Source organism: Rosa chinensis, chromosome 2 (genome assembly GCF_002994745.2).
Source record: "Rosa chinensis cultivar Old Blush chromosome 2, RchiOBHm-V2, whole genome shotgun sequence".
Taxonomy (NCBI): Eukaryota; Viridiplantae; Streptophyta; class Magnoliopsida; order Rosales; family Rosaceae; genus Rosa; species Rosa chinensis.
In genome coordinates, this window is record NC_037089.1 from 9,076,423 (window position 1) to 9,148,511 (window position 72,089).

The 72,089-nt window shown below is 36.9% G+C and overlaps 4 protein-coding genes and 1 long non-coding RNA gene across 5 annotated transcripts; all 5 read right to left on the minus strand.

Moving 5' to 3' along the window:
• Positions 1–7,157: 7,157 nt before the first annotated feature.
• On the minus strand, positions 7,158–7,772 carry LOC112183633 (thiol protease SEN102). The gene has a single exon (XM_024322000.1). It carries the CDS (start codon positions 7,770–7,772, stop codon positions 7,158–7,160), a length of 615 nt encoding a protein of 204 aa, XP_024177768.1.
• Positions 7,773–9,141: 1,369 nt separating this feature from the next.
• LOC112186209 (DNA repair protein RAD51 homolog) lies at positions 9,142–12,235 on the minus strand. Its single transcript, XM_024324572.2, has 9 exons — positions 11,956–12,235; positions 11,117–11,261; positions 10,898–11,008; positions 10,642–10,733; positions 10,228–10,322; positions 10,036–10,149; positions 9,805–9,934; positions 9,554–9,675; positions 9,142–9,462 (listed from the first exon to the last, which is right to left on the minus strand). Exons 1-9 carry the CDS (start codon positions 12,034–12,036, stop codon positions 9,339–9,341), a joined length of 1,014 nt encoding a protein of 337 aa, XP_024180340.1. The 5' UTR covers positions 12,037–12,235; the 3' UTR covers positions 9,142–9,338.
• A 3,971-nt stretch (positions 12,236–16,206) lies between these two features.
• Positions 16,207–21,369, minus strand: LOC112183634. Its single transcript, XM_024322001.2, has 15 exons — positions 21,013–21,369; positions 20,618–20,671; positions 20,229–20,273; positions 20,031–20,108; positions 19,727–19,843; positions 19,634–19,636; positions 19,175–19,178; positions 18,434–18,920; positions 18,255–18,322; positions 18,050–18,110; positions 17,883–17,968; positions 17,647–17,747; positions 17,381–17,506; positions 16,899–16,980; positions 16,207–16,379 (listed from the first exon to the last, which is right to left on the minus strand). The coding sequence occupies exons 1-15, from the start codon at positions 21,247–21,249 to the stop codon at positions 16,207–16,209; spliced, it is 1,722 nt and encodes a 573-aa protein (XP_024177769.1). The 5' UTR covers positions 21,250–21,369.
• A 16,020-nt stretch (positions 21,370–37,389) lies between these two features.
• Positions 37,390–46,457, minus strand: LOC112186208 (pectinesterase). The gene is made up of 3 exons (XM_024324571.2): positions 46,076–46,457; positions 39,292–39,897; positions 37,390–38,371 (listed from the first exon to the last, which is right to left on the minus strand). The coding sequence occupies exons 1-3, from the start codon at positions 46,419–46,421 to the stop codon at positions 37,680–37,682; spliced, it is 1,644 nt and encodes a 547-aa protein (XP_024180339.2). The 5' UTR covers positions 46,422–46,457; the 3' UTR covers positions 37,390–37,679.
• Positions 46,458–62,001: 15,544 nt separating this feature from the next.
• LOC112186210 lies at positions 62,002–64,924 on the minus strand. Its single transcript, XR_005806177.1, has 2 exons — positions 63,289–64,924; positions 62,002–62,509 (listed from the first exon to the last, which is right to left on the minus strand). It is a non-coding gene; the product is annotated as an uncharacterized LOC112186210 (long non-coding RNA).
• Positions 64,925–72,089: the final 7,165 nt, after the last annotated feature.

The window sequence follows — 72,089 nt, forward strand, 5'->3', positions numbered from 1 at the left end:
ACTCCGAATATTGCGTTCCACATATGCACGCGATCGTATCGACGAGCTCTACAACTTTCATGAAGGAAATTTTCCCAAATTCGGTACGTATAAAAAGTCACTTTTTGAGACCCCCCCTAAATAACGTTCGATTTCGAAAATAAAATCGTTCGAACTACTTCCACAACTTCTCCAAACTTCGTACTCACTCCTAATACCGAGAAATCAATTCTAAAAATCCACGGAATTTAATTTGGATTTTTCGGGGTATTACATGTTTTCTTTATGAATACGCATGGGCAAAATTCATCGTTCTTATATCCCTTCCCAATCAATTAGTCACTTAGACGGGTATACCACATCCGTCTGGATTGTTTCAATCCGTAAAGTGAGCATTTCAACCTAGTTGCAAACGCACTCTGTGGTTTAGAGTCACTTGGCTTGGGTAATGTAAGGCCATCAGGCACTTTCTTATATATCTCTAAATCTAGATCCCCATGGAGATATGCAGTAACCACATCTATGAGTTGCATTTCCAGTCCTTTGGAAACTACTAAGCTAACTAAGTAGCGGAACGTTATAACATCCATTTTTGGGAGAGAATGTCTCCTCATAGTCAATTCTAGGGTGTTGTGAGAAACCTTGCGCCACAAGGCGAGCCTTATACCTTAGGACTTCATTCTTCTCATTACGCTTTCTGACAAAGGTCCATTTATGTCCTACAGGCTTTACACTTGGTGGGGTTAGCACTACCGGACCAAATACCTGTCTCTTTGTCAGAGAATCTAATTCTACCTGGATTGATTCATTCCATTTAGGCCAATCTGCTCTTTGTTGACATTTTTCAACAGAGCGTGGTTCGATATCATCGTGCTCTATGATTCCTTGAGCAACAGTATATATCATCAATGTGTATGGAAGATCTTTCTATCAACTCATACGTACTCTCGTAATCCTTTGAGATTTCTTTGTTCTCTGGAATCATTTCAAACATCGGAGCGTCCTCCAGTATTGATTTATGGACATAAATATAATCAGAGACAATCTCATGAGAGGGATTCTATACATTGATGATTGGTCTGTGCCTTACCCACCCTCTTCTTCCTTGGGTGAGTGTCAATCGAACCAAGTGACCTCCCCCTCTTCCTTAGGGAGGCACGGCCTCAACCACACCTCCACTAAGTGTGGTTGCAGTGCCTCTATCTGCGGCACCGTGCCCCTTGTTGGGGACTTCTAACCTTGCAGGCACATTTGCAGTTGGTATATGTGATCTCGTCACTTTTACGATATCAGTAAACGCATCAGGCATCGAATCTGCTACCTTCTGAAGATCGATTATTCTTTTCACTTCACTTTCACTTTATGAAGTGCGGGGATCAAAATGAGATAGAGTGGGGACAAACCACGACAATTCCTGTCGTTCTCTTGGAAAACCCTTTTTCCTATCTCCTCCTAACGACAGGAAGACTGTGTCATCAAAGTGACAATCCGCAAATCTAGCGGTAGAGAGATCGCCTGTCAAGGGTTCTAAATAGCGGATAATTGTTGGGGATTCGTATCCAACATAAGTACTTAAGCGTCTCTGAGGACCCAGTGTAGTGCGCTGTGGGGGCGCAATAGGCACATATATTGCGCAACCAGATATGCGTAAGTGTGAAATGTCAGGCTCATATCCAGTTACCAACTGGTACGCAGAAAATGGTTGGCTAGCAGTGGGTCTGAAACGAATAAGTAAAGCTGCGTGCAATATTGCATTACCCCATGCAGATATAGGCAGGTTGGTGCGCATAACCAATGCCCTAGCCACCATCTGTAGCATTTTGATGGTGGCTTATGCGAGACCATTTTGTGTATGCACATGGGGTACAGGATGCTCTACATCGATCCAAATAGATATGCAATAATCATCAAATGCTTTTGATGTAAACTCTCCAGCATTATCAAGCCTTATAGACTTGATAGGGTGATCAGGGTGGTGAGCCCTTAAACGTATAATCTGTGCTAGGAGTATTGCAGCATTTCTTATGGACAATAAAATGACATGTGACTAGATTTTCGAAGCATCCACGAGAACCATAAAGTACTTGAATGGTCCGCATTCTGGATGGATAGGTCCACAAACATTTCTTTGTATCCTTTGTAAGAATGGAATGTTTTGTTTTGTATATTTAGTATAGGAAGGTCTCGATCCTGTTTTTGCTAAAGAGCAGGCTTTGCAAAACGAGTGATGTGCCTTTGAAATAGTCAATGAGGCATAATGGGAGGGAGGTAGTGCTTCTGGTACTTCAGAAGGCAATGACTGCATTTGAGCAATACTAGAACCGACACCTTGCAGTGTGGCGGATTTTTCTCCCATTTTTCACTAGAAAGAAGGGATGTCCGTGTGAGTTCTTTAAAAATACGGATCATCATGTCATGACCTCTGTGCCATAGGCGGTCATGCAAAAGCCTGTATGAGTCAGTGTCCCAGATTTCATTGTTGGTGACAATATAGGATTCAATGATCCGAATCGTAGTGAGGTACAGTCCACTAAATTGACTCATAAGTTTCTCTAAGATGTGTTTCCTTCCACAGTCATTAGATGTAATATCAAGGTATTCAGTTCCATTCTCACGGTGTGTTTTTACATGATAACCGTTGGCACAAATTGCTTTGAAACATTAACAAGGTTCGATTAGATCTTGGTGCATACAGAGCATTTTTGACTTTAAATATATCTCAGATTCTTTAGAGTAATTTTATTTTAGTAGAATGATAATCTTTTCATTCTAATAATAATTTTTCCTCTAGATGTATTGCTTTACATCTTTATATTGCAATTTCGAACCATGTAAATATGTGTATAGAAAATAAATTTGAATAAATTCAGTGCTTCAGAATAAAATTCGAAATTTATTAATAAGCCAACGATAAGCAAATCAAGGTCTTTATTCAGAAATCTAATTCATCAAACCATTCTTTAAGACCAAATAATAGCCTAATTAAAAATGAGGCATTATGCCTTCACAACTATCTTTGGAAAATAAAATGAATAAAGCAAATCAGTCAAGATTGAGAGCATCCATTGACTTAGCAAGTTCCTCTTTGCCATTGAAGTCTGCAATTGTAATGTTGACGTTTAGGTCATGACATTCTTCTTCCATGTAGTGAGCCTCTTGTTCTTTAGACTCTCTATACCTCTTGTAATTGGCTGCTACTATGTTGTTTGCTTGGCAGTTCTTGTACCAATGCCCAATGAATCCACACTTATAGCATGGTTCATTGTCAACTCTTTCCTTTTGCATCTTATTTCCATGATCCCCATGTCCCTTTCCACGTGGTGCATGGTTGCCACGTGGGTAGGGATCAGCACGTCTAAACCCCTTTGCATTGGAGTTCTTTTCACCTTTCATTTTTCCATAATGAGCCTCAGGAATTTTCTTTGTCCCAGTGGGCCTGGCATTGTTGTTCAAGAGAATCTCATTATGTCTCTCAGCCACTTACAGTAGGCTTATCAACTTATTGAAAGTTGTGATTCTTTTGTTGTCATAATCCAACTGATACTGGTTCGCTAGTATAAAAGCTGAATTAGGAAAGGTGGTAAGAGTCTTGTAGATCATATCATCTTCTGTGATTTCCCTTCCACAAAAATTGAGACGTGCTTTTAAGCGCAACATGTCCTTGTTGAAGTCACTGACCTTTTTATAGTCAAGCAAGCGGATTCCATTCCACTGAATAGCTAGTTCTGGGAGTAAAGTGTCATGAATGTTCCCAAAATGTCCTTTAAGGGCATCCCACAATTCTTTGGGTGTCTTCAACTGAAGGTACTCCCAGCGTAGGCTAGGATCAATATGTCGCCTCAGAAACATTAAGGCATCTGCTTTCACCTTATTAGATAGTTCATCATCTTTGGGGTCAGTAATGGTGGCAGTGTAGTCTTTTGCCACAAAGGCAGTTTTCATATCGGAAACCCAACGATGGTACTCAAGTCCTTCTGAGTCCAAAATGTCAAACTCAGGTCGAGTTGGATCAGCCATCTACATAAACAAGAGAGAAGAAATAAATTACGCAGTCATAAAGACATCCACATGAATTATTTTCCAAAATATGAATTAGATTTCAAGACCAAGATTCGTAATGGTAACATTTTTTTTGATGCTACGTGAAAATACATTATCACGGTAAGTATGTATGTATAATGCTCATGAATTTTCATTATCATGGCAAAATGGAGTTTATATGTTGTATAGCATTCTAAACAAGTAATAATTATAGCACGTAATAAATAAATAAAAAAAAGCATATATTAAAATAAATTACATGGGATGCTTCAAATTTCACAAATATATACCAAAATATATGTTACACATAATGATAGCAATAATCTATCATGCGTAAAATAAAAGATAAACAATAGCATAATATAAAGACATGCGTAGGAATAATTATATAAGAGTAAATAAAATTCACAAAACATGCTCACAATTGCATAAATAATATATAACAAGATATATATGGCATGTTCAAAAATAAAGTATAAACTATAGCATAATTAAAACATGCTTAAACATAATTATGTAAAACATAAATAACAAAACATGCTTAAAAAGATCAAAATTATCTAACTAAACATGCTCAAAAGTTCTAATTATAAATAATGAAAATATGCCATAGTATGAAAATAAATAAAAGAGAACATACTTGGTCGCGAGAAAATAAAACAATCCTATCGCACGCGCGTGTTGATGCAGGCGTCAGTAGCGATGTTTTTTGGGGGTGACAACAACTTGGCTGCTTCCCTTTTTTTTTCAGCAGTGGGCCTTGTTTTTTTTTCTTTTGCTTTTTTTTTTCTGGGCTGCAAGCCTTTTTTATTTTTTTTTTCTTGTCTGGGCCGCAGGGCCTCTTTTTTTTTTCTTTTTCTGGCTGGGCTGCAGAGCCCCTTTTTTTTTTTTTTCAATTACCACTTTTTTTTCTTGGGCCGGGTTTTTTTTTCCGCTTCTTCTTCTTTGTTTTTTTTTTTCGCGTCTTCTTCTTTGTTGTTTTTTTTCTTCTGTTCCTTTCGTGTACCAGTGGAGGCAGCGCCGGCGACTCCGATCTTGGACACCTTGAAGGCGGGGCTGCAAGGTTGAAGGCGAGCTGCGGTGTATGGGCACGGGGATGGGCGAGGGGCCTCGCGGGGATGGGCAGCGATTGGGCTGAAGGCTGCGATTGGTGAAGGGCTGCTGCAGGAGCTGTTGCTGGGCGCTGTGGCAGATGCTGGGCTGCGCAGGTCTTAAGTGGTGTGCGCAGGCGGTGGCTGATGCTTTGCAGGTGGGTTGTGCTTGCTTTGCAGTGGGGGCTGTGCAGATGGGTTGCTGCTGATATGGACGGAGCCGGTGTGGGCTTGCGGTCCCCGATCTGGACAAAGCCGGTCTGAACGAGCTGGTGGCCGAACTGGACGTTGCTGCTCTTGGGGGACTGCTGGGGAATGCCACTGGGATTGGTGTGGAGGGAAGCAGACGGCGTGCAAAGCTAGCCTATCACGACCCGGCCAGAAATTTTTTTTCTGAATTGGGTGGCGGCAGAGAAAGAGGAAAATATGGTTTTCTTCTAGGGTTTTTTTTTTTTTTTTCCGATAGAAAGAAAACTAGAAAATTAGGATTTTTTTTTTATCTTTGGCTATTTGCTCTAATGTGTTGATAACGTGTAAAAGTAAAAATGGATTGGAATTGGTCTACTCATTTCATTCATAACCCCTTTATATAGGGATAGGATTACAACGGAAATATCAATTACATTGATGATACTAAATGTTGATTGAGCTGTGATTTGTAATTGCTTGATTCTCTCTTCGTCTGTTTCTTTGACGAAGGCACATAATGTGCTTTTCGTTTAACAAAGTCTTCTTTCATCCTCAATTTATACTCCATTTGATTGGCACTAGGATTAAATTAAAGCCACGTTCAGTGGTACTTCTGATCTAACATTCAAGGATTGTTTTTTTTTTTTTACAGTGCACGATGTTGGAGAAGATAGAAACATATGGTGTTTTGATTCTGTTGACAACATTAGTAGTTGTTTAAGGATGTTTTAGTAAAAGTAAGGAGGTGTACTTAGCTATTTAAGTATTTAAAAAAGTGAATCGGAGGTTTAATAAGTAGGAGAGGTCCAAATATCAAATTCGAAAGTTCAATTAGAACCACATTTAACTAATTTAAAACCCTCATTACTGACAGGATAATTTTTTTAACTTTAACTTCCACACTATTTAAGTCATTAAGTGACATTCAAAAACCGCTTATTACTATTTTATCTTTAGTGATCTTGTCGTTGTCATGCAGTATATTTTGCACTTCTTACTATAGCAATAATAATAAGCGCGAAATAGTGAACCCAAACACGTGGAGACTCCATTTCAAGCTCAATGCACTAATATTTAGTCTAAAAAGAATGCGTAAAAGATGTAGCGAGTATTAGTAAACACGTATAGCCTAAACCAAGCTTGTGCCAAGATGTTGTGAAAGCTGAGCACACATTCATATTGTCTCCTTGTGACTACATGCCTACTCAACCAAACTTTTTTTTTGTTTGAGAATAACCAAATATTTAACATATTGCTAAATGCTAATGCATACATGTTAACTGCTGTCTATATTATTTTTAATTCACATTTTCACACTATGCCAAAGTGTTTTGCATACCTAAGCGCATGTAAGGCTAAAATGGGGCTTTATATATGGGTTTTTTTACATTTTGTTCATTTTTCCTCCTGATAATTTCATGCATTGGTCAATAAATTACTATATCAAAAAATGTTTTATTTAGGGCTAGTAAAGTTTATATCCCAATCACAAGATCTTTATGGTCTAATGACGAATAAAGAAAAAAATGAACACGTGATTGGGAATAAAATCTACAGTTTTGTCATTTTGGTCCTTCTGACTCAAGATGTTAACTTGTGCAAATGAAAATTTTCCGTACCTAAAAGGAAATCTCCATCCAATCTTTAAGATAATAATTAATCTAAAGTTGGATATTAAACAAAAACTGATCCAAATATCTTGTGTTACTAATCAAAATAGCAACCATAATATCTTGTTGAACATAAAACTTTTTTTTTTTTGGGTACAAGATGAACGTAACACTTTGAAACAAAGCAAACTAATTATTGGCAAATATCAACAGTAATTTGTTCTAAAACACAATGCGTAGTTAATGACTAGAGAATATAGTAATTAATGACTGATTTATGGTTAGGAAGGCCATCCTGCAATCTCGCAAATACCACTTGGCTCATCCACATTTCTTTGAATTCGGAAATATCCATCTTCACCCCCAGTCCGAGCCCCAAAGAATTCTTCACTAACCAGTTGTTTGTGTCATCTTCTGTCCTATTCCCTACGATTGTAACAGCATGGTAGGTACGATTATCCATCGGTAATATTCCACATTCTCTATTTTTATCGGTGTAGATACCATATTTGTAATCAATGTAAAATGTCTCGGTGACCTCCATTCCGGCTACAGTCGGTTGTTCAGCCACAAAAATACAATATTTTTCATTATTTGGTGGTATGTTCATGTAACCACTTATCTGCACATAAGGATTTCTTTCCAATTTGCCTTTGCATGGTTGGTTCCTACCGATGATTGGGTAACTGTTCTCCCGGTTGATTGCGTGCTCCGCTGCATATTCAAACCCCCGATTTGGATAACCACCCCCGATTGTGCCCTGGCTCCCCAACGCCATACATATATACTGCCAAGTCCCGAGCATGATGGTGATGACCGACATTCCTATGTCAAGAGGTTTCTCTGAAACAATGAGAGCCATTTCTTTGAAAGGGTTTAGGGTTGTAAATGAAAATTTTCTTTGGATGTAAAGGTTTCTCGAAGTAGCGTGAATATATAATGATATATCTCAAGAAGACTAATTAACAAGCATCAAGAACATGAAATAGCAAAATTACTAAGTATTTTAAGAAAATGGTTTCGAGAACTACCCACATCTATGTGGAGAAAAAGTATGAACATATAGTGCTACGTCTCAAGAAGGCACGAAAATTATAAGCACTCCAAGAAAATGGTCTCAAGAAATTCCCACATTCCAGATTTATATGGGAGAACGAAAAAGCGCGAATATATAGTGTTACGTCTCAAGAAAGCTTGTTAGCAAGCATCAAGAACATGAATTACCTACATCTATGTGGAGAAACAGCATGAATATATAGTAGTGTTACGTCTCAAGAAGAGTTGTTAACCAGCATGAAGAACATGAATTACCCACATCGATGTAGAGAAAAATATATAAGTGTTGCATCTCAAGAAGAGTTGTTAACAAGCATGTAGAACATGAATTACCCACATCGATGTAGAAAAAAAATATAATAGTGTTGCATCTCAAAAAGAGTTGTTAGCAAGCATGAAGAACATGAATTACCCACATTGATGTAGAGAAAAAGCATGAATATACAGTGTTACATCTCAAGAAAGCTTACTAGCAAGCATTAGAAATAGAATTACCAAAATTGATAAAGTTTTCCAATAAAATGGTTTAAAGAAGTGCTCGCCAAATCACAATTCAAAGTTCAGATAAATGATTCATCCCTGTGTCAAGTCCTCACACTCTCTTTCTTCGGATTCAAATTTGCTCACCACTTTTATTTTATGGTGATATCACCACCCTATTAAAACTTGCCAAGTCATATAGAATTAATTGAAATTAGTTTTTAATAAAACATCATGATTAACCATAATTGTGTTTTATAACACATGACAGTTTTGTATTGAGTGGTGGTATCACCACCAATACTTTGGTGATGAGCAAATTTGAATCCTCTTTCTTCAGAAGAGCCAACGATAAAACACAAACTTCAAGTTTATGGCGTCAAAACGATGCGTTTCAATGATAAAACAGAGTGACCCTTATCCCCTCTAAGTTGTCTAATGAAACTTGTAGCTGCACTGAATCTCAGTTTCGTTTTTTACTACTGTTTGGCTGCATCACCAGCTATGTTATTGGCCAATAAAAAAGAGGCTACCAGACTACCACAACACACGAGTTAGAGATGTACTAGTTTCAAGACCCAGAAGACTTTTTTATTATTATTAATTGTTCTGTTTTTTTCCATTGTTTCAACTTTCAAGCCCTTTTAGGTCTCCATGCAATATATGCATTTCACAGAAAGATCAAAACAAGGGTGTAGTTTCACAAGACAAAGAAATGAAAGATTGGCAATCAAACTCATAAAAATTCATTGGATACATCTTGTGAAAAATATTACAAAGTTGCTCTCTTGCTGGCTTCCTTAAAAGGTTCATTACAAGACAGATATAAGAAAGCACATGAAGAAGAATGTGTTGCACTAGCAGAAGTGTTTTAGCAAGGGCTGAGAGCATATTAGTCCTTCACATCCGTGACGCCTTCTGGAGATATCTGAAACCGTGCTTCTGCTTCAGCCAGACAAGGAGAGCTGATTACTTTACAAATGCGCTCCTCCCCTCTTCCCTTCCGGACAGCAAGCCTATCATAAGAAGACAGACATGATTAGTAACAATGGAGGCTCGCACAAGGATGGTTTCTTTTGGAAGGAAGGTGTTGAATAAACAAAAAACCTTGTCGTAGAGGCGTGGGCCATGATGTTACCACCAATAGGCTTAATTTGAGGCCCAGCAAAGAGTGCAGAACCATCCACTTGTGCAACTACTTGATTTGTGATAACAACAGCCACACCAAACTGCATTCATAATATACAGAGGGTTTGTCAAATGATGATTCCAAGTTCTAATCCTAGAAGTCCTTTGTAGAAGGTTAAAGCCATTTTTTCCTTCACATATATGATAACTGAAGGTGTAAAAATTCTTACCTCATCTGCTAACTTCTGAAGACTCCGGAGAAATTTTGCAAGATGCATCTGCCGTGCTGAGAGTTCTCCTCTTCCGGAGAAATCTGTTCTGTAGAGGGCTGTGGCACTGTCTACTATCATGAGAGCAAACCTATAGATCCGAAAATCTGTTAAATACTTGGTCTCACCTAAGATATTCTAGACTAGAGCAAGGGACTCAGTAACACAACCAACTTATATAAGGAATTATACCTTGTTTCTACCATCATTGAAGCTGCTTCAAGCAGGAGCCTTGATTGATGATCAGTGTTATATGCTCTAGCATAGGCAACGTTTTCCAAAACATCAGCACCGTTGAGTCCAAACCTGTACCAAGACTAAAATTAACTATCTAGTATACATAAACCATAACTGTGTGTTCACCTCAAGGTAGCAATATCAAACCTCTCTGCTATCTGTAAGAGTCTCTGAGGCCTGAATGTACCCTCAGCATCAATGTACATTGCTTTTCCCTCACCACCTCCTTGATCTAATGGGAGCTGAAACATCAAAACGAATTAGAAATGCACCATACTGAATTGTATCATAGTTTGGACTTTGGGAGTGGGAGATAGTGTTTGATTAATGTGTTCTTGCCTACGACTGAACTCCAAGTGAATATTGACTTTAGGAGTTTTAATAATTATTACATGTGCAGATCATTGGTTATATCTGTCCTTTGACATAGTTGAGTGGCCATTACACATTGTCAAGTGAAATAAACATCTGGAACAGCATATCTATGTCTTATACGATTAAACTAATTTATTATCATCAAGCAGTGGCGCAACATGTTAAACACTAAAGAAAGTCACTTACTTGGCAAGTGACACAAAGTGTGTGGCACAGCTGAGTCTTTCCGGAGCGGAACTCACCATATATCTCAGTAATAGATCCAGTCTCGATTCCTCCTGTCATAAGGCAGCAACTGTGATTCCATTGAAGTATTAACTGAACTTTAAAACACTACACTTTTATTTGAAAAACACGCACTCATTCCTAAGAAAGAAGGAGTGCTCGACAAAGGATGAAAATCTAAGTTTAAAAAGGAGAAAAGTGGAAAGTGGAAACTGACCCTCCAATATCTTATCAAGTTCTCTTGATCCAGAAGTGATTTGAATGATTTCGAGTCTCTGAGCATGAAGCTGACTAGCACTAGTAAAACCCAAAGGCACCAGTTTGGAGGCTATAATGAAATTTAGCAAGCCATTAAAATATCAACATATGGCAAACAAAAAAAGTAACCACATGACATAAGAGAATGTTGGGAAACTGAAAAAGTAGAATGGCACACCTGCTTCAATGATCTTGTCAACTTTAGCTTCACTGATTCCTTTGATTTGCAGAAGATCTTTCCTTGGTGAGTAAGCAACAGATTCAACTGTGCAAAGACCCGCATCTTTGAGCTTCTTCACATCAAGGGAAGCAATGCCTGATGCCTTGTATTACAAACACAAAAACATGTGATCATTAACCAAACAAAGATTGCTGCTTTGGCCTTACAGAGTGAACTCAAGCGGTCAAGATACTCTAATTCTTCTAAAATCAGAAAAACTGAACACTAACAAACAAAACCCACATCATAACTAACAACCAAAAGAGATTCACTGCTTGCTAGGGGTTTCTCATAGCAGGTAAAGAACAAAACCCAATGAAATATTGCAGAATTTATCTAATATATATTTAACCCATCATGGACCAGACAAAGATTGATCCTTTGAACTAGGAAAGTGAATACAAGCAATCAAGATTCTCAAATTCTTCTGAAATGGGAAAATTGACCACCAACAAACAAAACCCTAATCCCAAATGACAGCAAGAAGTGATCGCCTCCGGGCTACGGTTTCAATTAGTATATAAAACCCAGAACCCAAGATTGAGCAAACAACATATTACTGAATTTCATCGCCAAAACCCAAATCAAATGCAAAACCCATATAAAAAATACAATCTTGCGCAAGATTCAACACAAACCAAAACCCCCAGTTGAAAGAAACAGAAAACCCCTTTCTTCACTCTTGAATCAAACATACGAATCCGAACAATAACCCCATCATAACCAAATTGAACAATAACCCAGATCGGGAAGCCCCTCAATTGCTCGAAATCGACTGTAACTTCAACTGGGTTTACCTGAAGCTGCTCGACGGGAACAGGGCCGTGCTGCATTTCTTCGACCTCATCTTGCTGCTGAACCGTTCTCTGTTGCTCCATGGCTCGGATAACAGAAACCCTAAGACCGCGACGTGTGCTTCTGCGAGTCTATTGAGCCCTTGATGCAGGCGCACACGCAGGAATGGGGGGAGAGGCACGAAATTGATATGTTTTTCAAAAGGGTTTAGGGGCGCGCCAAAGTGAACACTGAGACTTAGCCGGGGGGAAAGGAAAGGCTATATGATGACAGAGAGGCTTGCGAGGGAAGCTTGTAGGCTATTATGGGCTGATCTGTAAATGAGGTGATGGGCACAAATATATCCGAAGCGCCTCTCGTTTGTGCTCTACTTGAGCCCAATATCAGCCCACTTCTCTTGCGAAAAATAAACAAAATTTTAGCTTCGGTTGTAAATATTATTATCTATGTGGTTGTCCACGTAAATACTTATAAGTTATGTACTTTAATGTAAATTCTACCTCTATATAAATGAGGCTAATGAGATTGAATGAGAACACTTCTACTTCCTCCCTACTATTCTCTCTCCATATTCTCTCTACTTTATAACACGTTATCAGCACGTTTTGTGAGCCCCTGAAAATTTTAGTTAATTTTCGAAAGTAATTTCTTGCCGATAAGAATTTTTCCGCAAGGTGATTTAAGTGGAGGAAATGACTTTGGACATTGTTTTAATCTTGAGACCACCTAATGGGCCTTATGATTTAAGTTTGGGCCAGAGTCCTTTGTTGTGGGCCTAAAAGGTTACTAAAGTTTATTGAAGCAAAAGGTCGTCGAAGCAAATTTGAAAGGAAGGCGAATTGAGTTGTCGTGAAGATTTGAATTTTTAGTTTTAACGAAATCGAGTTTTGGGCCTAAGACGAAGTCGAGAAATAACTTAGGAAGTTTCAGACAAAAAACGAGCATACAGAAAACCACGAGCCCAAAACCCGAAAGTGATCAACTAGAAGAATTCCGTAATTCGTCGCAAGGGCAAAATTGGTATTTCACAGACATAAGTATAAATAGAAAGTTATTAAGGAGAAACCCTAGAATCCCATTGTCTTCCTCTCTCCTCACTCTCGGCCGTACTCTTCTCTTCCCCTCTCCCCGTGTTCTCTCTCTTCTTCTTCCCTCTGCAACCACCGGAGAACGCCATCTCCAACCACCATCTCATCACGCCGCCACCTCCAATCGATCTAGCAACCAAGCTCAAGCCTCACCATCGACATGCACCGGCTCCGGCCTCCACCCGCGACCACCTAAGGCTGCGACGCTGCTGCCTCTCAACCTCCATCGATTTCCGGCCACCTTTTCAATATGCCGCCGCCTCCAGTGAGCTCAGAGAGCGCCGACCATCAAGCCCTAAACATCCCGTCACCAGCCGACATTGAATGAACATCACCGAAACTCGAGCTCTGCATGTCATAGTTCTCCAACCTCCAGTCCAAATCGAGCCAAACCACCTCCAGAAATGGAATCAGCGCCTCACTACCCACCAATAGCCCATAACCTAGACCTCCGATTTCGACCGGAGCCATCCAGCACCGCCGTGAGAGCCACCGGCTTACCTTTTTCTTCCTGTCCCCTCCCTTTGGATAATGCCATGAGTCATTGTGAATCGAAAAGCCTAATTCACTGCTCTCTGATTTGGAATATGAGGTTTGGGGAATTTGAAAAATTGAAGCTTTGGAGAAGAAATGAGCTACTGGGTCAGTTTCGACTGAAATCGAAATAAGGTAAGAATCTCGACTTGTGTTTGGATGGAATATTGGTTGAGGGTTGTTCATTGATCGTGTATTGCCTGCTAGGAATTCAGATGGTTAATGTAGGGGTCGTCAACGGGCCGGGCCGGGCCGGGCCCGGCCCATTCATAGCGGGCTTGGGCCTGGCCGGGCCGGGCCTTGCTATATTTTTAAATAATTGCGGGCCGGGCCGGGCCGGGCTTTATTAAAAATCAAAGGATCCAAGCCCGTCCATATAAAGCGGGCCTTGCGGGCTTTTTCGGGCAGGGCCGGGCTTGGCCTTGCGGGCTTTTTTGGGCCGGGCCTTGCGGGCTTTATTTATAAATAAATATTTAAAGACACAAGTATTTTTTTTTTTAATCAAGCTTTGGAAATTCAATGGATAATGATCAAATACAACCAAAGATAACAATCTATATAACTATATTGTATCAAAAAAAATCTATATTTATATATAGATACTAATTTGTTGATAAATAAATTTTTAAAGACACTAATTTTTTATAAATCTATATTTATACATCATACACTCCAAAGAGCTACATATAGCAATTCAAAGAAAATGAGAAACCGACCGTTGGATGAGTTTATTACAATAAATTATGAGTGTGGTAAAAAATTTAGCCAATTTCACCATATTTTCGAATCCGATCGGATTGGTCAACCGTAGTCACTTATATGTTTTATTGGTTGACCGATGGCGTGGCAATCGCGAAACGTGCTTATTTTTTCACATCACGTTTGTATATATTCCATCGATGGATGTGCGTGGACATAAGATAAAAAAAAAATAATTTTAATTACAAACACATTGGACTATACCAATTTTATTCCTAGTGTTATATGACTTATACATTGCATTTAAATTGTTTAGGTTCATTCTAAAGCAACCATGAAGTGGAAAATGAATTCGGAGAAACCAACCGCTTGATGGAGAGATTGTAATGTTTTATGGTGGTTGTAGAAAATCCAGTCAATTTGGTTCACGTTTCGAATTCGATCAACTAGGTCAAACGTAGTTACTCTTATAAACCTATATTTATATATCATACACTCCAAAGAGCAACCCCTATCAATTCAAAGAAAATGGAAAAACCGACCGTCGGATGAGTTTATTACAATAAATTATGAGTGTGGTAAAAAATTTAGCCAATTTCACCATATTTTCGAATCCGATCGGATTGGTCAACCGTAGTCACTTATATGTTTTATTGGTTAACCGATGCCGTGACAACCGCGAAACGTGCTTATTTTTTCACATCACGTTTGTATATATTCCATCAATGGATGTGCGTGGACATAAGATAAAAAAAATTAATTTTAATTACAAACACATTGGTCTGTACCAATTTTATTCCTAAAGTTGTATACACTGCATTTAAATTGTTTAGGTTCATTCTAAAGCAACCATGAAGTAGAAAATGAATTCGGAGAAACCAACCGTTTGATGGAGAGATTGTAATGTTTTATGGTGATTGTAGAAAATCCAGCCAATTTGGTTATCGTTTCGAATTCGATCAACTAGATCAAACGTAGTTACTCATATACACTACTACAAAAAGGTCATCAGACGACGGTGAATTTCTGTTGTCTGATGACCAAACTCACCGTGGTCTAAGTGAGTGTTGTGTGATTAAAAAATCAGACAACGGTGATTTCACCGTTGTGTGATATCACTTTGCTCAACAGAATACTAGTTTCCGTTGTGTGAATTCTGCGCAGGCATGTGCCTGCCATGGCATGCGCGGGGATGCCGCGGCACAGTCAGACAACAGAAAGAAATTTTGCTGTCGTTTGAGGTTCATAACACACAACAGATTTTACTCATTCTTTGTTGTCTGAGATATATAACACACAACAGATTTTACTCATTCTTTGTCGTCTGAGATTAATAACACACAACAGATATAACTCATTGTTTGTCGTCTGAGATATGTAACACACAACCAAAGTGAAATTATCTCATTTGTCTGTTGATCACTTAGACAACAGAGATGATTTATTTCTGTTGTGTGTTATGAATCTCACACAACAGATTTTACTCATTCTTTGTCGTCTGAGATTAATAACACACAACAGATATAACTCATTGTTTGTTGTCTGAGACATGTAACACACAACCAAAGTGAAATTATCTCCTTTGTCTGTTGATCACTCAGACAACAGAGATGATTTATTTCTGTTGTGTGTTATGAATCTCACACAACAGAATTTTGTTTTCTTTTGTTGTTGGTTGTTAGTTCACACAACAATTTTGTTTTCTTTTACAGTCATACAACACATTGTTTTGTATTGTGTTGTATGAATGAAACTTTGACAACAAGAAGAATATCCATATAAACGTTTTTTTAAAAATAATGCTCAATATATGACCATAGAAACAGTACTACAATCCTTATAATTCAAGCAAGGACAACAGAGATTGAGTCTGTACTTGTAAAATGTTCTAGCTAGGAAGACCTAAACTACATAGATTACTACTGCTTTCCTTTAATGCACCTTCATTTGCTCTTGCAGAAGCTCTCTTGTAGGCAAAGATGATAAGCAATCCTTCATTAGCCAGCTTTGTTTGATAGTCTTTAACAGCTGCCTTGATGGCATCCTCAGCAAGCATACTGCAGTGTAGCTTGACTGGAGGAAGAGAGAGATGTTTCGCAATTTCCCTGCATGACAGTCAAAGAATATAATCAGAACAGTGATACTCAAAGAGAACAAGCGGATACGGAATACTCAACATAAAACACTGAGGAGGACAAAAAAAGTTTGCTTGGCACATTACACATACATATTGCCTACTTTAAGGAAATCGACTCCAGCAGGAAATAAACCAACATGCTACGAAGGCAAATCTATAGCAGACCCTGGCCACTTAACAGAAATAACTAAGAAAAAGGGTCACTAAAGAACTGTAATCAGGTAAGTGGGCACCCAACACAAAAGCTTTCCTGTTGACTATAGCATGGATTTGAATTCCATAAACATGTACTGGTGAACAAAATTAACACAGTGCCCTTCTTATCATGTATCTTACAAAAACAGTGAGAAGATCATAGCAGCAAACTGCAGTCACATGTTTCATCGTGGCCGATAAGTTAATACTAACACGACACAGCTGTAAACCCAACTAGGTATTGAATCCATTATGTTAGAGACAACATCCCTAAGAAATTATATAACAATACAAGCAGAAGTAAAGAAGTCAACCTGTTCTGATATTGACTTTTGTATTGCTGGAGCAACTTCCTTCAGTTGATTAATGAGAACCTATACAAGTTACAATTGGAAAATCTCAGCACGGCATCAGATGATTATACAAGGACATTCAAGAAAAATGAATTTTGCATCGCGGGAATTCCAGAAGGCGTATCCACCACTTGTGTCTCAATTTCATAATTGCCTGCCTTACGATGTCTATTCAGTTCTAGGAGTCCAAGCATACTAGGATTCACTATCCCACATCCCCTCATACCAACAAAAATAACTCAAATTGAAATACTTAATTTAATGTCATATATGAATATTCAAATGAATAACAACTTCATTACAAGTTTATGTTAGATGTCTACCATGTTAGACAAGAATTGGTTCTAACTTCTACATAAGTCCAAACTGAGAAGCTGGAAGCACTTTAGCCATAACCAGTTCAGTTAAAGCATAAGCTTACCTGAAAGCTAACCAAGTGCTGCTGATGTTCAGCTAGTGTTGCAGCTAATGACTCGGCATGACCACTTGAACTGCCTTCATGCGCACTTCTTAGAATTTCTGGACCCTCTCCCTCATTAGCTTTTGCCTACAAATTACCATTTGCACAATACAGATTCAATTACTGAGAGGTTATAGACCCAAGTCAGCATATAAGCACGACTAAAAGAATGCAATCTTTCAAATCATTTTCCCAACAAAATCAAAAACATAATTCCAAGTGCTTACCATATGAAGTGACTGTTTATGAATACGCTGTAAAGCATGTGTCCAACGCCTGATAATTTCTGCCACGTCAACAGTTGGGTGGACTCTTCCACTTCTCTCATCTGCTCGATGAAGAGTTTCATCATTTACTTGTGAATGGGATGGATCTAAAGTATTCTTCATCTTTTCTCTGTTAATATTGACATATGAACCATCACTCTACTCTTTATCATCTACATGTGTAGGAGTAAAATCACCAGACTGGACAGATAAGACATCTGCATAAGGAACCTGAGAGCTCTGATCCATAGCTGCAAGCAAAGAAGATCCAGAAATGCGGTACCTATAAAGGAAAATTATGCATGCAAAGGTAAATTGCTGATTGACCTCTAGTGAATTCAAATGATATTTGACAGTATATTACCTATGCTCCCGATGAGCGATTAAATCCTCGATAGGGCCCGAAGCAAGAACTTCATGTTGACCTACAAGTGATGGAGATTGAGTTGAATTATCAAACTGATTAACTGAGTATGAATCTAACCAGAAATTAAAGAACTAAATAAATGAATACATAATTGTGTGACACAATTTGATAATACTACTACAAGGATGATGATTGGACTTACTTTTACGGGCTAATATCGACTCCCACAAACGAGTAGCCTTGGATACTAAATGAGAATTCTGACTCGAACTATAACACAAAAACAAAAACAAATAAGCCATGAAGTGGAAGGCCATAAAAATGGTAATGAACAATATGATCAAAACAACCAATTGGAATCTTTATCTGAACAAGAAATACAGTACCGCATAAAGGGCCTCCAACTTTGAGTTGTTGCGCAAGATCTCAAGCACTGTTCTGTAGGTTTCCCACAAAAACTTGAACCAAGGAGTAACAACTTCACGATCAGACCTATCTTTTCCTTTCTCTCCACTGACATAACTCAGCATTAGATCTTCAGGCCTCTTATCTGCTTCGAGGTCATCAACATCAAGTGCTTCTTCTAATGCTTGAGCCTGGGTACGTGCCTGCTCAGCTTTCTCAGTTGACAGATGCATGAAGTGCTTGATCACCTCTTCCAAGGAACTGACATGTACTTGTTGACATATAATACGGTACTGAATCAGACCATCCTTGGCAAATCTACCCTTGCGCAAGTCAACACAAAGCTCCACATATTTAAACATAATTTTTTCAAGTGGCTTCTGCCATGCTCTATATCTCTTTGATGTAATAAGATCATGAAGCGATTGCAATGCATCTTGCTTCTGCCCAACATTGATCAACTCTGCATCCACACATCATAACCGTCAGTCCAAATACAAAAGGGCACTCATTGCCACCAAATAAACCAATACACCATATCTATCTCAACAAAAAATTAACATGTCTGCTATAACAAAAGGTCTGTTCAACAAGAACATCAAATCCTGAACCAATTTAATTCTATTACTCTTCGATAACATACTGACAAACTTGTACCTCAGACATCAGATGACATAAACAAAACAGAGAGACAACTTTAGCAATTAGAAATCAAACTCCACTACATCATGATAAATTTCACAGCAAGAGTATAAGCAGTTAATACTGTTTCAAAATGTATACCTGAATTTGAAGGAGCTAAACAACGCAACAACAAACTGTTCCTCAAATCTGCAGAATAAAAACACCGGTGTTCACTTTCTCAAACATAACGAAACTCAGTTTTCTCTTGTGCGAACTAAGAAAGAAATGAAAGCTAGTGCTTATATGCAGGGGATCAGATCAGAAGTGAGGAATTCAGATGCAGCCAAGTGAGTAATTTCTTGTCACTGCAGTTCTAATCTGAGGAGTGACTTAAGTGTCACAATATCATGGTGCTTATATAGCAATATGCCAATATCAGTTTCTAATTGTGACCAAGGTGACATGATCATAGAACTATGAAATAGCATTTACCAACTAAGACTAAACGCTTAGGTCATTGAAAAGTTGAGTGACCAAAATCAACATTCAAACCTTCTGGAGAAAAAGAAACAAGAAAAAAAGAACATGATTCAAAGGGGAGGGCCGGACTGCGTAAACAATATCTGCCAGTGTAATAGTGCATACCCAACTATTGAGCTGCGTAAAGACAAGCTTGCAAACATCACGAATCGCAATCAGCATTGCTAGATGTGCGCCAACATGAATCTGGTTTGTTGCATTCTCGTACAAACCCTTGAAAACCTGTATGAAGATTAGTAAAGCAAATTTATAATCAATGGACGTTATTTAAAGCAGTTGCTCAAAACACAACAGGCTGTTGCTCAAAACACAACAGAGAAACTCCATAAACAATCAAGCTAACTCACAATTATCTTTATAGGCGAACACATGAAAAAAAAAAAAACTTCTTCGAAAGAGTAGCACTGACCTTTTGAGCCACAGCCAAGGCGGCCTCATCTCGACTAACACATCTGAGTATAATATCAGGCACTTCACCAATGACTCCCTAGATTGACATTTATGTTAGTGGACATGTAGATACGAATGTATAAATGCAAGTGAGTACAAAATGGAGAACTCTCCAAGTAAATGGGAGCCTATATATGCGAACAAAGAAATACAGTACCTGGATTTCTGATTCTCTAGCATTGTTAGTCACCAGAGCTTCCAACTGAAACCATTACAGAACATGGGTCAGGCTAAGATCGCATCATTACAAACTAAAATAAAAAGGCAAAATGGAAACAGCGACTAAGGGCTTAATTCTTCCTCCTCCTCTCTCTTCCCCATGATAGTCCACCAAAGAAAACCAAATAGATTCTTATAATTAACAGAAAGTTGTTATAAGACAATATCAAATTCTTATACATAGCCATCAGCATTAAATCCAATGCTCCAATCTCAAATTAGAAGTTCAACTTTCACAAATCTAGAACGGGAAAACAAGACAATTCCAACTAAACTACACGGAAACGATAAGACAATAACATTATAATTAGAGGTAAAGAGCATTACCTGGGCCTTTAAGTCGCTAAAAACCACATTGAACCCCACATCCAAGACACTAATCTGCAAAATTCAAACATAAATAGAATCAACATCTGTTCATAAGTCTGAACATCACAATCCCTAATTTATTAGAACAAAAACAACACAAAAACACGGTCATTATGCTAAGCATATAGCAACGAGCCTATATAAACAAACCACTAAGCAAATATCATTCTGTGAAATTGCCAGTGAGCTAAATCCATCTCTCAACTCCGTTCACTACGTCCAGGATATTAAACAAAAGCAGTTCGATTCAACATGAACAAAAGATACGGAAAAAATTAACGAAATAAAATACAAATTCAACCCCAAGTTTCAAATCCAGAGATACGGAAACAAAATATACTTTTTATCTTTACCTGGTTAGTGCCGAATAGCAGAGACCTGACCCAGCACCTGTGGATGCCACAGCAATTATTGACGTGAATATTGGCAGAGGAGGCTAGGTTATGGGCCACGAAGCCGGAAAATCCTAGGGAGATGCGGATCGCCATAAGAGCAAATTGAAATACGAAGGTGAAGATTTTGGTATAGTGCAGTCTCGAAGACGAAGAAAAACGACCTAGAAAAGGGTAACAACAGCCAGGGAATGCCATTTTGTAGCAAAAGACGGCGAAATGGAGATGGTAGAGTTGAATTGAAGGTTGATATTCAAATCGGAGAAGCAATTGGATGAGATGAAGATTAGGGGATTTGAAATTTAAGGGTTTTGGATGAGAGGATTAAGGGAAAGCTCTGAGCTTTTGGCTCAGACTGAGAGAGGGTTTGAGAGAGAGGACTGAATGTGGAGAGAGCGTCGACAGGTTCGAGAGGACTGCTGGGTTTTGTTTTGTTTTGCTTTTTTCTTCCGAACACGATGTGGCAATTAAACCTAGCAAAATGTTCTCTAAGTTACTCCCACAACAGAAACTGAAACAAACAGTCGTCTGAGTGTACTACATAAAATCAAAATACCAAAACATGGAGGGAAACATACCGCCTACAGCATTTTCACTCAAAATATTGCCGCCTATGTTCCCACTTCACACAACAGAAATGTATAACTGCAGTTGTCCAATTTCTACAACTTGCACTTTGTTTACCTAGTGAAACACATTCAAGCAAGCTTCCTCAAAATTTGGCTTCTAGTTTTCAATCACACAACGGAAATCTCAGGCACAGTTGTACCAAGTACCCCAAATTTCAGATTTCAAGCGGCAACCAAGAATCAAGAGTGGAGGGAAATCTGCCGCTAAATTTTTCATGACTCAGACGACGGATAATAATTAATTCCGTTGTGTGATGTAGTTCTGATAAAAAAGTTATCACTTTGTTGGCATTCACACAACAGAATTCAACCAGCACCGTTGTATGATTAAACTGACTTCAACACACAACAGATGATTTGTGTTCCGTTGTGTGATTAGTGTTGTGTGATTAACTTTTTGTACTAGTGATAAATCTATATTTATATATCATACACTCCAAAGAGCAACCCCTATCAATTCAAAGAAAATGGAAAAACCGACCGTTGGATGAGTTTATTACAATAAATTATGAGTGTGGTAAAAAATTTAGCCAATTTCACCATATTTTCGAATCCGATCGGATTCGTCAACCGTAGTCACTTATATGTTTTATTGGTTGACCGATGCCGTGACAACTGCGAAACGTGCTTATTTTTTCACATCACGTTTGTATATATTCCATCAATGGATGTGCGTGGACATAAGATAAAAAAAATTAATTTTAATTACAAACACATTGGTCTATACCAATTTTATTCCTATAGTTGTATGACTTATACATTGCATTTAAATTGTTTAGGTTCATTCTAAAGCAACCATGAAGTAGAAAATGAATTTGGAGAAACCAACCGCTCGATGGAGAGATTGCAATGTTTTATGGTGGTTGTAGAAAATCCAGCCAATTTGGTTCTCGTTTCGAATTCGATCAACTAGGTCAAACGTAGTTACTCTTATAAACCTATATGTATATATCATACACTCCAAAGAGCAACCCCTATCAATTCAAAGAAAATGGAAAAACCGACCGTTGGATGAGTTTATTACAATAAATTATGAGTGTGGTAAAAAATTTAGCCAATTTCACCATATTTTCGAATCCGATCGGACTGGTCAACCGATATGTAGAATATATATATGCACATATTTTATATAGAAGTATAATAGTATAGTATAAGAACTTCCACACACACACACACACACACACACACACACACACACATATATATATATATATATATATCTCTCTCTCTATGTATATATATATATCTCTCTATACACACACACATATATATTAATATATATATATATATATAAACACACACACACATATATGATATATTGATATATATATATATATATATCTATATCTCTCTCTCTCTATATATATACACACACACACACACACATATATATATTATATATATATATATATCTCTCTCTATAGATATATATATAAACACACACACACATATATGATATATTGATATATATATATATATATATATATCTATATTGTTATAAAGTAGAGAGAATATGAAGAGAGAATAGTTGGGAGGAAGTAGAAGTATTCTCATTCAGTCTCATTAGCCTCCTTTATATAGAGGTAGGGTTTACAACCAAGTACATAACTAATGAGTATTTACGTGGACAGCCATATAGATAATAATATTTACAACACTCCCCCTTGGATGTCCACTAATGAATGATGATATTGGACGCGCTTATTGTTGCCTCGTTAAAAACCTTGCCAGGTAACAAAAACCCAATGAGACAAAAATAACCCTGGTCGAAGGACAAAAAGAGCACAACGCGCATATGTCCTAAGTAGCATGCTTCTGGATGCTCCCCCTGATGAGAATCTCCCCCTGATTGTTGCAAGCCTTATTTATGTATGCAATAAGCTACATGTACCATGTATAGTGGTTTGATGTGTCTATCACTAAAGTGAGACCATGTGTGCTTTGCATATGGGGGCTCATCACAAATTTTCATACCTGCAAAGTTTAAGCAATACCAACAAAACTAGACGATTTTCAATAAGCCTGACCTCATATGATAAGGTTAGAAAACAATCTCATATGCTTAAAATCATACACAAAGTAAAAGCTAAACAATATAAAGAAATTGGCACATTTAACTTTGTATAGTTTAAAACATTGAAAAATCATCATGGCATACCTAGCCATACATATCAATATCTTTGCGTATTGATATGTCTCATATAAGCTCTTCAAGAGCTCTAAATAATTCATAACTTTGAGAAAGTTAGAATATGTTGCAACATTATAATCATAATTCGAATTTGATAGTAGTCTCGTCATAGTACTCATTAAGGCAATTTAGATCTCGTTGACTAGAACGAAATGAGTACATATGAGCTAGCTTTAGACTCTTTGATTCCATGAGTGAGCTTCAGGCTCTTTCAACCTTTCATGGACTTGCATTTGAATCATTCATGTATTTGAATCCCTTAAGGATTTGATAAGCAATGCGCTTGTAATGACACTTTACTTTAGAGATTTTGCTTTTAGCAATGTGTCTTTAAGATCTTCATAATATACGATGACAACGTGCCATAAATCTCTCGTCAATATAACAGCTATATGTAACACTGTACTTATAGAAAATTGTCATTCGTATAGGGAAAGATACTCATAATCTCATGTCTCTATAAATAGACATTGTGTCATAGTGATTTATCTTCACTTTTGATAAATACTCTTTTGTACCATGTAGGGTTAAAGGTTCAAGTATTTCATCACGTTTCAAATTCATTGGAATTGCATCTTTCCAATTTGGCCAATAATAATTTCAAATTTTGTATGAGAACGTGATTCAATGTCATCATAGCCCTTGATAATTTTGGTAGCTACCATAGATAATATCAATCATCGATGATCATCCATTTTGTGATCCCACTATTCTCATATGCATGCATTAGCTATCCATACGGCTTATTAATATTGGGTACCCATGCCTCTTCTGGGGCTTTCATCCTTTCTCAATAGACTTGTATCTCTTACTGGGCAGTCATATCGCATGGATGAACTTATTTAGACAATGTGGATCTTTTACTCATAACCTCATCTAGAGCGTTAGAGTGATATAGGGCTTTATGACCTCTACTTCACAGTAGTTACAACTTTAGAACCTATAGATATGTCACGCTTCAGGCGATTGACATATTTGATGAAATGTCCAACCATGACATCATTTATAATAGCTTTTGCAAGCTTTATTTGTGCAGCCTCGTTAGGAGCGCTAACATTTTAGTATGGCAGTCTTATCAGGAAAATCATGCCATTTGGACCAACACGTTTTCCATAATTCGAGTGTGGTCTAGACTGCTTGTACAATATTTTTGCTTTAGGGGATTTTTATCCCTACTATGAGGATTGTATTTAGCACATGATTTTGTCACTTGTAAACCAATTCACTTCAGAAGTAGTGATTAATAAACCCTTTGTACTTTATGTACGAGGCTCAATTTGAGACATGATGAATTTACTGATTCATGCTCAGGCATGAATGATGAATTACCCGTCGTACTTCAGGTACGAGGCCTAATACTAGAAATGATTAATTCACGCCATTCATTAAAGACACTCTTTTCTCCCCCTAACGGCGGGAATATTGTCTCATTGAAGTGACAAATCATATGTGCAATATTGCTCCTTGACAAAATTCCTCATGAGCAAATTTTGCAATCACTATTGTTTAACACAACAATATTTGAACTCGACAATGAATCTCATTGGAGCTTGTTGGTAATCTTACACAACATGAATGACCAATTTGGTCATGCCAATTTAATGTATTTGGCTTGGTGAACTTCTGGTTCATAACCATAAATGTCTCGTATTGTTGTGTAATATGATCCAAATGAGAGAGCGGATGTTTTTTCCAATATACACCATGCACTTTAAGTACTGAAGGTACCAAACACAAAGATATCTCTCATTTTGGTAACATAAATGCGAGCTCTTCTAGAGCTATCCACTAAGATCTATAGGATCTGGGATAGATTACCTTTACCTTGGTAAAGATAAATATTGAGAGCTACTTATGATCTTTAGAGATCATGCACATCATTGCAGCACATGTTTTTCCTTCTTTCTTTCGCTAAATTTACTTAGAAGGAAACGATGCATTGGAATCCATAAATGTTAGAACTCTAGGTTCTTAACAAGGCGACATCTTTGAATTTCATGTCACAATATTTTACTCGAAACTTCTAGTTCGAGGCTAACAGTTGTGCTTTTTGTGACCCTTTAATTATACTCAAAGCTTCTGGGTCGAGTTTAAATAACTTTCGGAACTTCAGGTTCCAAAAGGAGCATGAACTTTATTTAGAGGATCCGCATTAGCATTGCTGAAGAACTGCAAGCTCTCATATAATTAAGAATCAAGAAACTTCAAGTTTCGATATCTTTTTGGCCATACCTTTGAGAAACTTCAGGTTCTCATCATGTGATTAAAGATAACGAAACTTCAGGTTCTAATATCTTTCAATCACAAAATTCACAACACCATGTTTCAATATTATTATGGTGGAAATCCTAGCCAAAATAAAGGATGACTCTTAACATAGCACGGTGGAATATCAAACATGTTGAAAACATCTCAGTGCTTACTTTGGTCACTTCTCTTCCAGAGTGGCTTGATAAAAATCCGCCGTAGTATGGAGTGCAAAACATGCATATGCCCAATGCTTAATGCCATCTCACATGTAGAAAGCATTCCCATGATTTTTGGGCACCACTTATATGGTCTTTTCATTTGCCATTATTCTACTTCTTGTGGTTATGATTTAGCCATTTCAAAATTGGCTTTATGATACAACCTATACAAGATGGTAAGCTCTTCCAACATATGTCTCTTTTGGAGGTGCATAATGCAACTATACTCCACTAGATAAACTCTTCCGGAGTCATCGATCAATCAGATCTACAAGACCTGAGATTATTGTTATTACCATAGCTTTAAAAACCATGAACACGATCGCATTATGTTGTTGACACAACGTTTTCATAAATGGGATGTGTCAGGATTTAGAACTTCAGGTTCTTGTACAATCTCATGTTGAAAAACAACTTACTCGAAACTTTAGGTTCGAGGGTGACACATACTAGAACTTTATCATTCTTGATCTACTCGAAACTTCATGTTCGAGTCTACACAATTAGAAGCTTCAGGTTCTAAGAGTGGAATGAACTTCAGGTTCACATGTAATTATAAGAAGAGAGACTGTACGCCCATTTTCATGTAATACCAAGTTGAGGAACTTCTAGTCTTATTTACTCGTAACTTCTGGTTCGAGTTTTCTTTCTATGAACTGTAAGTTCTAAAATTTCGTAATTTGAACTTCGGGTTCAAATAAATTTGATGCTCGAAACTTCAGGCTCGATGTGACTAAAGTGAAGCTTCAAGTTCACTTTTAACTAATTTATATTTTATACTCAAAGCTTCGGGTTTGAGTTTTACTGTTAGAACTTCAGGTTCTACTATGAAATTTTGAACTTCTGGTTCAAAAATATTACACTCAAAATTCATATGTTCGAGGTATAGGACTACTGGTCCGTAGTAACAAAAAAATTAATTTAAAAGATAAGTACTGTAATGAAAGGACATAACAAAATAGGAAAATTGCAGGGAAAATAAATAGATAAATTGTGCAATAAAGTTAATTGTGGAAACTTCTGGTTCCATTAATGAAGAAATACACAGAACTTCTGGGCTGGTTAACTTCACGATACATGATAATCTTGTATCTCATCTAACAAAAGACAATAGGAGAACCAAGTTCTCTGATCTAAATGCTAGTCAGAAGCTTCTGGCTTCAATTGATTGTCCAACTTTGAACTGCAGGTTCTAAAGGTGGTTTGAATTCCAAATTCAAAAATAGTCATAAGGAGGAACGGACCCCAGCATAAAAAAATAACTAGAGGAACTTCAGGCCCTCTTATAATTGGAGAGTAAGAAACATTTAAGTTCATATACTCAATTGCATAGCTTTGAGGATCTTCTGGCCCTCGTAATTGTATAAACTCTGAAAAACTTCATATTGCAATTGTAATTATGTAATTATCGAGGAACTTCAGGCCCTCTGTAATCAAATTGAGAGACTTCAGGTCTCAATTTGTTTTAATTTCAAAATTCCCAACTAAATATGGGTGTGAGTTCACGATTTCACTTTTCCAATCAAATGGATGAAGAAGGTGAATCAAATGGTATCTTTCAATTAAAAGAGTGAAATATGCACTTTCAAACATAATGCAAAACGGAAACATGACCAATTAACCATGTGTGAATATCATTGACATTGCCTATACAAGATTATGTTTAATCATAATAATGACATTTGGAGACTACTAACATTGCTATATGGGCAATGATTATATAATAAATGATACAAATCCACTTGCTGCAAATCAAATTCAAGAAACCATCACCCAGTAGCCTTTTGTTGTAATTAAACACATAGGCATAGCAAAATATGAGGATAATTGGTAAGTCGTGCCGCCGCACAAAGGGAAAAGAACAGGCAGTAGAATTGTCGAATAAAAAAAAACAAACCATGATCAGAAAACATAGGTTACGGCACAATATGCACAGTATTGAGACAAACATAGATATGCATATTTGACTATCTCATATGTATATTATATTAATAAGGAATAGACCTTGGGAAGAAATAGGATTTCTACAACCTTCTGACCGTAATTAACATGTACTCGATCATACGCAAACAATTCCCTTCTGATTTCTGATTATCAATTGGGAGCGCATACATACATGAAAGTAATCAACAAATAGATATTTGTTCGTTATGGCAGCTGATAGGGTTTATCATAAACACTTTCGTCAGCAGTAGAAAATACTCATAGATCAAGTTATGGGTCACAAGCAGCAACGTTGCCCCATGTAACTGTTTGACCATCATGGAGTATATAATTAGGAAATAAAAAATAGAGCAGAGCGTGCTGATAACGTGTTATAAAGTAGAGAGAATATGAAGAGAGAATAGTTGGGAGGAAGTAGAAGTATTCTCATTCAGTCTCATTAGCCTCCTTTATATAGAGGTAGGGTTTACAACCAAGTACATAACTAATGAGTATTTACGTGGACAGCCATATAGATAATAATATTTACAACATATATGACTATATATATATATATATATATATATATCTATATAAACACACACACAAATATATATTTATATGTGTCTATATATATATATATATAATTTTTTGCGGGCTTTTACGGGCCTGGCCTAGCGGGCTTTTACGGGCCGGGCCTAGCGGGCTTTTGGCGGGCCGGGCCTATGGGCCGGGCCGGGTTTTTTCGGGCTTTTTTGCGGGCCTCCATCGGCCCACCAAGGCGGGCTTTTGCGGGTTTTTTGACGGGCCGGGCCGGGCCAAAAGCCCTGCGGGCCGGCGGGCCTCCATCTGCCTACTTGATCCGCGGGCTTTTTGATGAGGCCTAGGTTAATGGATGTGGATTTCTACATTTTTGGAGTGTTGGAGGAGAGGAAGCTGCTAGGTTAATTTCAGTTGAAACTGGAAAAGGTAAAAACCATGTACAGGTTCTGTTTTTGGATGCCGAAATGGTCAAGGGTTGGTTATTAATGCTCTCGTATTTGATAGGTGTTTACATGATTGTTGATGGTGAATTGCAGTGATTGGAATTAACTTCCAAATCTGGTAAAGAAGAATGGTAAGGTTTGGATCTTGGATCTATTACTTGGTGAAGTTGTTAAAAATCAGCAGAATGTTGTTTGTAGTCTTGTGAATGGGAAAGTGTTAAAATGGTGATATGGATATGTTGTTGAATAGATTGGAATTGATAGGAAATTGACCTTGATTGATTTAATTATGAAAGCAGTTAATGTTGAATTTATGATGATTAAGAGTAGTTTGCTTAAGACGGTAAACAATGACAATGTCTATAACTATCATTCTGGATACCACGGTTGTAAGAAAAGAAGTGAGTTGGTTATTGTAACGAAAATGTAAATTGCTCAAGTTCATAAGGAATTGGTATCTGAAATGAAGTTATATTGGCTAATGATCATTGGGCCGAACTTAATACAAAGTTCGTTTGGTAAATACTTTGACGATTTAAAGGGAATTAAGGAAGCTAAGGTATACCAAGAAAATAGAAAGGTCTAACCAGTTGACCTAAAAATTTAATTACGGATCATTGCTTTGTTAAACTATCCATGTCCCGAAAATTGAGATAAATCTATTTAATGGAATATTCGGGAATGGAAATTGTCAATTGTTTTCTTAAAGTAAAAGGTTAAAGAAATGAAGGTCAAAGTGTCAAGTATAATGACCATATCTTAAATGGTTCAAATGCCATATCATTTGAATTATTTGGGAATGGATAATAGGTTTTATCTATTAAAGAGGAATTCGTTAGACTTCAAAGAAATTAAATCAAAGTTTTGGTTCTTCGGTTAATACGCTATGATAATGTGAGGTTACTCATTAGTTTGAATTTATTTCAAATGACTCGAGCATGTGTAGATGGCATTGGACGAAGTATCCAAAGTCGGGAACGAAACTAAGTTTGGGCGAGCACTCCATATCCAGGTAGGGTGAGCTGTCCCTTCCTTGTTAGAGGCCTTTCTATATACGTGGAATGCTTTAGTATTGTATTATGTTGCCTGCAAGTACGTTTTTGGTTGTTCATTAGTCGATGCCTCGTGATACCTGTGTTTTCATAACTGATAATTGTTGATCTCGAAAATCGAGGCTAGACTTGCATGTTGAGATACTACACCCTTTGTATGTTTGTACTTGTGACCTTAAAGTGAATGAGACCTAGATGAGTAGAATCCTAGGGATCCCACGGTGTCGATAACCGTGAACCTCCGGAGGGGGCCGTGCTCCTATGTTTGTCGAGGAAGAGTGAGTACAGACAGTGAACCAGTCATAGGAGACGTACTTAGGGCCAGGAAATGGACACTTTCGCTACTTATAGTCACAAGGACTACAGAGTAGTTGGCTAGTTCTCAAAGGATGACGAACCACGTCGGTCACTGATTTATTTTAGTTTAGCCGGCAGGTAAGTATCTCGGAGCTCCAAATTGTGTGAAACATACTGCATATGTTTTATAAAAGAGATAAATGTTTGTTGTTGCCTCTTTTTAAAGTATTTTCGATAAACGTGCACAATATTATGTAGTAAATATTTTTCAAATATATTATTTCAAACCTAGCATGGTTGGGTCTGCCCCTTACTGGGCATGCGAGGACGAAAGCACACCTCTACAACAGTATGCAGGTTTCGAGCATGTGGTCGGGAAGCGTACAAGGGAGGCACATGGCCCGGCTTGGCGCATTTCTCTGTAGCTTTATCAAAAGAAGGTTTTGGGTCCATTATCGGATTTTGTAGTAACTTATTTATTTACTTTTTATTTATTTATTTATTTGTTTTCCACTCGCTTATTTACAAAATTTTAGGAGACCCGTAACCCTGGGGCGTGTCTTTCATACTTGTATTTAGTTAGTGATTTGTTATTTCCCAAATTGGGCTCATATTGTAAGCCCAAATCGTTTAGCCCACTTTAAATTCCGCCTTTGAAAATATGCTATTCGGTTGCGAGAATGTTTTGTCCAAGAAAGTGTTTTGTAAACCAACAGTCTGAACCCAAAAGGCCTTGCAATTTCGGGTTGATGAGTTATCGGGATGTCATTCGTGACATGTCGGTTTCTCATTGGCTCGGGGTCGCGGCACTGTGGGACCCCTCTCTCGGGTCACCACACGCTTGCTCTATTCTCCTATAACTATGAGTCTTATGGTGCAACATATATAGTTGCTTATCACCAAACCTCTTGATCTACGAGTTTTACTTATTTTGAATTCATTTGATTTCCTTTTCAAATCACGAGGTTGAACACCCATATACGTCCTTCATTACTGAGGTTCCGCCATAGCTCATATCGTGTATAAGGGTTCCATAATTACCTATCTTTCTTTACATCCCATCTATTAATTATGGGCGTTGGCGGCTGGGATTATGGGCATTGGTGGCTGCTGCTTCTTATGCTTAATTATACCCATTACAGTAGCTTTTGTATTCAAGATTTATTTACAGGAAGTGCTAATATTATTGTTGTTTGTTTTTCAAGGTGCCCTTAAGAGATAGCATCCCCACCACGTGTATATACTAGTATATACAAGACTATCATGTATTGTGAAGTTATGTGTATTTCCTTCACTTATGGAACCAGAAGTTCCCAGTTCATTTTATCACATAATTTTATTTATTTGCTCGCATTCTATTCATTTCTTTTCTTTCATTAAAGTGATTTTCTTTTTTTATATAGACCAGCAGTCTGATATCTCGAACTCCAAATTTCGAGTGAACATTTTTTGAACCAGAAGGTCAAAGTACCACATAGTAGAACCCGAAGTTCTAACAGTGAAAACTCGAACCCGAAACTTCGAGTACAAAATAAAAATTAGTTAAAAAGTGAAATCAAAACTTCACTTTAATTACCTCGAGCCTAAAGTTTCAAGCATCAAATTTATTTGAACTTGAAGTTGAACATACAAAATCTTAGAACCTGCAGTTCTAATAATAAAAAATTCGAACTAAAAGTTTCGAGTGGATTTTCGTATGTCAATTGATACGTTTTTTTTCTTATGCTTACCTAAAACTTTCTTATTGTTATCTTATAAGTGTACAAGAAGTTCACTCGACTTTAGAACTTAGAGTTCTAATTGTGCAGACTCGAGCCATAAGTCTCGAGTGAATATATAGACAATTTATCATAAAGTTTTAATCTGGGTCAACCTCAAACCTAAAGATTTGAGGGGATTATTTTGACACCAATTTAAAAGTAAGCAGATATTTAACCGTTGGTTTATGACGAATGAGTATGAGTATACCCCAAATTTGTGATTGTGGATTTTGTAATTAAAAGAGATCAGAACCTGTAGTTCCTTGATCCTTAATTACATGAGGACTTTAAGTTCCTCATTGATCAACTAACTAGATGACCATCTAAAGTCCTTCACTCATAAGTTATGGTCATGAAGTTCAAACTCGACATTTCAAATATATCATTTTGGCCAGAAGTTCAAAATGTTTTTTATGTCAATCTACATCAAACAACAATACAATAATTGAACGTCATGTTTTAACTGTATAACACGGACCAGAAGCTTCGTGTATATCCTATGAGATCCACCATTCAATTCTTACAAATTTGATTCGTGTCATCTTCAAACTTATGTTTTGAGTGATTTTCAGGCAATGCAATTTTATTCATGGTGTCCAGAAAAAATTATTAAGACTTATGCTTATGAGGCTAATAATCTAATATAACAACATCTCAGATCTTACATATCTGATTGATGGTTCCAGAAGAGCACATATCATTGTCTCTTTGCATCTTGTGCCTCCAATATTACCGGAGATGTATAATCTTTCCCACTCATGGATCTCATTGTACAATAGGATAGCTAATTGACATGGCTATACCATGAAATGCCACTAGAAATGGATCATGGCAGGAGAGTCAATGCAAATATTGTCCTAACATCCACACATGTGAGGAAATTGTAAATTGGGCGTGTGTCTATTGCACACTATATGAGTCTTTATCAAGCCACTTTCGAAAGGGCACTAGTCAAATTAAATTGCATTGACTAATAAGAACATTGAGATTCATTTCACATGTCTGATGTCTTTTGCTTACAATAAGCAAATTGAAAGCATTATTGTGTTATTTCACAAATTTATTGTAACCTTTTGAGTTTCCATTGAAACTAAATGTTTCTTAATCTGATTATCTTAGAACGTCATGTTCCTCAAGAAGTTATTGCAAAATGAAAAAAAAAAAAAAATCAAAATCTCAAGTTCTTGGATCTCTGATTATACGAGGGTCTGAAGTTCCTCCTCTTTATGACTATAAATATATACGTGACAGAGAACTTGAGGTTCTCCACGCGATAAACTTACTTTTTACTATGAATTGTAGTCTTTAACTCGAAATTTCGAGTATACATTTTGTCAATAGTTCAAAATGAATTTGGTTTATTGCAATTCTCAATATTTCACAATTGATGTTTAGTAAAGTAACATTCATATCAAGAGTTGTAGATCTTGATTTATGGCTCCAAATGAGCTACTATCATGTTACCGAATTTGAAATATTGTTGCATTAAGTGTCTCCTATATTGTTGGAGAAGACTTTTTACCATCTCGTATATACTGTGTCAAATTTCTACAGTAAATTGCAGCATACAGTGTTATGAACCAGAAGTTCATTGAACCAAATACACTATTTTGGCTTGATCAGTTACGTCATCTTTGTCTAGCATGTTGCATGGAATCACTTACAAGTTTTGATGACTACTAACCTTACTTACAAGAAAATTATTTATTTACCGCATATTTGGGGGTTGTTACTTTAATGAGACTATCCTCCTGCCATGAGGGGGAAAAAGATTGTTCCTGAAGAATGACATGAATTGGTGTGAGATATTTATTCACTGTCTCATTTTGATTTTGAGAAACATCTAAGCTAGTGATTTGATAAAAGATAGTGACAAAATCATATGCTAAATGCAAAGGCATATGCGTCGGTTAAAGTTCCTAACACCAACGATATTATCACAAACAATCTAGACCCCATTTGATTTGTGGTATACATGTATTCAAATGACATGGTTCTCCTGAAGAGAATGTCATAAAATAATGTCAAAGCATCTAATATGACAACACATACAAAGGTTGTAAGTACGCCATTAGGGAATGATGTATTGGTGATCCAATAATACATCAATATAGTTACTGCTCATGAATTAAATGTTTTTGACCTAAAAGTTGGTTTGGGTCCGCCACCAACCAATGAAGATCTTCACTCCAAAGAAAGTGATAGATATTTGAGTGCATTTTTTGCGCATGATCATAATAAGATAGTCTTCCTGCCGTTAGGGGGAGGAAAGACTACTGTCATTTGAATGATTGCATGAATTTGTGTGGAATGTATCCACCAGGTCTAAAGTTTTAAGCTCCTAAAAAAGGGAGATTATACAAGTCGTATAAGGCTCTACATGAGATTATAAGTAAAAGGATCTACATTCTCTATTTGATTCATCTATGAGAGATGATTGTCCTAGAAGTGACAATGTATGCCCCAGAAGTGACATGGGTACCCAATATCAGTAAACTCATTATAGCTAATGTATGTGGGATCTATGATTAATGATCATCGATATGATAATTATTTACAAATGGTAGGTACCAAAGAAAAATCATTAAGGGCTGTATGGATTTATACCATGTTTCATTATGAATGTCGACAAAGTATATTACTGGCCAAATTGGAAAGAGATAATTCCAATGAAATTGAACATTTGAAACGTGATCAAATACTTAGACATTTAACCCTACAAGTTACAAAAGGGTATTTACTAAAATGAAGATAAATCACTACGAGACAATGTCTATTTATAGAGACATGAGATTGTGAACATCTTCCCTTATACGAATGACAATTTTCTATAAATATAGTGTTACATATAGTTGTTATATTGACGAGAGATTTATGCCACGTTGTCATCGTATATTATGAAGATCTTAAAGACACATTGCTAAAAGCAAAGTGTCATAATAAGTGTATTGCTTATCAAATCCTCAAGGGATTCAAATACATGAATGATTCATCAAGTCCATGAAAGGTTGAAAGAGACTGAAGCTCACTCATGGAATCAAAGAGTCTAAAGCTAGCTCATATGTACTCATTTCGTTCTAGTCAATGAGATTTAAATTGCCTTAATGAGTACTATGATGAGACTACTATCGAATTCGAATTATGATTATAATGTTGCAACATATTTTAACATTCGCAAAGTTATGAATTACTTAGAGCTCTTGAAGAGCTTATATGAGATATATCAATACACAAAGATATTGATGTGTATGGCTAGGTATGCCATGATGATTTTTCAATGTTTTAAACTATACAAAGTTAAATGTGTCAATTTCTTTATATTGTTTAACTATTACTTAGTGTATGAATTTGAGCATATGAGATTGTTTCTAACCTTATTATATGAGGTAAGGCTTAATGAAAATCGTCTACCTTTGTTGGTATTGCTTAAACTTTGCAAGTATGAAAATTTGTGATGAGCCCCTATATGCAAAGCACACATGGTCTCACTTCAGTGATAGACTCATCAACTACTATACATCGTACTTGTAGCTTATCGCATACATAATTGAGGCTTGCAACAATCAGGGGAGCATCCAGAAGTATGCTACCTAGGACATATGCGCGTTGTGCTCTTTTTGTCCTTCGACCATGGTTATTTTTGTCCCACTGAGTTTCTGTTACCTGGCAAGGTTTTTAACTAGACAACAATAAGAGCGTCCAATATCATCATTCATTGGTGGACATCCAAGGGGAAGTGTCGTAAATATTATTATCTATGTGGCTGTCCACGTAAATACTCATTAGTTATGTACTTTGATGTAAACTCCACCTCTATATAAAGGAGGCTAATGAGACTGAATGAGAACACTTTTACTTCCTCCCTATTATTCTCTCTACTTTATAACAGCTTCTTCCTTTTATTGTTTTATTTATTTATTTTTTATCTCCACCCACCAATCCGATAATGCCAGTGAAATTTAAACAATTGACTGCATCAACAATATCATTAGCATTCCCGGGCGTTCGTTCAGAACTCTGGCATAGATGGCCTGCGTTTATACTTTTTGTTGGATTAAACGAAGGTTTGGAAACAAAGACTCAGTACGTTTGCATTGCAGTTGAAACATATAATGCACTTTGAGCCCTTGGAGTTAGACTCAGTTTGGCATAGCTTATGCTTTGCAAATAGGTGCTTAATTTATAAGTTAAGTGGCAAAAGATGTTTGGTAAAATTAAATAAAGCAGCTTATTTCAAAAGTTACATCATTCAGTTGTTGCTTATAGAGTTGGTAAAAAATAGCTTTCGCTGCTTATAGAATTGATTAAAAATAGCGTTCACAAAAAAAAAAAAAAAAAAAAAAAAATACAGCTGCTTATGATTTAAGTTAAGTTGTTCTAAACTGGGCCTTACTTTAAGAGTGAGAGATGATAAGAAATTAGACTGAATTTAGAGGTTTCTCTCCTGTCCACTATAACCAAACATAAAATGCATTCTAATCGTAAGATTTAGTGATATTGACGGGTATGAGGAAAAAATTATTGTACAAAATGTCATATCCAAAAGTGTGACTCACGAAACTTCTAATTATCAGGTAAGACCTAAATGTATTGGTCTAGAACTCACAACAACTATTTAATTTTAGGATTATTATCACAAATGGTATCTGAATTATATCTCAATCTTATCGATGGTACCTAAACTTCAATTTTGATCACAATCAGTACCCGAACTTTTCGATTTCATTTTAAATGGTACCTAGAGGCACCTCCGGTCAATATTCAGACTAAAAACAGCATGTGAGGCGATCATAGTGATGATTTTTGATGATTTCAAGGGTTGCGATCATATATAGTGATGATTTTTTGATAATAGGTTTGCCTTGAACTTTATTTATTTATTTTTTTTTAATTTTTAGATTTGGCTTTTTTGGCCGGAATAATGACCGAAGGTGGCCTTAGGTACCATTTAAAATGAAGTTGAAAAGTTCGGGTACTGGTTGTGATCAAAATTGAAGTTCAGGTACTATCGATAAAATAGAAGATAAGTTCATGTACCATTTGTGATAATAACCCTTAATTTTATCAACCAAATATGATACACTGAACATACCAGCTAATATGAACAGTGTACGCTAATTACAACAAGATGAAGCAAACGCCAGCTAGGTACAGGTCTAACTGGTTTATTTACCATTCGCTAGTGATGATGGACTGTAAATTTTGCACACTACGTGCATGATTATCTAGTAGATTTTGGTCGCAATCTTATGAAAGGTTTGCATATGTGGTGAGACCATCGATCATCAATCCGACAACTGTAGGTAACAACCAATTATTGGATCAACGGAGGCCGGAAACAAAAGTCACGCCGGTCGAAGGAAGCCATGAAGTTCCACCAATAAAGTTACCTACAGTGTACTCAACAGCAATATCAGCTCCAATAACATGAAACCCTGGCCACTTCACCCTCTGGGCCACTCCAGCCCCAGGTCCCACGTTTGCGAACTCCGCAAAGTAGAGTGACTTGAGCCTGGAAGCTTCAGCCCCAGGCCACTGGACCCAGCCACCGGGAGCAATAACGTCACCTATGTTGGACTGCATCACCACGGCTCTAGCGTAGGCCTTCCATGGCCTCCCAAGATACGAACTGTAGGAATGTTTAACAGGAGATAAGTCTGACCCGGGCAGAATCCTACAGTTCTGGACGGAGAAGCCCGTCTTTTGCCCCGGGTCGGACCTCCCGCTTGCCAGGATAACACCATAGCCCTTGTGCCTGCGGAAGATGAGATTGCAACTCTGGAAGACGGCGGCGGCGTTTCCGAAGATGAAGTCGAGGCTGCCATGAATGTCACATTCTCTGTAGAATTGGCGGAGGGCGAGTGCGTAGAGTGTGTCTTGGTAGCCAACAACGCTACACCTGTAGAGAACTGAGTGATCAGAAGAGATGTACAGAGCTAAGGCTTGTTCTCCATCAGGGCCTGCTGTGTTTTGGAAACCAATATCTCGAGCTATGAATCCATCTCCTGTTACAGCTGCCCATGCAATCAAAGAAGGAGAAAATCATGTTATGTTCTTGAGAGTTTTGTGTATCTCCGTACCATATATATTTCTTATAGAAAATTAGAAATAGGACGAGGCTGTAATGTTAATATGAAAACTAAGCGGAGGTAGCTAGTAATATATGGTATAGACGACTATAGTAGAATTAAATTGAGGGCACGTTTACTTACTTGGAATGTAATTGAATGATTACGGAGTAAAAACACCCCTGTATTTACTAACACATAAATGAATAGGAATGATTCCGGGAAAAAGAATTATTGTGTTTACTAACACATGAAGGAATCGGCATTGGTGTAGGTCCCACCTATTTATCAGGAATCGATTCCTGAATATTCAGGAATTTGATTACGAAGGAGGGAAATGAGTTTAGGAATCAATCCTCCGGAATCAATACCGATTTCTTTCTTCTCCCATTCCATTTGTCTCCGATTCATGATTGTTTTCCATTCCAAGTAAGTAAACGTGCCATGATTATCCTCTCACTATTTTTCTAGTATTAGTTTTCTCAATATATGACCATTTTACTAAACTCAATGCGTAAAATACAATTAGGTACCAAAAAAAAAAAAATAAAGAGAATTTTACGTGCAACATCAACAACAACAAAAAAGAAGAATCTTACTTCATATCTAAATGGGGTCCAATATAAACACTAAGATATTGAGTATTATTGATGATTGTGTTGAAACTTGAATTGAAAGCAACTTCTTTTATATGGTTTGAGGAGGAAAAGCACCAATTTCGATCAGTTGGTATTGTTGGAGTTTAAAATATCAAACGACACATAGTAATTATACAATATACACACACACACACACTCTAATTACATACACAAACAGAAAGAGGTAAACGTAGCTAACAAATTAAAGAAAGAGAGATCAGTACTCACTGAATGTAGCTGAGCCAGGCAGGGAAGCACCTTTAGCGACGCTAGAATCCCCAGTAATAATAGTTGAATACTTTCCATCTCCAATCAACGTAATACCATCTTTGTTAGTCTTAATCTTTTCCTTATAAACTCCCGCCTTCACATAAATCACAAACCGACCCCCTGAAGCTGCCTGAATAGCCTCCGACACAGTCTTATAGTTCCCTGATCCATCTTGTGCAACCACTGCGTTCGCTTTGACTGTGGTTGCCTGAAGTAGTTTCCGGTTCTTCGGCGAAACCCATTTGGGAAAAACCTCTGCTTGTTTATCGCGAATTGTGTTCTTCGGCGCACCGATACTTGTAACACGGTTGACGAGGGCTAATAGATTACTTCCCAACTGAGAGGCATAATCTATGCGCTTGGAAAGGTCGACCCTGAGATTCTCGGAGCTAGTGAGGCTGAGGCCGTGGTCGGCGGCGTAGTCCTTGCACGTTTCATGGAAAGTCAAGGCGGCACTTAGCCATGCCTGAATGTCGTGCTTGTTTTTCAAGGGAGATTTCTTGAGAGCTATTAGGCATTGGTCTAGGCGCTTCAAGGACATGGTCATTAGCTCTTCACAATGGTCTGCATACGTACCACCAAACTTAAACATGCGTTAGGTATTTATTACAAATTACTAAATTTTAAGAGTATACGTCAATATTCATAGTGCACCGTAATAAAATATACTTAAGTAATATATATATAGAGGGCCATTCCACTCAAAGAATTTCTTTTTTTGGGATTTTAAGAATTTTTTGTGAGGCTCACTTTTCGATCAGATGTCTTTACCGTTTACTTCATAAAACTCCATGAATAGATAACTTCTGTGATATCCCGCCCCGACTTTGAAGCTTACTTGGATTATTGTCTTTGAGTTAGACTTTTTAAAATGTTTTGTTCCTTAAATTTTGTGGTGTTTTATTGCTAATTAAATTTTCTGTTATATTTATATATACTAGCATTCGGCCTACACACATTGGAGTTATTATTATTATTTTTTTCAAGTGTGTAGGGAGATAGATAAAACTCATAAAAGTAGTGGGGAGTTGAAACCCCACCACATTTCCACTACTTTTATTTTAATTTTGTTTTTATTTTTATTTTGTAAATTGACTTTATTATTCTGATTGATTATTTCTGATTCAAATTTTTTTAATATATAAAGAGTAAATTGGTACAAAAAATCAGTTATGGAGAGCAAGCTCTCTTCTTTTAATAACAATATAGATATAGAATATATATATATATATACACATACACATATTATATATATATATATTCATTATTAAATATTTGTTTTTAACTATTGTTAAGGCTATCAATGGGTCGTGTCGGGTTGGGTTTGTGTCGGGTCAAGGTATTTATCGTGTCGCAATATACAAACCCAAACCCAACCTATTTATTAAACGGGTTACCCATTTCCAACCCGCTTAACCCATTTAACAAATAGGTCGCGTCGTGTTAGACAAAATAACCCAAAAGACTAAGAATATAAATAATTATATATATTCATAAATAATTAAATCCAATAATTATAAAGCAAAATATTTCAAATTGTCTAATCCTATGATCAAATACTCCCAACGTCCAAAATTTCAAGAAGAAGTATAGCATAATCGGGTTATACGGGTTCACTTCGTGTTGGCGGGTTAACCCGTAGCCGACCCATTTATTAAATGGGTCATGGCGGGTTGACCCACAACTGACCCGCTTTATATCGTGCGGGTTTCGAGTCGTGTTATAGGGTCGTGTCGGAATTGACAGCCCTATCTATTGTTACTTTTTATTTAATTTATGTTTTTGTGAAGAGATATGAAGGGACTTCGTGACATTCTAAAAGAACAAAAAAGGGATTTGGAGGGGTTTGTTTGAGGGGGTGGTTGACGGGGTTTTTGGGAGACAGGAAGAGAGGAGGAGACGGGAAAGAAAGAGGAGAAGAGGAGAAGGGAACAAAAAAAAAAACAGAAGGAGAAGACAAGGTACAGAGGAGAAGGGGGAAGAAGAAGGACGCGAGAGGAAAGAAGATAGAGGGAAGAAAGAGAGTGAAGGGGGAAAAGGAAGGAGAATTCCAGAGGAAGGAAAAAGAAAAGGAGAGAAAGAAGAATCAGAGCAAGAGCGAGAGGAAGAGGAGAGAGTTGGAGATTTTGGGTTTTTACTAAGGCTACGAATTGGGTATTTCTAGATTTGAGGGGAGAAGCTTGATGGTTTAGATTTATTTTCAAAATCAAAGGTGAACATTTGAGAGTTTGGTTTCTGCTTGTGATCAGATTTGTAGAAAGGAAGAAGGGGAGAAAGTTTCTGAAGTGGAGGGCTTTGTTTTGGGTTGTTTACTGTCTTTGTTTGTCTTGCCTTACTGTGAGTGACTTCTCTACTTTGTTAATTGTTTTATTTTCATTATATCCACTGCCTTGCTGCTGTTGACATGGCATGTGAGAGTTTCGTTTTGATAAAGGGTTATGTTGTGTGTTTGATGTTATGTGAACTTACTGAGGTTGTTGATTTTTAGTTTGGGTGCTCTTTATACGATGCTTATCAGTTATATTGTATTAATGGTACTATGTTGTTTATGCTCTGTATCAATTGAACGGTTTTGGGTTTTGGTTTCAGTATAATGATTGTTAAAGGAGCTCTTGGGTTTATTTTTAGCTTTTGAAATCAGTCTTGAACTTGTACTGATTCAATTATTATCTGTTGTTTTGTGTTGTGTGAGTGCTTTCTATCTTCTCTGAAGTAGTGTACTTGTTATTATGTTCTTGTTGATTTTACTTTGATTGATAGCACGGTCTCTAGGTTGTGAGACTTACTGTCATATAGTTTAGTTTTTGTTATGTGACTTTGGATTGGGACTGGTTCAATTTTGTTAGTTTTGTCTGTAAGTTTCCCAGATGTTATCTTTTGACTAGCAAGAGTAAGCAAGTGCTCAGTGAACCTTGTTTTATTTTTCTTCCGGCACTTATTCTTGAGAGTTTAGGCTCTCTGCTAAATCCCGTCTGTTTTGCAAATGACAAATTTTAAATCGGCACCGGAGGTTAAAAGTAAAAAGGGGCCGTGACCACTTACCCAATTTTAGCCCAAAAATTGCCCACTTGCTTCACTAAGAGTTTTTTTAACCCCATTTACCCAATGTAACAGTGTTTGACAGTATTGCCCTCATTTTAATTAACAAATTACACTCATATCTCTCTCCTCCCCCCTCGTCTATCTCTCTCTCTCTCTCTCTCTCTCTCTCTCTCTCTCTCTCTCTCTCTCTCTCTCTAAGCCACCACGCCCACCACTCCACGTTCGATGACGGCCTTCACCGCCGCCGCTCTGTCCCACCGTCGGACCACCAGAGGATGACGCCATCCAACTCCACGATCCCAACCCCTCTGGGCTTCGCTGGTTTTGTTCGTCAGATGTCCGGGAAGCTCTCCACGCCGGAATCGGGTCTGGGCTTCGTTTGCAGGTCTCAGACGACGTCAAAACTGTGGTCTATTGGGGGGCAATAGCCAGATTATTTCCCCCCAATAATTTCTTAATTGTGGTTAATTAATCACTGAAATTAGAGTTTTGATAAGTCTTATGTTGTTTTGAGTTTATTAAAGTACAATAATCTATCAATGATAGAAACTGGTGATTTTTGGGGTGGTCTATTGGGAGGCAATAGACAGATTATTGCCCCGCAATAATGTCTTAACTGTGGTTCATTTATTATAGGTCATTTCAACAAAATGCTGCTAGATTCATTAACCAAAATAATTAGGTTTATTGGGGGGGGGGGGGGGGCAATAATATGATTATTGGGAGGTAATAAAATCAGACCCCGGAATCCGGTTACCAGTCCGACAGTCGGATTCGGGATTCCGATGACTGGTTGTCGGATTCCGGTCACTGGACTGGTCACCGGAGCACAGTAAGGTGGAGGATGACTTCTCTCTCTAAGTGAGAAAGAAGGAGAGGGCAAAAAAATCCTAAAAATAAAACAAAAGAATAAAAAAAAGAATTAATTGGGTATTAGGGAAATAATCCCTTAGAGTGTTTTGGGTAAATGGGGTTAAAAACCTGTTAGTGGAGCAAGTAGGCAATTTTTAAGCTGAAATTGGGTAAATGATCATTTCCCCTAAAAGAAAGTTACTTCTCTTTGTATGCCCGAGAGTTTGTTGCAGATTCCCTATTAGTTTAAAAGAATTATTTTGGTTCTGTTGGTTTGAGTTTTCAGCCTGTTATTCCTCTAATTTAAAATTGGGAAGGGTTGCTTTTGCTGCTCCTACTTTCAGTACTTGGTCACTACAGTCGAGGCTCACTACTTTAATTGTTTTCAGAATACTTCTTTTCTATCTACTTTTAGTTTGTCATCAATCTTCTGATTTCATGTTTCATCTTTGTTATCTCTTGTCATTGGTATTTGTAATAACTATCTATAGACGTGGAAATAGTGGTTTTCTATTAAAATCTATTGCTTTAGGATTTTGTTTACTATATTTGTTAAAGTCTCTTGCTTAGTGTTTACTAGCGTTCTGTTGCTATTTGAGTACATGAGTGGTGATCGGTTTTCGATGATATAGTGGTGGCACGATCTCTGCAATTGATTTCCCAATTTGTGCGGTGGGAGCACGAAAATTATGTATTATTTTAGAATCCTCTAGTCAGTAGGAGTAGTATTGGTAATGTGCACATTACTATTATGACGTGACCATGTGTGGCACAGTCATTTGGGTTGTGGCAACCCATTTTAGCTAACAGGTGTGCAGTGACATTCCCATATGATAGCTAAATTTTTGGGACTGCAGTGGCATCTCAAATTGATTTATGAGCTTGCAGTGGCAACATGGTTCTTTTTAGTGAAATGTTTTGATCATCATGTTGATCGTGTTTCATGTGGGTGTGTTTGGTTACAGAACTGATTTTGATCATCGTGTTGATCACGTTGATTATACCTTGGTGTTATGTTGTGGGATGGATTTATTGGTAAGTGCATATTTGGAAAGTGGTTTTATCATTAACTATTTTTTGAGTCTTGTAACTGTGATTTGAATGATGTTATTTTGTGACTGCGGGTTTATTACTTGAGTCATTCACTGAGTGTACTTTTTGCTCATTCCTCATGTGTTCGTGTTTGCAAGTTTTTTGTTTGTTTCATTTCAGAAGAGTTTGGGTTGAGTACAATGGAGAGTAAGAGTTTATCTTATTTTGTTATCCTTTATAAAAGAAAACATTTTGTGACTGTTGTACTGTTTTTAATTTATTGACAACTATTTTCTTATATGGTGTTTTTCTTTTTGAAATTCAATTTTGAATTACAGCCAGTAAAGATTCTTTAATTCAGTTTGGGCCAGGTTCTTACTTTTGTTTAAATTTTGGGACGGGTCTTTATAACTTCTGTAAATTTTAAGCTAAATTGGTGACCATTAAGGTATCGAATTAGATTAAATCAATGGACGAATCAAATCTGTCAAACATGAACCATTCATGTTTACAATTATAAATCACAGTTTTGAATGCCTTAACTATTATCAATTTGGGTGAAAATTTGTAAAATTTATCTACTTGATCATATAGAGCTAACAACTGGACGGTGGAGATGTTGATAAGTGATCGAAAAATTAGTCAAATATTCAATCTCTTAAAATGGCTATAAAAAAAAAAAAAAGATCATTCACTAGAAATGCCCTATTATGTGTGTATCATATAGACCTAACAATTGAACGGTGGAGATGTTGATAAGTGATCGAAAAATTAGTCAAATACTCAATCTCTTAAAATGGCTAAAAAAGAAAGAATCATTCACTAGAAATGCCCTATTATGTGCGTGTGTGTGTGCGCTCGTGTGCTTTTTCGACCAATGTTTCTGTGGTTTACTTTTTGTGTAGAACTTATTTGTTTTGAAATTTCTTTTGTTTTTATAATTCTTGTAATAGTTTCTTTTGTTTGGAAAATGCTCCTTATTTTTATATTTATTTTTTCTTGAAGGTGCAATTGAAGGTAAACCATATTGTTCACAAAAATTGCCCGTTTCATATTTAGCTGTTTCTTTTCATTTTTGACTTGTTTACTAATTTTCATGTCAATACACATTTTTAAGCCTTCTCTCAAATAACGAGGGGGTATTGAAAAAAGTTGTTTCTCCTATGCTATGAATAAATCTTTTTCATAAAATCTCTCCTACTAATCTAATCAGTTTCTATTCCAACACGTAACGAAAAGGACAATATACCAGATGGGTAAAGAGGCTGTTTGGCTCGATCCATGATCCAAAAACGTAGGATCAAGCTATACTAATTAATTATTTAATTTGTTGTCTCTATCGGTCAAATAACTAAAATGGATCTTTTTTTGTGATCTTTTTATATTTGGTAATGACTTTATCAAAATTCTTATCAACATGGATTTTTTCTCGGTATTTGTTTCCATAAGTTAGGTTATCGTAATCTATAGTGTCGTGTGTGTGTGTATCACAAACACACTGTAGTAGTAGGCCGGGTTTCAAAGTAAGGACCCTAAGTGCATATGTTCCTTACTGTTGCACCATTCGGCTCCCCTCAAGTATGGCCTAGCTAGCTACAGCTACGGCTAGAGCAACCCCAATAAATGAGTGAAAAATATGTGGGACTTAGCCTTTGGGGCGTGCATGATGCGTGTGAGAGGTTTCGACCCCGGTTCTTTAAAAATAAAGTTAAACGATGAAACACAAATTAATTTTTAAAGAATGAATGAGTAAACGAATGTAAAGCAAGGTTAATATATACAGTTGTAAATCGTGAGTATATCAGCATAAAGTGACCTTTGACAGAATCGCGAGCGGGTTGAGCTTCATGGACTTGAAATAATTGAGAGCTGAATTGGGAAAACTCGGAGGTGGCCAACCGGGTTTCATAAATTGTCTTGTTAACAAGAGCCGACATTATATCAACCTGCTGAGGATCCTTGTGCCCAGAACCACCCGACCCCATCAAGGTTTGAACACAAATTCTGGGATATCTAGTAAAGCTGCATTCCTTTTTAACATACACTTGGTACTTATCCAAGGCAGCCCCAGACACCGAGGCCCCTCCCAATACCCAAAGAAACCCTAAAACAACAAACTGAAACATATTCTCAAATTTTAGAGGTATCAAACAAACTGGCATGTTATAGCAAGCCGAGAATGGGGCCTGAGATTTATAGTGCGGGCAATGTGTACGGTCGAAACCCTAAAAGCAAAGGTATTTTTCCAATGCTAGCGTGGACGTGTGGTGGCACTCATAACAGAGAAATGGGCTTCAACTGTCTATGTCATTCGGTCATTATTTCTGTCGGCACAGAAATTGATAGTCCAGCTTGATTGGTAGTACTTATACTTCATTATTCTTGATTATGATTCTGTAACACGGCCGTGTTTGATGCTGCATTTACATGCACTTTTCATGTACTTTTCATTATTAATTATTTACCTCAAGTCTTTTGGGGTTCCCTTTTTTGGCAATTTTATGAACTAACAGACTAATTACTAACACTAAATAGTAGTACTTAATCGGAACAGTTCCAAAGTCCAAACCCTCCTTTCTGAAAATGAAGCTTGAATTGGAAGCAAATTGACCATGGCAATATGGCAACGTAAAGTTTAACTTGTTAGTGCATCAATTCATGGAAACGTGGATGAATTATTGCAGCTTAATTTCTTAAAAAGTTGAGGATTAAGGGTTGATCAATAAAAATTTTACATTAGAAAAAGGTGATTGAAAATATATATAGATATATATATATATATATATATATATATAGTATAAAGAATTGAAGATTGAAATGACATTAAAAAAGGTGATTGTATAATCTTACTTTCTTTCGGTTCTCCCACGCTACTAATAGTTCATATATCTTTGAAATGACATAGTTTTGGAATTCTGGAATTTGATAGAACTCGATCGTCATCAACGAGTCCTACTCTTGATGCCGAAAAGATGAAGCGTGGCAAAGGAGGAGAGAGTGCTTTATTAGCTCTTATCATTTTACTATTGGAATTTGGAGATTCCGGGATTGAAATTTAATCACCTTACATATTATATCTTGAATCTCGTGCTTGAAAAGTGGCACTCATGTTCATGTATGGCCGGGACATTAAGGGTCAAGTCAATCATGGATATTAAATATTCATGAGCCTTTAATGAGCCTTTACTCCTTTAATCAACACTAACCATATAAACCTTATCTGCGTAGTTGCTATGTCATCCAAGTACTATCATATCATTAATCTTGAAAAGAGTGGAATCATCAAGTCTTGATTAAGATTAGCGCACTAAAGTGTATTATTGAGTTTGGTTGCGCGTAGGAAGTAGAAGTAAGATTTTTCCCAGTTTCCAGCTTTTTCCAGTAAACCACATGTCTAATTATGAACTGTGGTAATGGAAAGTGATCGGTTTCCATACCAGAATAGACCACGGAAGGCAGTGGAGAGAATTGTATGCGCCGACGGTGCACTTGAGGATGGTATGCACCGACAGTGCAAGTGCACTGTAGGTTATTTTAATCTCTAAAAAAATAACAGCCTCTCATCTAATTTACTCCTTTATATTCTAATATCAAAAAAATTACATACATTCATATTGTAAGTACCCATGCACTGATGGTGCATGGAATACACTCATGTACTGACGGTGCATGAAATACACTCCTACAGAAGACAGAAAGAAACTAAATACCCCATGACATATCGATATCGATCCACTCATGTATATCTCGATCGATCTGTAGGTAATGTAGCATTAAATGTTGATTTGGTTGTTTAAGACTTCCGTTCAGTGGCCTTTGATTGAGATCACGATGGTGCTAAGCTTGCATTATCTCTTAAAATTAGAAAGAGATCGATCGATGAACAATGAAAAATGGAAGCACAATAATTTGGAAAAAAAAAAAACTAATGAAATGCTTCGAACGTCACTCATTATATCAATTACGTCGTAATTTGTACCTTTGAATAATTAATAGGTCGGTTGATATATGCATGTGACACTTATGGACGAGAAATTTTAAATACACACCCCTAATCACTTAATACACATCTCTATTATTTTATATTTCAAATTGGGGTCGTGACCACTTACCCCATTTTAGCCCAAAAATTGCCCACTTACTCCACCAAGAGTTTTTTGACCTCATTTACCCAATCTAACCTATAGTGACAGTTTTGCCCCCTATTAAACTCTATCCTCTCAGACTCTCTCTCACACTCTCTCTCTCTGCCGCGCCTCACCTCCGGCTTTGCTCTCTCTCTCTCTCTCTCTCTCTCTCTCTCTCTCTCTCTCTCTCTCTCTCTCTCTCTCTCTCTTCATGTCTGCAGATCACCTGCTGCAAATCCCTCTCTTACTTGCTACCTTTATCGGCGAGGCCCAAGCAACCGGCGATCCCACCGGCTCCGATTGCCGCAACGAGGACCGGTCGCCATCGTCTTCAGTCTCCGATTCTCTCGGCGTGTTGAAAGTGATGACCGCCGCTCACTTTCCTCCTCCAGCGTCGTCCTCGACCGGTTTCGATTCCGAGTTCGAGTCCAGAGCTGAAACCTACTGAAAACGACGCCGTCACCGAACCAGACTCTCTCTCTCTCTCTCTTACTGCCATGGCTGTTCCGGCACCCCACTTTCAGCTTCAGGCCAACCTCGATCGATCCACCTCCGGCGTCACCAACAACCAAACCACAGATCCACAGATCCAAAGCCCACAGCCACAACTCAGCCCCCAACTCCGATCCGACTCTGAACCCAAGCCGAATCGACTCCGCTCCAACGTGAAACATGCTCCGACGACTGCTCACAGTCCGGTGGGTGCCCAGATCAATTCCTGGGTGCCCAGATGTTTTTTTTTTTGTTTTTTTTGGTATAATGAGATTTTTTTAATTTTTTTCCGGTATCCTGAGATTGCAATGTAACTGTGGGGTTTGTTTAATGGTCTACTGGGGGGCAGTAGACACATTATTGGCCCCCAGTAGACTTTGATACGAGGGACATGGATCACTATAGTGTGGTGTTTTGATAAGTTACATGTTGTTTTCAGTGTATTAAAGTCAAATTATCTGTGAATCCTACAAAATGGTGCATTTTTGATGGTCTATTGGGAGGCAGTAGAGACATTGGACTTTGTATTGGGGGGCAATAATATGATTATTGGGAGGCACTAATATAATTATTGGGAGCCAATAATATGATTATAAATTGATCAATTGTGCCTGTAGTGTATTCATTTTGGTTTTGGGAGTTCATACAATTCACTGGACGGCAATAATATGATTTTTGGGAGGCAGTAATATGATTACTGGGGGGTAGTAATATGATTACTGGGGGGCAATAATTGCCGGATTCCGGATTCCAGTCATCGGTCATCGGATTTCAGTTACCGGTTCCCGGAATCCGGTAATTGGTCGCCGGAATCCGGTCACCTTTCACCGGAGTCCGGTCACCGGTCGCCGGAGATCGCGCCGGTCACTGGTCACCGGAGCACAGCAAGGTGGAAGGTGACTTCTCTCTCTAAGTGAGAAAGAAGGAGAGGGCAAAAAAGTCTCAAAAAAAAAAAAAAAAGAATTAATTGGGTAAAGGGGAAATAATCCCTTAGAGTGTTTTGGGTAAATGGGGTTAAAAAACAGTTGGTGGAGCAAGTGGGCAATTTTTAGCCTAAAATTGGGTAAATGATCATTTTCCCTTTCAAATTAGATTTTGTAGGTAACTTAAATGACCAAAACAGACATCTATGCATTAGAAAAAGAAAAAAATAGTCATATTTTTCTTGTATTATTCTATTTATGTATAAATAGTTAGATAAACACAACAAATTTCTATACATGGCCTCCCAATTTAATGCAAGAATAAAGTTAGAAACTATCTAATTTAATTTTTCCTTAAATAAATTGTAATTAGATAAGGTTAGAGACCATAATATTTAGAATTTCAAAATCAATGGCATTAAATATTTTTAAAACATATCGCTTTACTCCCATTTTTTAGTTAATTTCCTTTTTTGTTCTAAAAGTTATGAATCTATGATTAATCAATTTATTTTCTAATATAAAACATCACAGGTGAAAAAACTTTGTAATTGTTAATTTGTTTGGCCCCTCTAATGACAACTATTTAGTCCCGCCACTATGAGAAACTACTGGTATAATTTTGGTTGAATGTTCAACTCATAATTTTATACTTGATTAACATGGTGTTTGGTGGATGAGAGCTCAAATAACACAAAGCCTATTTATATGCATCTATTTAAAGGGAACAATAATAAACCTTTATGGATTTCTCAATAACTAACACAAGTAATCAATATAGTCATTTACAAAATGTCAATATACTAGAATCTACTAATTATATTAAATAGTAACCTTAATATAGTCAAAAAGTAGGATATTTCATGATTTTTTAGATTAAGGGTATTTTTGGTACTTTGGGTTGTGTATTTAGTAAATTATTAGAATAAGAAATTAAATGGGTGGTGTATTAAGTAATTAGGGATGTGTATTTAAAACTTCTCCTTATGGACGTATTTTCTAATTTTGTTAACTCATCTCTAAAAGTTTGATCAAGTATCCTGCTACGTACCATCCATTTCAGCTACGTACCTAGCTTGAGCTTTGATAAGAAGTGTCCACTTCGGCCTACTCATTAGTTCGAGTGGATGGCTTCAAACATCTTCCAGGTCATATATCCTTAATAAATAATAAGACTGATGTATTTAATCTTAATATGATATGAACTCTATATTAAGGTCTTATTTATAATTAGGGGTTTAGGGTTCTGTTAGTTTGACAGTTGGAGACTTTTACGCATGTTGTGTATCTCTCTTTTATCAATGGTAATTGTCAATAACGAACTAACAATGTAGAACCCTACATTTTAATTAATATGCCTTAGCTAGAGTTATAATTTGTGTGATGAAATTACCTACAATGACAGAGGGTACGGTCTTAGTTAAGACTTTAAGACTTGTGACCTCAATTTCATGTGACATGCTAAGTCGTGCACATATCATCATCATTTATCACCTCAAAAATCAATGAACTGATAAATATTATTCTATACTAATTTCTTCACATTATTTCACAATTCATACATTCCATAATTTTTTCTATATACTCTATCTCATCCATCATCCTCGTATATTGCTCGAACAATGTTTGGCTATTGGTCCATCTACTTAGGCAGGGAGATGGCCCAGGGCCCAAATTTTGAGGCAGTAGATGGAGCAAAAAAAAATCTAAAGTCGCGCACTCCCTTCTTTCTCTTCGGCAAAACTTGTCTTCATCTTCTAATTCTTCTCTTCTTCCTCTCAATTCACAACTCCCAAGTCCCATTAATCATGAATCAAATTGAGCAATATACCTGTTACCAATTTATGGAGAAGACAATTCATCTTCTCCAAAATCTCTCAATAAACAGGCTAGCAAATCCTCTAAATTTTTCATCATCTCTTTCTGACTCTCTCTCAATCTCAATCTCCGTCTCTCAAACTTCAATCTTGTTGTTTTGCTTGTTCACAAATCACAAATCACAGGTTGTGTTCAGTTCCCATTGTCCAATTTGGATTTTGGATTTTTGGATTAGGTGGTCTATAAATCTTGAAATCTAGTTCTTTGTGCCGTGTCAGAATTGCAGACATTAGAAATAGCAGAATCAGGTAGTTTCACACTTTAGTTAGTCTTGCCATTGTTAATTGTTGTGCTTTATGCGAAATTGCGAATCATTCGACATGTTTCCTTGGTAATATTTTACTGATTTTATCTTATTCATGTTATGTAAAGGATAACAATCACAGCATTATGGTGTCATTGGTGTGAAACTATGAACAAAGTCAAGGACTCAAGGATGGAGGTTTGCATAGACAGTGTATTAGATTTCTCATATCCAGGTTCTATTGTTCGATTGATATTTGTCTATTTATTTTTTATTAGAGTAATGTTTCCTACGAAATACGCTTCTGGTAGTGAAAAAAATAAAAACGAAAAAAACAGCAAGAAGATTTTATAAGCTCCCAAAGAGGTTCTTTACATAAGTTTTTTAAGAAAAGATGTGTTTCTTCGAAAAATCAAGGTGAAAATGAGGTAACTGAAGGGAGTTCAAGATATAGGTGAAAATGAAACTGAGGTAACCGAAGGAATTGAAGATATAGGTGAACATGAAAATGATCAAACAGAAAATATGGAAGAAACAAAGGATTAATTTCAGTTTACCCCCGGAGGTTTGGGGGTGTCATCATTTCATCCCCTCTACTTTCAATTTTGAATTTTTACCCCCCAAACTTTCCAATTTCAATCAGTAGTGTCCAATTTCTCCTATTCCGTCCAAATTGGACGTTAACTCTGACTATCAGACCCACTTCAAGGGCTAAAATAGTCATTTCCAGACAATTTAAAAAAAAAAAAAAAAAAACTCATTTCTTCTTCTTCCTTCGATCCCCCTCTTCTTGTCTCTCTCATCTCCTCTATTCTCTCTCTTTCTCACCGCCTCACCACCACCATGGCCCCCGACTAAGACGACTCTCCTCTTCCTCCCTAGACGACGTCGTTGACGAGGACGATATTGAAGTCATCAACTCCGCCTCTCATTCCTCCATCTCTAATTCCCTCCCCATCGCCATAGCCACCGATGAAGTTACTGTAAAGGCATCGATGAAGTTACTGTAGATAGTGTCTAGCGGGCATGTGTTGTAGTCCGCCGGAGTACAGATCGTGGCGAGATTGATGGTCTGCAACAAAATCCGAGCGGTCAAAAAACAAAGCAGTAAGAGAAAAACTAGAGTGAGAAAGAAGAAGAAGGAGAAGAATGAGGTACCAGATCTGAGGTCTTGATGAGGCCTTCAAGGCGCGAGTCGTGCTTGATGTTGAGGCGGTGGAACTGGATGTGATCGGACCAAGGATGACCGTCTGATGGCTCCAGCAAGTGCTTAATCTTGTCATTGTACATGTCTAGGGCTAGAACCTTGTGCGGCGTCTCCGCCATCAGCTTCTCGCAGAGGTGGGACCCAATGAACCCTCCGGCTCAGATCATGCATATCGTCATCGGCTTTATCGGCTTTATCGGCTTGCCGTCCAGATCTACTCTCCCCGCCGCCATTCTTTCTCTCTCCCTTTCTCTCTACTACGACATTTTGATTCTTAATGCAATGGCGGATTGGGGTGAAAAGAAATGAGGTGGAGATTTTTGGGGTTCCAAAGTGAAGGAGAGGAGGAGGAGGAGGAAGAATCTGGAAGAGAAAAAGAGGGGTCAGAATTTATTCATTTCCGTGGTAAGTGGTTGCAGTTAGATTTGTTGGTAAATTGTGGAGTGATTGAATTCTGGTGTTGCAGTTTGAGGAGTTTCAAGCAGGTTTTTGTGGATTTTGGGCGGTGGGTTTGGTTTGGAATTTTTGTTGGAGTTGATTGCAGGTGGTGGGCGTTGAGGATTTAGCTTCAGAGTACTTTGTTTTTGATGGAGAGGGACGGATCCACACCGAAGACGAGAAAGCAGCCGCTGGTAGGATGAATGGAGGAGCTAATGTCACAGCCTAAATCAGAGGAGAGTCTTTGGGGCTGCCCGTCGGAGATGAGTGAGACAAGAAGAAGAGGATCGAAGGAAGAAGAAGAAATGAGTTTTTTTTTTTTTTTTTTAAAATTGTCTTGAAATGACTATTTTAGCCCTTGAAGTGGGTCTGATAGTCAGAGTTAACGTCCAATTTGGACGGAATAGGAGAAATTGGACACGGCGGATTGAAATTGGAAAGTTTGGGGGGTAAAAATTCAAAATTGAAAGTAGAGGGGGTGAAATGATGACACTCCCAAACCTCAGGGGGGTAAACTGAAATTAATCCAGAAACAAATGTGCTTGAAAGTGAGAATATTGAAATAAATCGTTTGAGTGAACCTTTAAAAGGTACAATGCCTTTGAATATATATGATCGTAGAGTTTGGGATAATTTAGATGGAAAAATGAGAGATCTGCTTGTTGAAAAAGGTCCTATTAGAGAAACCAATATTGTTTTTCCTAAGGATAATCTAAATAGGGGGTCCTCTTTGGATTATTTTTCTCAAAAGATGAGTAATGGTGAACTTTCCGATAGAAAATGGTTGGTTTACTGAAAAGATTTGGATAAAGTATTTTGTTTATGTTGTAAAGTTGTAAGAAAAGCTCATTCTAGGAGTCAATTAGCAAATGAAGGAATTAATGATTGGAAACATTTGGGGGATAAGCTTAAACAACATGAAAAGAGTCGTGAACACCTCTCTAACCTTAGAGCTTGGAATGAGCTATGAGTGAGATTGAGCACAAATCAAACAATTGATAAAGAATTACAAGAGCAAATTAATCAAGAAAGATACAAAGCATTGGAAATAACTCATTGTTAGAGTAATTAGTGTTATTAAACGTCTTGCTATGAATAATATAGCCTTTAAAGGGGAACAAATGAAAAAATCTATGAGGATTCAAATGGAAATTTCTTAGGCTTTCTTGAATCAATAGGAGAGTTTGATCTAATAATGAAGCATCATTTTCGACTCATTCAAAATAAAAATATTCATTATCATTATCTTAGTCATGAAATACAAAATGAATTGATAGCTATGTTGGCATCAAGTGTCAAGAATGCGATTATAAAGAAGATTAAAGAGGCTAAATATTTTTCTGTGATTCTTGATTGCACCCCTAATGCTAGTCACCAAGAGCAAATGACTTTGATAATAAGATGTGTGGATGTTGCAAGTTGCCCAATAAAAGTATAAGATAATTTTTTGGAGTTTTTAAATGTAGAAGATACATTGGGTTTGGGTCTTTTTAATGAACTACAAGCTGCTCTAAGCTCTCTTGATTTATATATTGATAATGGTTCCAATATGAGAGGAAAACACCAAGGTGTTCAGAAAAGGCTACTTGACATAAATCCTAAAGCTTTTTATATGCCATGTGGTTGTGTAATACCCCGAAAAATCCAAATTAAATTCCGTGGATTTTTAGAATTGATTTCTCGGTATTAGGAGCGAGTACGAAGCTTGGAGAAGTTGTGGAAGTAGTTCGAACGATTTTATTTTCGAAATCGAACGTTATTTAGGGGGGGTCTCAAAAAGTGACTTTTTATATGTACCGAATTTGGGAAAATTTCCTTCATGAAAGTTGTAGAGCTCGTCGATACGATCGCGTGCATATGTGGAACGTATTATTCGGAGTTCGTTTGAATTAGTTATGAATTTTGGAAAATATTTCCATTTTAGTATAAAGGTACTATTTTTGGAAAATTTCCAAAAATATTTCATTTTTCCTTTCTCTCTTCTCTCTCCTCTCCCCCGTTCTTTTTCTTTTCTTCTGCCAAAATTTCCTCCGCCCTGCAACGCTGCCGTCCGGCCACCTCAAGCTGCCCCCAAGGTGTCCACGGCTTCGCCTCGACGTCTTCTAGCCACTGGACTTGACCACCTTCCCCGGAACGGCCTCAATTCCGGCAGTTTTGAGCTGCAAGCTTTGAACCATAAAAGGGTCAACGCCGGTTTTCTCCTAGCTCCGGCCACCAAAACTTCCGATCCTTAGCTCTATGAACTCACCTCAACCTGCTGATCATCATACCAGAAGGATCGCACCTGGAGTGACCGGATTCACGTTCGTCGGAGCTCGGCCGGTTTTCGATCGAAAACCAAAACCTTTCGATCGTGATATCTCGAGCTGTAGTGCATCGTTTTGATTGATTCTTGAACCAGTGAGTTCGCCTTGATGTTCTTAACAACTCTCCAGAAGGAATCGAGGCCCGAAATTGAAGTTTTTACGTCGATCGGAGCCCTCGCCGGATTCTGCAAATTTTCCGACCACCGAAGCTTTCGATCGATATATCTTGAGCTGCAGACCATATTTTTCTGTGATTCTTGAACCAGTGCGTTCACCTTGAATTTCTTAACAACTCTACAGAAGGGATCGAAGCCTGAAATTGAAGTTTTGACGTCGAAATCGAGCCTCGCCGGATTCTGCAAATTGTCGCCGGATTCTGGAAATTTTCCGGCCACCGAGACTATTTTGGTACTTTTCGACCTCTTCCCGTTATTTTCTGATCTTGTGCTAGTTATGAAAAATGATCAGCATGTTAAAATGAAGAAGTTTGTAGTTGACAACTTTTGCATCGGAGGTGGTTGACCGCCGCGTTGACCACCCACTGACCACCGCTTGTGGCGGCGCGTCGGACCATATTTTGAGTTTATATTATCTGGACGATGATCTACGCATCCATACGAGCGTTTTGATATATTACAAGGTTATTTTAGAAAAAGTGGATAAATAGTGGATTTACGTTTTGACGTTACTATTTAACGTTTTTACGTTTTATCTTCGGTTTACGATCTGTGAAGATCAGACCATCGGTTTTACTTCAAATTTTAATATGTTGATCGTATGACTGTCCCGGTGACTTTGTGAGGTCACGGGTGAAGATCCGACCGTTGGATCTTCGTATAATTGTGAAATAGTGATTCGGAAGGCGATTCGTGAGAATCCGACCGTCGGATTTTCATGAAATTTTGTGGAGATGTTTATAAGGACGATTTAGGAAGATCCGACCATTGGATCTTTGTGATAATCTTGGAGGATGATCCTAAGGGCGATTCGTGAGGATCTGACCGTTGGATCATCATATAATTTCGATCCGACCGTTGGATCGTCTTTATTTTCGAATCCGACCGTTGGATCACCTTTATTTTTGAATCCGACCGTTGGATCGTCGTTTAAGTTTATTTCGTGTTTCGTTTACTAAGCAAAGACCGTACTTGATTAGGTACTTGACAGTTTGAGTTGACGAGCGTTTGGAATATCGTTATATTTGACTTTTTAGAAGACGCAGCTGGATTAGAGGTGAGTAAACCTCACATGGTTCATATTACGAACCGAATAAATTTAATTACTTTTTTGTGTGGTAATTGTGTGAAAATATTTATGGAATAAATATTTGTTTTAAATCATATGGACTTGATCAACTACGGTCCATAGGTAAGTAAAATGATTTTATTATACAAATGAATTTCACGGTTTTTATACTTGAACTATAGTTGGTATTAGTGGTCATTCCTGAGCGGATGATTACGTATATATATATTTACGTGAAATATATATGTTGATTGGCGTGTGATTGGTATGATGAAATGATTGAGAATTGATTGGATATTATTCAAGCTATTAATCTCCCATTTAATTGTTGAATAATGAAATGTTGATCATGTGATGTGAAAGCTATTTTATATGGCCAATTGTGAATATGTGGAAATTATTTTAAGAAGTAAAGATTTGTCTTGAAATAATATGTCTCTTATGTGGGTGTACATATGCATATTTACAATCTAAAATTTATAAAGATTGTATGTTGTGAAATTGATTATGTCTGAAAAGTACAAATTGTGAAGCCGGGTGATTACAACAACCCCGTGCTTAAGTGAATTACTGGTAAAACTGTTTTGGGTGTTATGATGACGTTAAGCCTTGGGCCCTAGTCCCTACAGATAGTGCACTATTATACTCTTAGGAAGGGTGGTACTTTGAGTATACATACTTTGGAGAGTGGCCTTGGTATGCTGTGGCTTACCCATGCTTTGGTATTATGGACCCTAGCATGTGGTATCCCGTGCTTTGGGATTATGGCCCTAGCACGTGGATTTATGATTTGATACCAGTCAACCTGGTTTTCCCGTGTTTTGGTATTATGGACCCTAACACGTGGATCTGTGATTTGTTACCAGTTAATCCGAAAATTCACTAAAAAGAGAAATGTACTTATGTGAAATTGATCAAATATCTATCCATGATATATTTGAAATATGTGAAATTGATCAAATATCTATCCATGATATATTTGAAATATGTGAAATTGATCAAATATCTATCCATGATATATTTTGAATATGTGAGGGTGTTGGTAAAAAGAAAATCAAGCATGCATTGCTTTAATGTTATTTCACATATTAATGATGCAATATTTGCTGATTGAGTTTTAAAAGAGAGTATCGAAAAATACCTACTTTTATGTTTATATGATTTTTGGAGTTATCTTGTGAGTGTGTTGATTGTTTACTTGAGTTATAATAATTGTAATTAAATAAATCAACAGTTCTTTCTTGTTTACTCACGAGCTTTGCAAAAAGCTTACCGGGTTTGGTGTTGTTGCAATCCCGGTATACTATTCAAATTGTGTAGCGGGTAATCTCACAGGTCAGGAGAATCAGGGCAGTGATCGTGCGGTTTAGAGTATTAGTGTTAGATTTACAGCATTTGTTTTTGTGAGGAGAATTATACTCATTTGAGCTTACAATTTGATTTGATGAGAGTGTGCTGTAATAAGTAGCTTGAGGATTTGGTTTATGTAATATTAAGAGGTGTAAACTAGTGGTTGTTTCTGAGAGAAAAATTCAGAACGTTATTTGTATTGTTATTAGTCATGTTCCGGATTTGAATCCTTATTTCAAAATTCGGGGTGTGACAGGTTGTCACTCTCTTAATTTAGTACTTTGTGATATGACAAACTCTTGTCTAAAAGGAAAATCATTTTTTGGAGCATGTTAGGCCATTTACAATGTGTTTGCTAATTCAACAAAACGATGGAACCTTTTACTTGAATATGTAGATGAATTAACTTTGAAATCTTTGTCGGCTACATGGTGGGAAAGTCGTATTGAAAGTGTGAAAGCAATAAAAAGTCCATTTCCTAAAATAAAACAAGCTTTAATCAAATTTGCTGAAGTTGGTGATGCATATGATAATCATTTGAGTTGGGAAGTTGGGAAATTATTAGATGGTGGATTTTCAAGTTTTGATTTCATTTTAAGTTTGGTTATATGGCATGATATTTTGCACAAAATAAACATGGTGAGCAAAAATTTGCAGGTTAGAGATATGATTCTTGATGTTGCTATTAAAAGTTTAAAAGGGTTGATTTCATTTTTTGAAAAATATAGAGAAGATGGATTTAATTGGCACCAACTATGCTAAAGAAATTGCAAATGAAATGGGAATTGAGCCTGTATTTCCTGTGAAGAGTAGGGTTATAAGAAAGAGACATTTTGATGAGATTCCTGATACAGATAGAGAACAACAATCAGCTCAAGAAGATTTTAGAACTGATTAATTTATTGTCTTAGTTGATATGGCTTTTTTCTCAATTGAAGAGTAGATTTGAACAAATGGAAAGTTTTGAATTTGTATTTTGGCTTCTTATTTGATGCATCATTGTTGGTTTTATTGGATGATGAAGAAATGAAAAATTATTGTTTGAAACTTGAACTTGCTTTGAAACATGGTGAGGTGTCTGATATTGATGCAAAATATTTGCTTTATGAGTTACAAATATTGCAGGAAATGCTACCAAATAAAGCATATGAAACAGGAAAACCATGGAATTCCATTAAAATTATGGAGTTTGCAAAAAAAAAAAAAGGATATTTTTCCAAATGTTTTGGTTGCTTATAGGATTTTATTGACTGTACCTATTACAGTGGCATATGCGGAAAGAAGTTTTTCAAAATTAAAGTTATTAAAATTTTATTTGCGGACAACGATGACTCAAGATAGGTTGAATGGTTTAGCAATCTTGAGTATTGAAAAAAATATGTTGAAAAATGTTGAGATTGGGCACATAATTGATGACTTTGTATCTAAAAATGCAAGAAGAAGTCATTTTAGATGAGATTTGATTGATATAAAGCGATGTAATCTTTATTTTTCGGGGTGTCCCCCCCCCTCCCCCCATTGTATCATATTTTTTCATCAATATGAAACATTTAAAACTTTTATTTATATATATATATATATATATATAAAGGGCCCAAGTTTATTCTTCGCCCCGAGCCTTGAATTTCCCAGGGTTGGGCCTGCATCTACTTCTTTATTTACTGAGAATCACCTTTGGCTTGGCTCATGGAAAATAAAAATCCAAATTAAAGATCTCTTCTTCCTCTCAAAGTCTCAATGTTTTAATTTAGTGTGGACTTTTCCTTTTGCTTTACCTTATATAAACTGTTGGAAAACAATCACATATATGATGTTTAATCATAATAGAATTTTCAATAAAAGGATTGAAAGCAATGCTTCAATCCTAATATACAAGTGCATTAATATTTGAATCCTACTATACAAGCGCAATTTGTAGATAAATGAATGTTACAACAAGTATTGCAAGAGTGCAATCCTGAAAGAAAAAAAGAAAAAAAAAACATTATAAGAAAAGGAAATCACTGACTTGATTTTCCGATTGAGGCATATGCAAAATGCACTGGACTACAGATAGATTTCGCCCCTGCCCTTGTGCTTGCAATTCGGTGGGCATCCATCTTATAAAATACAACAATCGATGATTTAAAATTAAAGCACTGTAAATTTGGACTTTGACGAACTATAAATTATATTTTGTACTCTCTTGACACGAAGAAGACTTGTAGAAGAAATGAGAAATAAATCATTGATTAGTTCTCTTGATCTCTTTTTTCTATATTGATATGGAGGAATGCTAGCTACCTTCCCCTTCTACCTTTCCCTTTCAACCTTCCCCACTCAATAAATGACATGTGGATTCCACTACCACTTTAAACTCAATATTTATTACATTAAATAACTAATTCTTTTTTTTCCATGTCTGCCCTTGTAATAAATGTCTCACTTTTTTTTTTCTTTCTATATTTTACTTTGACTTTGTAGGATGTTTAATTTATTATGCATTTCTTTTTTTTAATTAATTTTGCTTTTTCTAATTGTTATTTTGAGAATCTGGGTTGTGGGTTTTTTCTTTCTTGGTTCATCTACGTCAACTTCCCCACACTTATCATCCCTTTCTCTCAAATCTTTCTTTATTTCTTTCTATTTCTCTAGCATCCATTCTGAAATCCATTCCCCTTTTTTAATCTTCGTCCAATCAAATCTTTCTTTATCTCTTTTCTATTTCTCTAGTATCCACTCAGAAATCCATTCCCATTTTTTTATTTTCGTTCAATTTCATTTCTTTATCTTTTGCAAACTATGGGCTGAATGTAAGATATGAACAAGATCGACAACAAATTGTTTTTAAAAAATTGAAAAGAAAAAAGAATAGAAGGATCAAGCAAAAGTACAAAATCAAACCAGATAAATATTTCAACAAAAGACAAATTAAAAATCTGATTATGAAATGGAGATCTAAAAACGAAATTGATAGGAAACTAAAGAAAATTAAGAGAGAGAGGGAGAGAACAAAACAATTTGGGGTGCAATTTGAGAGTTTAATATATATATATATATATATATATATATAATTTTTTTTTTATGGAAATTTTATTGTGAGTTGGTACTAGGGATTTTTTGGAAAAACAAAAATTATCGATTCATGTTTTATAAACTCAGCAAAGGAAACAAAAAACCCAGCGAAATGTTATAAATGCAAAAACATATATAGAAAGTGTAAAGGGCAGACATGGACAAAATAGAATTAGTTATTCAATGTAATAAATATTGAGTTTAAAGTGATAGTGGAATCCACGTGTCATTTGTTGAGTAGGGAAGGTTGAAAGAGAAAAGTAGAAGGGGAAGGTAGCTAGCATTATTGATATGTATATGATGTGTATCTTGGAGGAGATAGACTATTGGTTTATATAGAACCCCAAGTGAACCAATAAGTCTGTTCTCAAGGAGAGACACTAATTCCTAAGAACACATATTAGAATAGAGACATATGTACCCTTTCAATTTGAAAGGTTATGCCTATAATATTCATATTTAATTAGATACTATGATATAATTTCCAACATAAACTGCAAGAACAATAATGAATTGATTTGAACTTACATATTTGGTTTATAATCTTCGGCGATGAATGTAAAATCATAAGAATATAATCAAACATTGTAGTTTTAATCAGATAAATATTGTAGCAACCCATTGACCAATGAATGGCAAAAAAAGAAAATATCATGGTAGATATGCTAGGTGAAGAACTTATGGATTAGTTTTACATATATTAGTCTTCCTGCACGCGCATGGGGCCGCGTTTCCGTGTGCGTTTAGTGTTGTTGTTGTTCTTTACGTCCCATGGCTGATACTTCTTTCTAGTGGTATCAACTTATTGATACCATGGTGACAGTACAGAGGGATAGAAAGCATCCATACACTGCAATAACTGTTGGCAACCGGAAACCCTTCCTCCACTTTTTTTTTCTACATAAAGGAAACAAAGTACAATGGAAGAGGGGGGCATCAACCTTACCTCTTATGAAAGAAAAATTACAATGAATATCAATCTGAAACTGAAAGAACACAAAACAAAATGCAAATAAGACTGAGAAAAATGCTCTGGAAACCCAAGTAAAGATCCAAAAGGAAAAGAAGCACATGAACTTGGGAAATGTCAGCAGCAACCATAAGCAGCTTAAATAACTAAACCAAAACATGGGCAAATATATTCGGGGACTCCAAGTTGAATAAGGCTGCAAAGGCTAGCAGCTAATGTGACAAAGATAACCTAAACAGACAATTAAAAATATATATATTTAAGTACACCTGGAACTTCTAAACTTTGATCAAGCTGAAGTAGTAAATGCATTGCTATAGGTACCGAAATTCATATGGGGACGTGAAACTTGATTTCCCATAAAGTTAGAAAAGTAATCATCAACCATTGTCAGCAACATCAAAGAGAACAAATCAACACTTTGTATTTGGAGTATGCATTACAAAATCTCCAATTGTAATATATTATACAGCCTTTGTATTTAAACCAAGTTACAGCTTTCCATACTCCACAGAGCTAGTGGAGTTTGAAAGCCATGCCAAATGATGCTGCCGCACCAAAGATGTATTAAGAAGCTAACTACATATAGGAAAACATGATCTCTTACCAAAAAAAAAAAAAAAAGGGAAGAAATTGAGCTCATTAGTCTCATATTGTCGATTTGTCATTACAAACAAAATCAGTAAAATTTAATATAAAAAAATCAGTATAACAAAAAATATGAACAAAAAAATTAACTCCCTCTACTTCTATGTGAACTATATACAGAAACATAAAAAAAAAAAATTAAGATACCTGCAAATGCACAGGCTTGATCTCCAAGGCCTATTCTGTTTGGCAGTTAGTAATTCACACTTCGAGCACCTCAGAACCAATACTAGATATAAATAAAGATGAACCACACGCGCACAAAAATAATACTGAAATTTGCAGAACTAAAAACAAAACTCAACAGCTGACAGCCTAACAGTAAGTACAATTCCATTCAATCAAATTGAGAGATTCAGTGCCTCTCCATAGCTCAAGTCTAGTGTTTGTTCTCTGCTCTATGTCTTCCCCCTTTGCACTGAAATTGTGAGAGGCAAACCTCCCCACTTTCATGAACAAATACAATTGCAATGCCAAATCTAGTGGAATGGAAAACAAAACAGGAAACAAACTTTTTCATAAACTGCTAAACATACCTTGGAAAGAAAAAAAACTATCGGACTTGTTATTTAATGTGATACCAAAATAAAGATACAAGATTGATCCTTCGGACTAGGAAAGTGAATACAATCGATCAAGATTCTCAAATTCTTCTGAAATGGGAAAAATTGACCATCAACAAACAAAACCCTAATCACAAATGACAGCAAGAAATGATCGCCTCCGGGCTCGGGTTTCTCATAGTATGTAAAACCCAAAATCCAAGACTGAGCAAACAACATCACTGAATTTCATCGCCAAAACCCAAATCAAAAGCAAAACCCATATAAAAAATACAATCTTGCGCAAGATTCAACACAAACCAAAACCCCCAGTTGAAAGAAACAGAAAACCCCTTTCTTCAATCTTGAATCAAACATAAGAATCCGAACAATAACCCCATCATAACCAAATTGAACAATAACCCAAATCGGGAAGCCCCTCAATTGCTCAAAATCGACTGTAATTTCAACTGGGTTTACCTGAAGCTGGTCGACGGGAACAGGGCCGTGCTGCATTTCTTCGAGCTCATCTTGCTGCTGAACCGTTCTCTGTTGCTCCATGGCTCCGATAACAGAAACCCTAAGACCGCGACGTGTGCTTCTGCGAGTCTATTGAGTTCTTGATGCAGGCGCACACGCAGGAATGCGGGAAAGGGGGGGCGGGGCGGGGCTTGGAGAGGGACGAAATTGATATGTTTTTCAAAAGGGTTTAGGGGCAAGCCAAAGTGAACACTGAGACTTAGAGAGGCTTGCGAGGGAAGCTTGAAGGCTATTATACCCGGCAAACTTTTTATACTAGCAAATTTTCTAATAATACCCTTATTTCAAACCCAGCAAAACTTTATCAGGATGAAGATTAACAAACCCAACAAACTCTTCTGTTAATCTCCCTCATCCTCATACTAGCAAATTTCCCGATAATGCCTTTATTTCAAACCCAGCAAAACTTCATCGGGATGAAGATTAACAAACCCAACAAACTCTTCTGTTCATCTCCCTCATCCTCTTCACCACCACAGACAACCCAGTACCCATCACATCATTGTAAGCTGACCCCAATCCTCCATTTCACAAAATCTCCGTCGCGACCTTCATCAAATCTGGCAACCCAAACGTGCCTCCCTAATCATTCACCATCAACAACTCATTCACTACATTCTTCCCCCTCTGCGAACCCGTTTATCCCAAGTTTCTTGCTCCATGTTTTCCTTCCCAAGAACACTAAAATGTTCCTCCCTCCGTTGTCTCTTTTGTCTAGGGCTGTCAATGGGTCGTGTCGGGTTGGGTTCGTGTCGGGTCAAGGTATTTGTCGTGTCGCAAGATACAAACCCAAACCCAACCCATTTAATAATCGTGTCAAAAATTTAAACCCAAACCCAACCTATTTATTAAACGGGTTACCCGTTTCCAACCCTCTTAACCCATTTAATAAATAGGTTGTGTCGTGTTTAACTAAAAAAATGCATAAATTGATTAAATTCACTAAAAACTCTACAAGACGAAGAATATAAATAATTATATATAATTCATAAATAATTAAATCCAATAATTATAAAGCAAAATATTTCAAATTGTCTAATCCTATGATCAAATACTCTCAACATCTAAAATTTCAGGATGAAGTATAGCATAATCGGGTTATACGGGTTCACTTCGTATTGGCGGGTTGACCCGTGGCCGACCCATTTATTAAATGGGTCATGGCGGGTTGACCCACGGCTGACCCGCTTTTTAATCGTGCGGGTTCAACCCGCTTTATTTCGTGCGGGTTTCGAGTCGTGTTATCGGGTCGTGTCGGAATTGACAGCCCTACTTTTGTCTAATATTTGTAACTTTTTACTTGTTTTTTGGTGTTAAAATTGGGGTTTTTGAGGTTTTTGAAAGACCCAATTGGAGATAGCCAAGTAATTATATCAACTCTAATGTGTTGTTGAGTTTTTGTGCTTATGGTATTGGTGATTACTGCTGGGTATGTAATTCTTCATCTTTGTTTTACTTAAACATATGGGTATTATTGGAAAATTGCTGGGTGTAAAAAATTTGCTGGGTACATTTAGAAAGACCCTATGTAAATATATCCAAAGCACCTCTCGTTTATGCTCTCCTAACTTAGACCCCAATATCAGCCCACTTACCAATCCGATGAGGTGATGAAAAAATGAGGTTAGATACAGACTTATTGGAGATCTCTCGTCCACTGTAACCAAACATAAATGTACTCTAATTGTAAAATTTAGTCATATTATCGAGTATGATAAAAAAAAATATTGTAAGCATGTCATACCCAAACGTGTGATTCACGAACTTTTAATCATCAATTAATAAATAAATGAATGTATAAGTGTATTGGTCCATAACTCACAATAACTATATTTAATTAACTAAATAAGATGTATTTCACAAACCAGCTAATATGAACAGTATGCTAATTACAGCAAGACAGGTCCAACTTCACTACAGAAAACCTTCCGTCGCTAAAATCAATTTTTTTGCTACGGAAATGATGCCGTGGTAAATTGGTGAAGCAAATGCTATTTTTTTTTAGTAGTCTTATTTAGTAGATTTTGATCGCAATCTTTTAAAAGGTTTCCATATGTGGTGAGACCTTGGATCATGAGTCATGACTCCTACAATTGCAGGTAACAAGAAGTCTTTTCAACCCAATTATTGGATCGATCGAGGCCAGAAGCAAAAGCCACACCAGTTGAAGGCAGCCATGAAGTTCCACCAATAAAGTTACTTACAGTGTACTCAACAACAATATCAACTCCAATAACATGAAACCCTGGCCACTTCACTCTCTGGGCCACTCCAGCCCCAGGTCCCACGTTTGTGAACTCAACAAAGTAGGGTGACTAACTTGAGGCTGGAACCTCCATGCACCCCCAAGCCACTGAACCCAGCCACTGGGTGTGATAACGTACGTCGTCTATGTTGAACTGCATCCCCACAACTTTAGCGTAGGCCTTCCATGGCCTCCGAAGATATGAACTGTATTAATGCTTAGCAGGAGATAAGTCTGTCCCCGGGCATAATGCTACGTACATTTCTGGACGGAGAAGCCCGTCTGTTGTGTAAGATCAAATATGGACATAACACATATCATCATCATCATAAAGTAATTGATGATTAGCTTAATATCAATCCTAGTTTAACATGGATACAAACAGTAAATCAATACTTGTAACTTAATGACGCAGTGTATCTATTCATTAAGGTAAGTAATCCTATTCTTAGTCTGCAAGAAAGATTACAATGAAGTGTTACATTAAGAATCTAACTAGGAAACCTAAACCGATATGGATAGCTTTAATGGGAAGCTTCTTGAGGGTTAAGTCTCCTATATATACAGATGAATTGGTCCCTGATTACTACCGACGTTTTGCATATTGTTCTGTCCATTGAGAAGCAAGTTGGTAAGTAACAGAAGGCCATATTCAGTGTTCGTGTTTGCAGCTGCATAAGATGGAATCCATGCCAGTGATTGCTGAAGGTAAGCCTTGATCCCTTTTATGATTGTGTGCATATGTTGTGAGCATGTATATGGTTTTTAACAATTGGTATCAGAGCATAGGCTCACATATATCAAAATCGTTTTAGGGTTTTGCAAAACAAATACAAAAAAAAAAAAAAAAAAAGGGTTTTTGCTTTACGGGTCAAGTAACTGACCATGTAACTGGTCATGTAACTGATCAAGTAAGTTACTTAAGTCGATTGCTGCATCTGGTTAATTATCAAATTCACGCTTCCGCTGTGATTTTTAGCAGCAAATTGGGGAAAAAGCAAAAACAGGTTTTTCTATGGAAATTGATTTCGATTCATAGCATGATAATTGAATTTTGATTGTGCTCAAGAACACTAGTTGCATTCCCGGCGTGCGTTAGGTTAGAGTAGATGGTGACCGGATGAAATTTACAATTTCTTGATTGTTCTGTGGTTTCTTGGAATCGAAACAATTTTGATTGTGCTTGAATATGCATGATGAATTGATTGATGATATGGTATTGTATCTGTGATTGTGTAAAATTGCATGAAGAACAAAAATCTCCCAGAATTTGTTTACACAATTAAAATTGACAGATACGAGAGCTTAATTTTCTTACAAGGATGAATCTGGGTAGAATATAAAGTTAAAAGCTCATGAGTTTTGTGGTTTTCTGTTGGCATAAGTGATTATGATGCACAAAGCATTCTTCATTGATGTTGGCAGAAAACAATGATCAGGCCACTGACCATGTAACTGGTCAGGACACTGACCACGTAACTGGTCATGTCACTGACCACGTAACTGGTCATGTCACTGACCACGTAACTGGTCAGGTCACTGACCACGTAACTGGTCAGGTCACTGACCAAGTAACTGGTCAGGTCACTGACCATGTAACTGATCGAGTAACAAAACTGAAATTGTGTTTTGTGTTTTAAAACTATGCTTCAGTTTTATCTTCCAAAGAAGTGGTCAAGTATGGTTTTAGAATACAAAACAGCAATATGCGTGCTTGATGAAAATAAATACGGATACTTAGAAATTTTTCTTCTGTCTAAAGATGTGGATAAATTTCTTTGGATAACTTGTTTTCATTGAACATGGTATATTGATAAAGAACTCCAGGATGTTATGCTTCTGCTCAAAAGTGTTGCTTAACATTATTTTTGGTTATGGACTGATATGAATGCAAGTATGGATTGTTTAGGTTTTCTGTATGTTCTTGTTTTGGTTGCTTAAAGCTAAATAAAACACAGAAAACTTAAAGTTATTTTCTTTACAAATTGAGAACTCACACGAATTTTTGTTTTGCTCCTTAGGTAACTCTTACATGAACTTGAACAGTGTCTTGATGCTAACTGGAACCAACTATAGAGCTTGGCTAGATTCTGTAGAGAACTATATGGGAATGCATGAGAACATAGACTATTGCTTCACTGAGGACAAACCTGAAGAGTTAACTGAAAAGAGCACTAAGAAGGAAACTGATCTTTACAAGAAGTGGCATAGATCCAATAGAATGGCTAAGAACCTCATTCGTACCTCTATGTCCAAGACTGTCAGAGGAAGTATAGAAGAACCCGAGCTAGCATCAGATTTTTTGGAACTCATAGGTGCTAAGTTTAAAGAAAGTGAAAAGGCAGAAGCTGCTAGGCTAACCAAGGAGTTTCATAATTTGAAGTACATGGGTTCAGGGGGAGTTAGAGAGCATATTATGAAGATGATCAATATAAATGGCAGACTCAGGGAGCTCTTGATGGGGGTTAGGGATGAGCAGGTAGTGCATTATGCACTACATTCCTTGCCTAACAGTTTTAGTCATCTTAGGACCAGTTACAACTCTCAAAAGGGAAACTGGACTCTAGATGAACTTATATCCATCTGTGTGGATGAAGAATCTAGGATCAAGGAAGAAAAGGAACCTGCTACAACCATTAACCTCATTGAGAAGCCTAAAAGGAAAAAGCCCCAAAATAAGCTCAAGCCTATCAAAGCCATAACTAAGAGTTCAACAGCTGCAGTGGCCAAGGAAAATAGGCCATTTAGGTTCAAGTGCTACTTTTGCAAAAGAGTAGGACACATGAAAAAGGACTGCACTGGCTATAAAAATTGGTTAGCCAAAAAGGGTAAGATTTTTTCTAATACAGTTTTTTCTTTAGAAATTAATCTTATAAATGTTGAACCACAGTCTTGGTGGATAGATTCAGGCTCACCTATTCATATTACTAATTCTTTGCAGGGATTCATAAGGAGGAGAATCCCAAAAAGTGATGAAGTGAACCTGTGTGTAGGCAATGGCATGAGAGTGGCAGTTAAGGCTATTGGAACCTTAAAGCTCGATTTAGGATTAGGAAAATTGTTAGTTTTGGACAATGTTTTTTATGTACCTTCCATGAGAAGGAATTTGGTTTCGGTTTCTCTTTTAGTAAAATCTGGTTGTAGACTTGTTATGGATAGTAATGGAATTCTTATTTCTAAAAATTCTGTTCAAATTGGTTCTGGTGTTATTATGAATGATTATTTACAGTTAAATTGTTCAATGGCTCAACAAGAAATTTTACTTGTTGAAAATAACACAAACAGTACTAACACTTTAACAGGTGTTAAAAGAACCAAACTAAATGAAAAGTCTGCATTTTTATGGCATAGAAGACTCGGCCATGTTTCAAAAGAGAGACTGAAAATTTTGGTGAAAAACAACATCCTAAATGAACTTGATTTTTCTGATCTAACAGACTGTGTTGAATGTTTTAAGGGAAAAATAACTAATACTAGAAAGAAGACTGCATATAGAAGCCAAAATTTATTAGAACTCATACACACTGATATATGTGGACCATTTAGGCATCAAACTATCTGTGGGAATGTGTATTTTATCACATTCATTGATGACTTTTCTAGATACAGTTATATTTATCTACTTTCAGAAAAGGCACAAGCATTGAAAGCCTTTCAAATCTTTAAGTCTGAGGTAGAAAATCAACTAGAAAAGAAAATCAAAACAGTGAGGTCAGATAGAGGGGGAGAGTTCTATGGAAAGTACACTGAATCCGGCCAACAAAAGGGTCCATTTGCCTTGTTTTTGCAAGACAATGGAATTAAAGCTCAATACACAACACCCTATAATCCACAACAGAATGGTGTTGCAGAGAGAAAGAATAGGACTCTTTTGAACATGGTTAGATGTATGATGTGTACAACTGGTTTGCCTAAATTTCTGTGGGGTGAGGCTTTAAAAACTGCAAATTATATTTGCAATAGGACACCTAGCAAAGCCATAGAAAATACTGCTTTTGAGCTTTGGTGTGGCAGGAAACCTAGTCTTCATCACTGTCATGTTTGGGGATGTCATGCAGAAGCTAGGATTTATAATCCAAGCTTGAATAAACTTGACCCCAAAACTGTTAGTTGCTATTTTATAGGTTATCCAGATAAATCTAAAGGGTATAAATTATATTCTGCTCATCATTCACCTAGAATTTTTGAAACACATCAAGTAAAGTTTCTAAGTGAAAAAGTTCACAATACAAACCTTGAGGATTTAACCTCAGATTTTGAGGAAATTGTGTCAGATGAGAATATAAGTGTAGCATTGCCTTTATAACAAGATGTAACTGATCATGTCACTGGTCACGTAACTGACCATGTCACTGACCAAGTAACTGTACCTGGTCGAGTAACTGGCCAAGTAACTGACCAAGTCACTGACCATGTCACTGATCAAGTCACTGCCCATGTCACTGACCAAGTAACTGTGCCTGGTCAAGTCACTGCCCATGTCACTGACCATGTAACTGTCCCTGGTCAAGTAACTGACCACGTAACTGGTCAAGTAACTGAACCTCACCATCCTCCAGTGGCTCAGCCTAGAAGATCACAGAGAGCAAGAAAACCAACTTATGGGGGGGAAGAGAGTGACTACATTGTTTATCTGCAAGAAGCAGAAATTGAAATGGACTGTGCAGAGGACAATGATCCAACTACATTTAATCAGGCCATTGAAAGTAGTGAATCTCATCAATGGCAGCAAGCAATGGAAGCAGAAATTAATTCCATGAGTCAAAATGCAGTTTGGGAATTAGTTGAACCTGACCCCAACCAGAAGCCTATAGGTTGTAAATGGGTTTTCAAAACCAAAAGAGATGCAAATGGCAACGTAGAGAGACATAAAGCAAGATTAGTTGCCAAAGGTTTTACACAGAAGGAGGGCATTGATTTTACTGAGACTTTTTCTCCAGTTTCTACAAAAGACTCGTTTAGGATAATCATGGCTTTGGTGGCTCATTTTGATATGGAGCTGCACCAGATGGATGTTAAAACAGCTTTCTTGAATGGTGAACTAGATGAAGTGATTTATATGAGGCAGCCAGAAGGGTTTGTACAAGCTGGAAGTGAAAACTTAGTGTGTAAGTTAAGAAAATCAATTTATGGCCTAAAACAAGCTTCTAGACAGTGGTACAAGAAATTTGATTCTGTGATTTCTACTTTTGGATTTACAGAAAATCTTGTTGATGAGTGTGTTTATTTGAAGACTGTTGGGAACAATTTTATTTTTCTGGTACTCTATGTGGATGATATACTTTTGGCTAGCAGTAACATTAAATTGCTTAAAGATACCAAGAGTTTTCTGTCAAGGAATTTTGACATGAAAGACTTAGGAGAAGCATCCTATGTACTAGGTATTGAGATTAAAAGAGATAGGGCACAGAGACTACTTGGTTTGTCTCAACAGAATTATGTTACCAAAATTTTAAAGAGATTTGGTATGGAGAAGTGTGCAGCTGGAGAAGTTCTCATGTCCAAAGGAGATAAGTTAACCAAGAAGCAAAGTCCCAATAGTGATGTTGAGAAAGAAAATATGGAGTCAAAGCCTTATGCCAGACTTGTAGGAAGTCTCATGTATGCACAAGTCTGCACTA

Excerpts from the sequence above, each read along its gene's own strand:
- LOC112183634 (XM_024322001.2), bottom strand. The coding sequence starts at position 21,249 with ATGGCATTCCCTGGCTGTTGTTACCCTTTTCTAGGTCGTTTTTCTTCG. Across the intron at positions 19,844-20,030 it reads CCTTGGCTGTGGCTCAAAAG|GTTTTCAAGGGTTTGTACGA; the intron begins GTCAGTGCTACT and ends ATCTTCATACAG. Across the intron at positions 18,111-18,254 it reads GTCGATATTAGCCCGTAAAA|GTCAACATGAAGTTCTTGCT; the intron begins GTAAGTCCAATC and ends CATCACTTGTAG.
- LOC112186208 (XM_024324571.2), bottom strand. The coding sequence starts at position 46,421 with ATGCCAGTTTGTTTGATACCTCTAAAATTTGAGAATATGTTTCAGTTT. Across the intron at positions 39,898-46,075 it reads CGCTCGCGATTCTGTCAAAG|ACCATTGTGAAGAGCTAATG; the intron begins GTCACTTTATGC and ends GTACGTATGCAG. Across the intron at positions 38,372-39,291 it reads GCCTGGCTCAGCTACATTCA|CTGTAACAGGAGATGGATTC; the intron begins GTGAGTACTGAT and ends TTGCATGGGCAG.
- LOC112186209 (XM_024324572.2), bottom strand. The coding sequence starts at position 12,036 with ATGGAGCAACAGAGAACGGTTCAGCAGCAAGATGAGGTCGAAGAAATG. Across the intron at positions 11,262-11,955 it reads TTCCCGTCGAGCAGCTTCAG|GCATCAGGCATTGCTTCCCT; the intron begins GTAAACCCAGTT and ends TTGTAATACAAG. Across the intron at positions 10,734-10,897 it reads ACTTGATAAGATATTGGAGG|GAGGAATCGAGACTGGATCT; the intron begins GTCAGTTTCCAC and ends GCCTTATGACAG.
- LOC112183633 (XM_024322000.1), bottom strand. The coding sequence starts at position 7,772 with ATGGCTCTCATTGTTTCAGAGAAACCTCTTGACATAGGAATGTCGGTC.